Source organism: Vipera berus, assembly GCF_964194415.1.
Source record: "Vipera berus genome assembly, chromosome: 6".
In the NCBI taxonomy this organism is placed as follows: domain Eukaryota; kingdom Metazoa; phylum Chordata; class Lepidosauria; order Squamata; family Viperidae; genus Vipera; species Vipera berus.
The window spans coordinates 52,846,359-52,918,447 of NC_138208.1; the positions used below are offsets into that span (position 1 = coordinate 52,846,359).

At 38.3% G+C, this 72,089-nt stretch overlaps 1 protein-coding gene across 2 annotated transcripts; it reads right to left on the reverse strand.

Moving 5' to 3' along the window:
* Positions 1-5,137: 5,137 nt before the first annotated feature.
* KITLG (KIT ligand) lies at positions 5,138-59,103 on the reverse strand. Of its 2 annotated transcripts, XM_081330863.1 has the most exons (11): positions 58,621-59,103; positions 30,211-30,324; positions 20,543-20,605; positions 18,637-18,819; positions 17,598-17,757; positions 16,076-16,156; positions 13,018-13,035; positions 10,485-10,594; positions 9,730-9,806; positions 9,181-9,267; positions 5,138-6,330 (listed from the first exon to the last, which is right to left on the reverse strand). In XM_081330863.1, the coding sequence occupies exons 1-10, from the start codon at positions 58,633-58,635 to the stop codon at positions 9,228-9,230; spliced, it is 861 nt and encodes a 286-aa protein (XP_081186989.1). In that variant the 5' UTR covers positions 58,636-59,103; the 3' UTR covers positions 5,138-6,330; positions 9,181-9,227. The 2 variants fall into 2 exon arrangements, with proteins under 2 accessions (XP_081186989.1, XP_081186990.1); XM_081330864.1 differs by lacking the exon at positions 13,018-13,035.
* Positions 59,104-72,089: the final 12,986 nt, after the last annotated feature.

Sequence of the window (72,089 nt, forward strand, 5' to 3'; positions counted from 1 at the left end):
CAGCTGAGAGAAGGGGGTGACAGAGGCTGCATCCCCCGAAAGAAGTCTTCGCCGAGAAAATGGGTGGCAAGCTTCCACCGCCCCATTCTCTCAGCGGAGGCTTGCAGAGGTGGCGGCGGAGCTGCGCGCGCAGCTCTCCAAACCGCCGCAGCCCATTTGGAGAGCTGCTGCCTTCGTCCATGTTTGATGAAAGCAGCAGCTCTCCAAACTGGGGGGGTGGAAGTTCTTTTTTTTTGTTCACTGGAGTATAAGCCGAAGTGGATTTTTCAGCCCAAAAAGTGGGCTGAAAAATTCGGCTTATACTCAAGTATATACGGTAAAATGTTTTGTGACGGGGATGCTTTGGGTGGTTCAGGTCAATTAGTGCTTAATTCTGGATCCCTGTTGGGGTCATGGTACATTCAGCGATATATCCAATTCATCGTTATTTAAAAAGGTCGTAAATTAGAAATTTGGGATTGAATCACTGCCCAAAGTCATCTTGGGCTAGTAATTTTTACAGTACTGTAAGATGAACCACATTTCATTGCCAGATGATAGTACCTCAAAATGCAGCCATGAATCATCCAAAGTGGTTTGACATTTACAGATTTCAAGATGCTATGTTTAGATATTTGTGAGTCATGCTCACACTAAATTAATAGTCAATCACTAGTTGTTCTTCCAATATCTGAGGACTGAGAACTTTTAACCAATCAGTGCTCAGTTATTGGCCAAACATCCCTGCAGACACCTACTGGCACTGAAATGTGAGATTCCTGTATTGCAGTATTAACTACTTAAAATTGATTTTCTTCTCAGCAGATAGTTTGTGAATGTCCAAAGATATTCCAGGAAATCTTACCATGGTAACTGTTCAGGCACAACATCATTTTATCAGTTAAATGTCTGATAAAAGGTTTGTCATTTTCTATCATAAGGACTGCATCTCTGCCTGGAAGAGCACTTAGCCTAACTTATTTCAAAAACTTGTCCTGAAATAAAATATTGGCAACAACTGTATATCCTGACCTGATCTCCTGGAGAAAGTAAAAGTTAAAAAATGAAATAATCTTTCTTTACTCTTATACAAAGATATAAACATAGAATATTAAAAGGTGTATTTAAAACAATTATCCATTATAATTTCTTGCAACACAGTCAAGTGAAAATATTTTAAAAACTAGCAGTAAAAGGTAGACCTTAAAAATGAGTTTTAAAAGTATTTTAAAAATTCCAATTTGAAGTATGAGAAGTAGCAAGGAAAAAGTACTATATAATCAGTTATTCAATAAAATGCATTAATTTTCTCTTATTTGAGCTAGGTGCAAAGGGAAAAACCACAGCTATATCATCAGTGTAGAATACACACACACACACACACACATAGACACAGCCTATGAATTATGGTCTTGGAACTATTGCTTAAATGAATAAACAAGACAGATTTAATGCAAAAAAATCACTAAGTAACATGTATTATACTGAATAAGTGAGAATAATTTCTAACATGCAAATTGTTTGGCCGTGTTTGCAATAATCAATTTAAAATGGACACAAAACAAATATTCTCTTCTTAATTTCTTTCATTGGGCTTACTTTACAATTACAGTGTGTGCATCAGGTAGGAGGTAGGAGATATTTGTAATAGCAAGGATCTTATTTCATGAGGTCAAGAAAATGCCTTCCTTTGCCAAAAAAGACAGAACGTTGCTCTGTGATTGAGTGTGGCCAAAAGATCAACATCTCACACGTCTGAAAAAAATATAATGTATATATTTTGTGAATGAATTTTTTTCTCTGTGGAATTAATCAGAAAGATCATCAAGTCAACAGTGTGACACTTATTTAGAGAGTCAGCTATTTATTTTATCCAAGTTGTTAAAGTTGAGTTAAAGACACTACGCCCAACAAGTAAAACACAAAGGAAATTTAGTAGTAGGAAGCAAATGCTTTGCTTTTTCTTAACTCCACTGAATGTTTTCTTGTGCTCAGTAACTGACTGAGTTTCTGACCCATATGTTCTTTGTTCTACCCTTGAGGCCCTTGCCTACAAAGGAAATTCAGTCATTTTTCTTCCAATCTCATCTGTTTACACTTCAGATTAATAGACATAATACTGGGCTCCTCCCCTTGGCACCAACTTTAGTCCAAATCTATTTTCTGATGATGAATCCAGAAGCAATTCATATCTTGCTACATGAAACACACAGTTGTTGGAAAAAGGCAAACTGCATTGAAGAAATTTAGGAAAATAAATTTGCTAATCTTTATCCCTTCCAAGAAAATCTAGATTGTGATTACATGCTTGGAACATGTGGTGCACAATCTGATACACACCCCACATTTTCCTTTGACAAGGACACTATGGGAGACTGTGGAGCGCTGGGAAAGGAATGGAAAGTAGAGGAGACCTAAACAATCAAAAGGCAGAAAGTGAATCATAAATAGCAACTTAGCCCAGAAACCTAAGAAGCATTTCAAATAATTTAAAGAGATGCCACTTTCATTAGCTCACTATAAATATCATCTTCCTAGCATTATTCTCACAAGTGCAGTGTTCATTTTTCAGATTGACAAATGCCATCTTGCATGATCAAATGCAGCATCCAGGTCCAGCTGGGCAATTTTCATATCTGCATTTATTGTGTCTTGCCATCTTTGCTTCAGCCTTCCATGTGGATGCTTGCCATCTGTGTTAAAGTGGAAGGCAATGCAAGCAAAAGTGCGGGGTGCTGCTCATAGGATGTGGTCATATCACTATAGGCATTTCTCCCACATTTTCTCAGGTATTGGAGCAACACACACTTGTTGATATATTTTGTCATTGCTGACATGGTCAAGAAGAGAAACATCTAATGACCAACAAAAATAAGGATGTGAAATCCATTTTATAATTTCCAAAGTTCTGTATTTACTCCATACAACATTTAAATATGCCTTAGAAACAATTGTGAGTTCTTGCTTCCTTAAACTTTCTCAGCTAGGTGGGGCTTGACAAATATCCTTTTTTTTTCCCCAACAAGGAAAGATGGCAGGACATGTCCACGTGAAATAGTCCTTACTCTTACTTTTCTTTTACTTACTTTTACTCATTTCCCAATGCAACTTGTGAAATGGTTATCTATGTATAGGGAAAAAAGTGTTTTCTATATGAAAGTAATCCAGACCACCTTTTCTCAAAATTATATTATTGAGGTAGGAAAAGTTTAGAAGAGAAACTGAGAAATCTTTCCTTATCTGGAAGAGATATAGGCTTTTAATTTTTTTTTAAAAAGTGAAAACATGATGGAGCTAGGCTGAAACAGGAAATAAGATTTGTCCCGTGTCTGGGACCAAGCAAGTGCATTCTAAATACTTAACAAACATTTAACACATATCTCCCTTGCTCCTCAGCTAACAAAGAGAGAGAGAGAGAGAGAGAGAGAGAGCCTGTGGCCTAGGGGTTAAAACAACTGCTTAAGATGCAGAACAAATAAGTTTGAAATGATCATATCTGTCTCCCTTTATTCTTTGTTAGCAAGCAAAAAAAAATTACACAAATATGAGCTGCCACTGCTGTGGCTACTGCCTGTAGATGGCCTTGGGCTAGGCTGAAACAGAAAATAAGATTTGTCCCGTGTCTGGGACCAAGCAAGTGCATTCTAAATACTTAACAAATATATATATATATATATATATATATATATATATATATATATATATATATATATATATATATATATATATATATATATATATATATATATATATATATATATATATATATATATATATATATATATATATATACTTATATATACTTATGTGCATGTATCAGATTTCTTCACCCTGTAAAATATATATATAAATTCAATATGAAATTGAATAAAAATTACAAAGAATGTGGAGAAATTATTACCTAACTGTAAAAATCATAGCTTCAAATATGCAAAAGAATAAAAAGTATTTTTATTTAGTGATTATATAAAGTATTATCTGAAGAGTTTCATGATACTGAGAAAATAATAGACATGTTTGATACATTTGTATTAATGATGGGTCAAAACAAACAAATTGAAATAGGTATCACTAAGCTATTCCTCATTACTTCTTTTGCATTCCACATAAAATACTAACATCCTATGCGCTCTGTATGAAATTCATAAGGAGTGATCGGAAATACCCATTTTAAAAAAATAGCATACTTTCACATATCTCCATATTGTGAATTTTTTAAAAAAATTCATCAGCTATCTGAAGAGAAAATATTTGTTCCTACTAATATAGCAATGAAAGAATTTGTTTCGCTCAATAATACCAAAAAGCTAATGGAAGTCTTTGACTAACCAAGCACCAATACTGAGGTGTTACGCAAAGTACTGGCAGAGAATTTCTCCATTTATTTATTAAATGTATTTCTATGCCACTCAATTTCTAAGACTATTTCTAATACAATAATATTATGGTAATGGCTTGTGGAAAAATATACCTGGATCTTTAAAAAATTTGATTTGACTATGATATATTTTTTTTATTTTTTATTTTAATTCCATTTATATCCCGCCCTTCTCCGAAGACTCAGGGCGGCTTACAAGCTTAGCAGTAGCCTTCATTCTATGTATATGCCTGCTTATTAGGGCTTTCACACACACCCCAAGCGGCATTATTACAAAGTCAGCTTAATTGCCCCCAACAATCTGGGTCCTCATTTTACCTACCTCGGAAGGATGGAAGGCTGAGTCAACCTTGAGCCTGGTGGGATGCGAACCTGCACTAATTGCAGGCAGCTGGTGTTACTTAAGGAGGCATTAGCCCACTGCTCCACCAAGGCTCTATAGTATTGTTGATATGCAGAATTATACCTTTAGATTCAATATTAAACTTCAATACCTTTAGATTCAATATTAAACACTGCCTGGTACGATGAGAATGCTGTTTAATAAATAGAGCAGTTCTATGCCTTAGTCTCCAAATCGTTCGCCCTATCTCCCTAGTAGAGCATATTGATACAGGCCATATGCATTTGTATCAAGATTAGCCAAAATTAGAAATCCAAGTTTATGTTAGTCAGTCTTAAATATGTTACATAGCTTTCTAAGAGACTGTGACATATATGAAAATAAATAAATCTGTGAAAATGTGGAAGTTTAAATAAAGCATTTATTAAGCAGTTTTTTTTATCAATGCACCATGAAAGAAAATTTAACAATAGTTTAATTAAACTTACAATAGTTTAAACTTATTATTGGATTAGTAGTTTGGAATGTAGAGCAATCCAACTATTTCATAGAAAATAAAATTCTTCAAATCCATTTTCAGGAAATAAAATAACTTAACATTATATACAGGTTTCAATATTTTTAGTGTTCCATTAAAATTTGTGACTGGTAATTTTTAACCTGGAAATTATTGTCCACAGTTTTGTTATACTTATCAAAAGGCTGAGAAATATTTAGACAAATAATTCATTCCACTTGAGCTGAAGGAATAATAATTGATAAGAGAATTCAAAATGATATAATGGGTGCTGCTTTTAAAATTCATTTCAAAATATTCAAGGACATATATAAAAAGTTAAAGTAAACTTGCTATCTCTGAGAGGACCTAATTTCTGCTAGTATCAAGAATAGTTTATGTACTTTGATTCAGTTTCATGATAGTTCTCTATCCCAGGTAACAATTTATAATTCTGCTTCCCCCCCCCCCGCCCCCTCTTGTACTGGAGCATAACTGGTAGTCTTCCTTACAACCATCAATGGGCCAACCTAGAATAATTGCATTTAGATCACTTCTACTGAACAGACATTAACAACATTGTGAAACTGTAGAAAATTTTTGACACAAAATGAAACTCCACTTATATCTTTCGAAATTACTGTATCTGATATTAAATGAAACTTTCTCTCATTATTAACCCAGTTCCACTGATGAAAGAAAACTAGCACATTAGTCCATTGCATAAACTTATTTGCAAGACATATACATTTCTGGAAGTTTCCTTTTTTTTGTCCATTTCCGTATATTTCTTCGATACATAGTCTCCATTTGTGTATCCAATACAAACTTCCTTATATCTTGGATCACTTAATTCTTCTTACTGCATTTGCTAAAATCCACTGCAGATCCAAGGTGCAAAGATACACTTTGATCAGCATTAAAAGTGGTAATCCTTTTTGCTGTAGGCTGTTTTCTCTGATGATGTTGAATTCCACGTTGGTTTCATAGGAGCACAGCTTTTATCCACAGCATTATAGTGTGAATATGGAGTCATGGGCAACAGCAACAGATGCAGACTCAGTCTGTCACTCCAAAAGCAATACAAATATGCTTAAAGCTGCTTCATTTATGAAGCAAACTTAGAACTGTTAGCTGCCTGGAGAAAGAGAAGGGAGGAAAAAGCTTAAAGTCTCAATATCTCAAAAGCTATTTTAGTGAGAGATGTTCAACTTTTCATATTAGTAGAAAATACTTTCACGTAGAAATTGCATAGGCTGCCTTGATAATGAAGGAATCGCAATAATGAAGGAATCCTTTATTCAACCCACAGCCACCCTCCTTTTCATTTGTTTTATACTTAAAAGCAACTACCAATGTATTTTAAAACACATAAAGCAAAATATAAAAGTAAGGCAATTGGAATTCCAAATGACTGACTGACTGAAGACATTTCAAAGGCTTGGCTAAAGACAGCATCTTCAGAGTGAGAGCTAAGCATCACTCCTAAGGGTAGGTTGTGGTTTTTTTAATCACAGGGTATGATTTTAAAAAAGATGATGACCACAACAATGTTATCAAAACCTTTTTGGTTCTTTATGCACATTTTATGTGTAACACACAAAAAATTCTGATTATATTTTTGTGGCCCCCAACTTGGCTTTTTTGACCATACCTTGTGGATACTCCTGCCTAACAAAGCACAGTCTATAGACCTAGAATGTTATAGGAGAAAGACTTCCCCTACCGGCACGATACAGGCCTCCCAGTGAAAACTCTGGTGGCCAGGGCAGATCTTACATATTTTCCTTACCAGGTACAACTATTGGCAACATATCAATTACATTTTCTATCATTTGAACATCTTATCAATTTCTATGGAATGTATGGTGAGTGATATAGTGATAAAGTGTTGCCACCTTAGGGGAGAAAATCACATGATATGTCGTGAGAGAAAGAACAGGAAACAAAAGAAATAAGAGAGTGAAATTTATAGAAAATTGGTGTTTGTGATCAGGCAGAGTAGAATTGAAAATAGAAATATGGTGATAGTAATGATTGTGGGTTCTGTATGTGGGTGCAGATGCATGAACACATGTGCATAATATATGCATTTAATCAATCAAAACATGGCTTTAGTCTTCTATCTGTATGTTTAGACAATTTGTTTAAACCTTTCTAAAGCATCAGCTAAACCTATATTAAAACTTAGCGGTTCAGTTCAAATGTCAGAGATAAAATGTTCATAGTATATTTCTGTATCAATAGTAAATTGATGCAAATAGTAGCTTGCTCTTTCTTACATGCTATGTGTAGTCCTCAACTTATGACCACAATTACAACTGGAATTATTACTGTAAGTTGATGCAGTTGTAAAGCAAGATGTCATGTAATTGCAACTATTTGTAATGGCAATCCCAGGGCTCCCCAATGTGGTTGTTAGCCATAATTCTGGGTCATTAACTGGGCTTGATCCGTACCAGCCCGATGTCTCAGTAAGTCAAGGGTCTGCCTCTAACTACTACCCCTATGTGTCTATCGCTCCCCCATCTATGTCCTTTTGGCCACCCTGGATCCTGCCTTGTGTAGCAACAAGCAGCCTCAACAACTAAGTGGCTCTAGGGCTGCTTGCCACAACCAAAGAAGCCTCCACCACCTCAGCCCACCCCAGCTGGCATTCATTCACCCAGCTACCTTCTCTCCCCAGCCCCACATATTCCCCAGTCTGACCAAGAAGCATCAGCAACATTCATTGACTCCCAGCCCACTCCAGCAAGCATTTATTCATCCAATTGCCTTTTCTCCCAGTTCCCTGCATGGATCTTTCACCTTTTGCTGTCTCCGTTTTGGACCCAGCTTCTCCAGTGAACCTTTCTTACTTTCCTACTTTGTCCTTCTTCAGAAGGCAGCATGTTTTCATAAAGCTGAGCTATCTTTGGAACACCTTGAGAAAGACAGGCAGCTTTCTGAAGGATGTGTTGTCTTTGCAAAGCTGTGCTGTCTTTGGAATGCCTTTGGAAAGAGACTGCAGCTTTATGAAGACAGTGCAGTTTTACAAAGAAGCACTGTCTTTGGAACAAAGAGAAAAAAAGTAGAAAAGCAGGCAACGTTCCCTTGAGAGGCTGGATCCAAAAAAACGAAGCAGCAAAAGGTGAAAGGTCGAAGGGGGAAACTGGAAGAGAAGGCAGTTTGGCAAATGAATAATTCCTGGTACTTGCTGGGTTACGGTAGGGAGCGCTTGAGGCTGGGGAGCAAAGACAACTGGGCTTTCTGATGCTTGCTACAGCAGGCTGGGTTGGCTCTGACTTCTCGAGGTGTGGCAAGAAGCCTCAGAGCCATGTCATTCTAAGGCTGCTTGCTGCCTTGCAAAGCAGAATAGAAGCCAGCCAAAAGGGGCAATGATGGGGGGAAGGGAAATAGGTGATGGGGGCAGTTGAATTGCTCCTGATGTAAGTGTGGGTGGGCTGTCAAGCACTGGAATTTTTGTCACGTAATTATGGCACAGGTGGTAAGTCCATTTTTTTTCAGCCCCATTGTAACTCCAAACAGTCACTGAACAATTGGCTGTAAGTCCATCAGCATTTGAGATTTTACTTTGATACCCCATGGGCAGGTCTGAAAATAAGCCAAAGCTGCTCAGAAAGTGACAGGAATTCCTTCTGCATCATAGCTGAGCTACGCAGAGGCCAATGATGGGGAAACCCGCCAGCACAAGATGAAATTCCAGTCTTCAAGAGGCAGAGCCTGTCCCTGTGTCCCAGTGCAAAAGGCTCAGATATTTATGTAATAAGCCGTCATTTTAAATGCTTATTTAAAAGAAAGCAAAAAGGGAGATTTCTTTTATAGACTATGGGTCAATTGTCCATGAGGAAGCATGTCAATGTTCTGATGGTATGTATATAGGTTTACATGAGAAAGCCCTGAAACAATTACTACAAAGTTCAGACAGTTAGTCAATTGACACCCCTCCTAAGTGATATAAACTCAAATGTTCTGTTTCAATACTTGCCTAGACGTGAAGCAGTAACAGTGTATATATAAAATAGAAACAGCTACACTTGTAGAAGAGATTTGTCTTTGTGCTGCAACATACTGAAAAAGAAATAAAAAGTGCTTTTTCAGTCTTTTGTGACAAATCCATTTTTGAAATTATAAAAATTATTTCAGAGGGAGAACAGCCTTTATTTGTTAAGAGCGTTCCACAATTACATATTTTAAAATATATTTATATGGAAATAAGGTTTTAGAATAGAAGAATACAAAGTGCAGAGGAAAATGTATCAATTAGACTTAAAAGAAAACAGAACTGTGAACAACACAGACTTCTAAACTCTCTGGTTTGCAATTTTATAAAGCCTGCATACTAGGAATGCCCCATTGTGTAGCCATTCTCTAGTAAACCTGTGTAGAATTGCAACTTTACAAAAGCCTAACACAGGTCATGAGCTACATATCTTACCTAGAATCTTTCAGGACCAAAATTTCCAAAACATATATTGAAATTGAGGAAACAGTATCCTAGCTGACAATGAACTCAAAATTGAATTAAATTACCTTATCTCATTATCTTCTTGGTTGATGTTAGATTGTGTAGTCTGGTGAATTTGTAGTATATGCCTGCAGGTCCTTTTCTATAGAAAAATAACAAAACATGCCTTATAGTAATGTAGAAAAATGAAATATAATCATTTTTTGCATTTTTTAAAACAATGAAATACTAAAAGTATGTTTCTGTTGTCACTCAGCTCAGATCACAACAGTTTGATGCTGGGAAAAGTAATATTACTCTGAGCTAATCCACACAATTAGTACTATAAATGTTATAGAACATTTATAGTCTTAATCATATGGATTAGCTAAAAGTATGTTCCAGTAGTCTTCTACTGGATAATACTCACTACATCAACCAGGCCTGGCAATCATCGAAGCTTTATGAAAATTTTGCATCATTTTAAAAATATTTATCATTTCAAGTCTATGAAATCACACTACTCTTGCCAATCCCAAACTGGCATTCAATTCTACATCAATACTTATTCCTCTTCTCATCTAATTCCACACTGGAGAACTGTCCTCTGCCAATAAGTCATCTGCCTCTAGACAGGGTGGTGACAGGAAGGGAAAGGAAATAAAATGATAAAGCTTTCCAAAAATATAGAAAGTTAAAAAAAATCCTTTCCACAAATCCTGTCTGAAGATGGTTTACTGATATGTTTGCTTAACAGGAAACCAAGGTACTTCTCTCAAGGGCATATATGATACTTCAATTTGTATCCTCTTTAACCAATCACATATTTGATATTTCTCACCTTCCAGCATATGGCTCCCAAAACAAAGCCAAAGACAAAAGCCATCAATGATGAAAGTGCTATGCTCAATACTTGATTGCTAGACTTACTGAGGAAGTCCAATTCTGCTTCTGGAATTAAAAACAATTTGGATTAATGAAGACAGGTTAAAACAAAACAACATCTCCAGGGTAACAATGTTAAGCTTGTGAGTCATACATTTGGTAACACTTTTCTAGTCCTAACATTGTAAATGATACCTTTAAAGTAGTTTGTGGTTTTATTAGGAAGTATTTGGCTGCCTGAAATTCACAGCTTTATTTGCACTTCACTTGGGAAAGGCAAACATTCTGGCAACTTTATAATCTCATGTAACCATCTGCAAAGAAACTCTTACCAAGTTATCTTCTCATTTTCTCTTGGCTGGATTTTCAGCTAAAGTTTCCCCTCCCCATTTAAAACAGACCACATAATTTATCATAAAAAACATGCTTAGAAGCTCTCAGATATGAATTCTCAAGATCCAGAGCAGCATGAACTGAAAAATGCCAAGGATTTCCCCCCCCACACACACACATTCTTCATTGAGAAATAGAGTACTATTAGCAAAAGCAGTCCCATTGGCCACTGAAACAATAGTTGGGGCACTTTTGCTCATCAGAACATTTGAAAAACAAGCTATACTAAGTCTTAGCCTACAACAGTGTTTCTCAACCTTAGCAACCTCAAGACATGTGGCCATCAATTTCTAGAATTCACCAGCCAGCATGCTGATTAAAGAAATGCTGAATGTTGAAATCCACACACAGTAAAATTGTTAGCTGCTAAACCATTACTGTAGACCAGGGCTTTTCAACCAGTGGTACAGGTACCACCTGTGGTACATTGGCATCTGGCAAGTGGTACACGACCATCCTAGAAAAGTGGTAGCAGGGGAGGGGAATGAGCTGAACCGGTGGCAGCACCGCACAAACTTGAGCGAGATACGGCTGGAGCTGCAGGGCTGTCAGGGCTCAGTGGAAGCGCCAGGATCAGCGCCAGGCTCCAGCTGGAGCTCGGCACTGATCCTGATGCTTCTGCTGAGCCCAGAAGAAGCACCAATCAGCTGCAATGTTGCAGCATCTCCAGGGTCTTGTGATTAACATTCAGACGCTTAGCAACTGATTCATATTTATGATGGTCACAGTGTCCCAGGGTCATGTGAAGTGACCAAAACCAGCTGCAACCACCCAGCAGATGGGGGAAATAAAAACCAAACACCCCCCCCCCCCGATCCCACTCCCACTGCCAATCCTCAACAGAAATGCTCACAACAATGAAAACCTCAGACAGAAGGAAGAGCACCACCGGGCAGGCAGGCAGGTGTCTTGCTCAGCTGTGGCTTGGGGGGCACTTTTTTCAGTGCCATTGTAACTTCAAACAGTCACTAAGCAAACTGTTGTAAGTCGAGGACTACCTGTACTTCATCACTTTTTTCCTTTTTTTTTGGTCATCATGTTTTTGACACCTTGCTAGGCAACTGATGGTACTCGGATGTTGCCATATCCTAAAAGTGGTACAATGGGTAAAAAGGTTGAAAAGCCCTGCTGTAGACCAGTACAGTGGTCTACAATAATGGCTAAAAGAAGCAGCAACCTGCTGCCTATCTGAAATCCATTGTCCCAATCATGATCAGCACAGATTTGTACAGCAATGAATATGTTTCTTATTCTGCTTCTGGCAGTATTTTTAATTTGGAATCTTGGTGCGACTCAGCTCCTATATCTATGTATGGTGGCTTCCCATATTTTTGTGTGGTTTGTATGTAGGACAGGCATCATAAGCATGTATGTGTAACCCATAGCAAAATAAGATCTGGTGAGAAAGAAGTAAAGACAGATATGATGGATAGCCATGAGCTAAGATATAGAGACAGTATTTTTGAGTGATTTCTACCTAATTATCTACTATGTTTGCAAAGAACACCTGATGGCTTTAGGTTTCTACAGTCATTTAGCAAAAAACTTTAAAGTTAATCCTGATAATAGAACAGAATTGCAGATTGAGTTTCATCCTCTTTACCACTAGAAATATCTGGAAAACAAGAAAAATAATCACTGGCTATCTTTATTTGTAAGAAACTAGTAAGTATGTTGAGATTTCCTGCAGTCCATTGTACCTGTGCTCATTACATGGTTGGAATGCATTTGGATTCTTTGTCATCAGTTTAGAGATTCTCAGACTATTCCTCTTATTCATATTCTTGGACAAGAACTCTAAATCTAGCAAGTATTAACATCTAGTTAATATTGGATCCTAACACGGAAGTAACTAGAGTAGATGGGATATGCATACTATTAGTTTTTGTTAAATGAGCATGTGTTTTCTAAATACATAATTCTTTAATAATATTCTCTATAAACACACATACACACATATATGCATTCTGACGTACAGTTTATAATTAGTTTGAATAATTCACTTTGTTTGCACATTAGTCCTTGCAGTGTATGGTGTCTCAAAACTGCATACAAAGGATACTATTTAATCACCCAAAATTAATATGTATACATACTATTAGACGGTCTCTTGACTTTTTTGGAAGAAGAGTGCCAAGGGATACAGCACATAGGACAAAAAGGCAAAATAAATAGGGCTACATCACTCATACGGACAGGGTTGGATTTAGGTTTGTTTTAGTACATTTTGTTGCAAGTCTTTATTTTTCATGTATTCTGTATTATAGGACCAATTTTGGGGCTCTTAAAAAAAACAAAGATCACACACCTAGCATACAATCTGTCTACTCAACCGTTGTTTTTCAAAGCTGGAGATGTATGGACCAAATTCACCCTCTGCACTCTCTTGTATGAATGGTTCAGTGCACTATTCAGCACCATATCTTTCTATAAGCTCCAATGATATGCCCTACTGCAATAGCCATGTTTATAAATGCCCTTGTGAAGATGTTAATTTATACAACTGGTACTTTCACTAATTAGCTTCAGAATACGCTGTCCCTTTCAGACTTCTGTATACCTACAAGGATTATATCAATTCTGCTAACTTTTTAATTTAGCTTTTTTTAAGACTAAATTTGTGTTGTGCATTTTAGCTCTGATTAGTTATCTACAGATGAACACTTAACATTTCAATCTTACTGAAATCAAATTCCAGCCAGTATTAAATTAGATAAGCGGCCACTAAAAATGCTAAAAGGATACTGCCCCTTTCAATTCATGTTATACATGTTTTCATTCAAAATACCTGTCACTTATAAAATTTTATTGCCCATTTTACTTCAACTGAAAAATTCTGCACATTCCTGTTTAAGCCAAATAGTTAGCTTCACTGTAAATACACTTTGGTAATTCATAGCTTATAAACTTATCTAAATTTCTAAATATTGCTTTTATGCATATTTATCCAACATTGTTTGAACTTTTCTTTGACCCTTCAGGCATGCTAACTCCAACAGGAAATTTTAAGCAAGCAGAACAGATATTTTAGGGCTGCATAATTCATAGATGATTATTTTATACTCAATAAACCAACTCTAGAAAATAAAAGGTGAAAATCTTAAATATTTGTTCATAGTAGGTTTAGAGAACATAGCCTTATACCAAGTTAGATATGCAATCAATCCAGCATTGTCAACAATGATCAACAAAGGCTTTCCAGAATTGCAGACAGTTGTTCCAATTGCTCCCTTTCTTATATGGAGATCAAATTCGAACCATTTAGGCCTATAACCAAATCCATTATGTATATTTTTATTATGTGTGCCAGGTCTTGGCTGTGAAAATCTAGATTAACTGCTAGATAGCACAAAAGGCAACCATAAAACTCATTCTGCTATGATATGGTGCGGGGGTCAGGACTTCTCTAGCCCAGATTTGGTAACTGTAATTGCCTTAATACTTTTCTTTGTGCAGTATTAACTGTTGTATTCTTACCATTATGAAAAATAACTATATATTCTTATGCTGTTTGACTAGGTATGAATCCATTAGATGGTTGTCACTTAATTTTATTATTGCTTTGATTCCATCAGACAGGTAGTAGGTTTGCAAGTCAAGTATAAAAATTTTACTTGTTCATCCCAACTACATTCTTATTAATACTGTCATAAGATCTGAAAAATTGGCAAAATAATTTTGTTTTCTCTGTAACATTTGTTATTCCCTATCAAACAAAGACCAGATACTCTGGAAGAACTGAAAGGCTCTTCTACATTTTTAAAAATTCTAGTTTGTTCATTTTACAATGCTTTCCTTCAGTGATCAGGAATATAAGCATGTCATTTCTTTGGCTATCCTAATTTCTTGTTTATCCTCTAATTTTCTTCTTTAGAAGGTGATTTTTAGCAGTTAGTATCATAACACATTTTTAAAAATCTCTTTGGAGTAGGATATCTGGATCTACTAACTTTCTCATGGCTGTCTGTTAGAATTAAAGTTTCATTTTGTCGGTTGTTAACTAGGTCTTTGTCAAAATTCTATATGTATTCACTTTATTGTTTTCTTTGAATCTAGTGATATTCCTGTCTCGTTTCTTAGTTATGAAATATTTAGAGAAAATCACTTGTATACCTGACCCTATACTTTATCCCAGACTGTAAACTGAAGTGGCAGATTAGGGGCTCACAATATGGCAATGAAAGAAACGGATTCCTTGTCCACTTCATCTTGTGATTTATATAATCCAGTAAATGTTAAAATCATAAAGAAGCTTCTTCACCTTCCCAACTAGTATTTATTTTTATTTTATTTTAATCCCATTTATATCCCGCCCTTCTCTGAAGACTCAGGGCGGCTTACAATTTAAGCACAAACCAATGTGCTTAGCAATAGCCTTCATTCTATGTATATGCCTGCTTATTAGGGCTTTCGCCCCCCCCCCCCAAGTGGCATTATTACAAAGTCAGCTTAATTGCCCCCAACAATCTGGGTCCTCATTTTACCTACCTCGGAAAGATGGAAGGCTGAGTCAACCTTGAGCCTGGTGGGATGCGAACCTGCACTAATTGCAGGCAGCTGGTGTTACTTAAGGAGGCATTGGCCCACTGCGCCACCAAGGCTCCTTAATTAAAAAAAATGGGATTGAGCACTACATTTGTTCTTAGACTGTAGAAAAAAACATGTTTTTTATTTCTATCACAACTTCATCAAGCTTTAATAATTTAATGCTTCCCAGGCTGAAGCAGAAGGTGGGGGGAGGGGGAAGGAGGAGGAGAAAGAGACGGAGGAGGAGAAGTAACCTCCTGCTAGTTACTTGAGGCCATTAAATGACATTCAGGGGTATGCTATGAAATAATTAAAAGAAGCTTATGTACATTGTTTCAATTTTCCATTTTCTATAAAAGTCCTACAATTCTAATTACCAAAATTTAACTCCAACCAAAGCAGAACCATGTGCTTCTTCTCCAAACTCTAGGCTTCATGCTGAGAAGGAATATTAATGTTGAGTGCTATTAGACATGTCTGCCACTTGCTTCTTTTCTCTGGTGGCAAAGAAGTTTATTTAACCAATGCATCGTGATGATGCAGAACTAGTTTGGACAATACGGCTGCTTTTCTTCTCCACCTCCCCAATTAATATGACAATATTGAATAACAATTGTTTACACTTACTGTTGCTGTTATTGCTACTGCTATCATTCCTAAGGGAACTGGCTGCAACAGGATGTAATAAAAATGGCTCTGTGCTTGAATCTGAGACAGAAAGAATATGTCAGTTTTTTTATATTTTAAACAGATAGGAAGTTGCATAATACAGAATGAAAGCCTGGGATCATCTAGTTCAGGATTCCCGGCATGATTCTTTTCCAGCCTGATCCATGAGCCACATGTGCGTTTCCCACTGCAATAAAGCTGGGCCCATTTGGGTGAGTGGGGGGAAGGGACACTACATTTTTTTTAATGCTTTATACCATTTAGACAATTCAGAAAAAAGGTTTATGTGATCAGAAGTAAATAACTACAAACAGAGCAGCTAAATTTCCTATATTCTGTGTTCTAAAAATATACCATTCTATAAAATCCTGAATGCTTGCTTTATGTTCCTAAGATATATTGTTATGGAGTTGCGGTGAGAAATCTTTTAGATATCAAAAAGTCAGACTGGAAAAGCTAACATTGTGTCACCATCATTTTTGTGCTAGCCACCTGTCTTTTTGATAAAAAACCTGGGGGAAAGGCTGATCTTTCAAAATCTGCATGCAAATCCTTCAGGAACCTTCTCAATTGAAGACTGGGATAAAAGTGATGTAAAGAGGTAAATAAATTTATTGCATGGTTTATTTTGTTTTAAAAATTAAATAGCAGTCATGAGTTTTGAATGTCGATTAAGGTTCTAGAGAATAATGGGGTAAACGGTGTAGAAAGATTTTGATCCCTTCTCCCCACTATGATCCTGGTCTAATTATTTGCATTGGTCAAAATCAGAGCTGTTGGCTATCATCAAGAGGGTAATGTATGAGGACTGAAATGAATAGAGGGGAAGAGGGCCTCTATCCCTTATTCTTGGAATAGGGAAGGGATACAGGTGGCCACATTGGCTATGCTTTCCTATATGTGTGCCCACATGCTTTTGATTCTCTCTCCAATCTCCTTATATTGATGCAGGAAGTCTGAAGTACATATCTCTATGCTGTTTAAAAGATAAAGGTAAAGGTTTCTCCTGTCCAGTCATATCCGACTCTAGGGAGCAGTAAAGGAGTCAGCATTGTCCGAAGACATTTCATGATCATGTGGCTAGCATGCTTATATGCTGAGGTGCATGGAACATGTTACCTTCGCACTGAAGTGTAATCTATTTATCTATTTGCATTCACATGCTTTTGAACTTCTAGGTGGGAGGAGCTGGGTCAAGTAACAGGAGCTCACCCAGTTGTGCAGCACTTGGCTCTCAAACCCAGGCTGTCTCTTTCCAAATGACGTGCTCAGTGTCTTTAGGACCCTGGTAAAGCAGGGTACAGTTCAACAAACTCAAAGCGTTATTTATTACTGATATTTCTAGATGGCTCTATTCCAAACAGCTATAATTGTGTTACATTTAGCCTGTATAATACAAGTTCATATTGAATTGGCACCAATCCATTAAAGGTGATTCATGACATTTGTGGATATTTTTTATATATAAAAGAGCATTTACCATTTGGAGAAGCTTCTGTTGTTGAGGGAAGAATGCAGTCACTTTGTTCTGGTCTTTTTGAAAAGTTTTTGTAGGCCTCAATAGTGCTGTAAAAGTGCTTAAAGAACTCTTCTGGAACAAATTTATCTTCTTCATATAGATGGTCATGTTGGCTATAATTCTGAGAAAGAGGACAGAATCCCATTTTTAAGAAAATAAGGCCACCTAGTCTATCACTATGCAGGGAACGTTTTAGGGCAGGAATTTCTTCCTAGGTGAATACATTTTTTACAAGTGGGAAAAACACAGAGGTGAAAACTGTATATGCAAATTCATATTCAACTGAAAAGCTTTTTTTGGATAAATATTAAATACACAATTAAAATACTAAACCAGGAATTGGTTTGCTTTACTTTGCAAACTAGAGCAGCTAAGTTTAAAGCTGGCTTTAGTCATTGTAGTTTGTTTATGTTACAATATCATTTTTTTTATCATTATACATAAAAAAATGTATAATGGGGGGAGGGGTTGGCATGTATCTTGGAGAATGCTTATTCCCAAATTTCTGTTTCACCTATTACTATGAAAAGCAATACTGTTGTTTCCACAGACTTATTAGCAGTGTGAGCTATGCTTGCTACTCAGAGATTACATTTGAAATACGCTCTAATAAATTTGTCAGAGCTTCAGTGCATCAAATGTATGTATAAAATAATGTGCATGTTACACAGACATATTTATTAAAATACAGGGCTACAAGAAATTAAATTGCGTGCAAGAATTCTTTATATATTATTTTTATGTTCCACCACAATCATACAAACACAAGGGAGGGTATAAATATGATACATAAATATATATAAAAATTGAAGAAATTATATATAATTAAATATATAAATAACTGAAGGAATTACATATATAAAGTCATAAAGAATGTTTGGCTTATTATACTAGCAAGGTAATCTCTGCAAAAACTTTATGTTACAGTCATCCATTCTTTATACATTAATGTCAAAGGATACTTAGTAATATAGAGGAAAGTTCAGTTTTAGATTATTACCTTATTATATGTGGTAGAAGGTAAGCATGCCATCACACCAATGATGATCCTCCTTAGTTTATTGATAATTGAATAATTACTCAAGACATTTGACATATCTGGAAATTCTTTAAATTTATTGAGAAGATTATTTAGACTGTTTAACAATTCGGGGACCATCAAATGCAACCAACAATGGTAAGGCTGTCAGAGATTATAACAAAGGGGAAAAAAAGATATTATATTCTGTGCGTGCTTTAATAATGTACAATTGTAAAAGTAGTTCAATACATTGTTTCATTTATTTGTTTATTTATTTATTTATTTTCTATCTACCCAGCATTTATAAACTACCTCAACCCAATCTGCCTTGGGCAGCATTATTTTGTGCTTTGCTAAACTAGTATTCAACTGCCCTTAATGTGCATGAATCTGTGACTGTCAGCAGATGCATTTCATGTTGCATGTCAGGAATACAAAATAAATGTCAAAAACACTATGCATTAACAATGTTGCTTCATTTATATATAGATTTGGTTCATCTCAACAGTGAACATATTTTGCTAACACAAAGTGTGTTCATACATCACACTAAGTCATAATGAGATTTGTCTAATTTTGATTTACACCACTGTATGAATCCTAATAGTACCAAAGCAGCAGGACAAACATTGATTTTCAATTATGAACATCAAACTCAGTTTAAAAGTACTATTAGATCTAAAAATTATTAGTATTAGTATTATTAGTATTAAAAGATATTATTGAGCATCTATTGAGATCTCTATCCTATATGGCTTTCCCACCTAATTGTTCAATGAAGTGTTGCAGCAATAGCAAAAGCACTTAAGACTTATTATATCGCTTCACAGTGCTTTATAGCCCTCTCTAAGTGGTTTATTAGAGTCAACATATTGCCCTCAACAATTTGGGTCCTCATTTTACCAACCTCAGAAGGATGGGAGGCTGAGACAACTTTGAGAATCGAACTGCTGGCAGTTGGCAGAATTAGCCTGCAATACTGCATTCTAACCACTGTGCCCGCATGGTTCTACGATTCTAGATATGTGGCACTACATATCTATTTTTTTAAAATGATTCCAAAGTTGGACCTGGCGGAGCTTCTAAGGCCATAGAATACTTCCCCTATATGGCAAATAACCCTGAAGGTCTTCACAAAATGTTTCTGAGTATTTACTAAAAAGAAGATGACTATCTTTCTCTCTCACACATGCAAAGTCATTATTCTCTCTGCCAGCAAGTAGATTTAATTAGGCTTTTAATTAGCAGCAAAGAAACAACCTTAGAACATTGCAGTTATATCTTTTTTTTGGCCAGGAAAAATTAGAGACTTGGTAGGAAACCATTTATAATATTATGTACTTTACAATTTAATTAGATGAACAAAACTGAATTCTTGATTAATACTGTGAGTATGTCAATAACAACACACCCAATGTTTGGAATGTTAGAGGAGACAAAAAAATGCAGGCATAAAATCTTACAATATTCCTACTGCATAAAATCAAAGATTTCCTGTTTCATCTATCATGGGAAAATAATCATTTTATATAACTGAAGATTTAGATAGGTTGAGTCATTCACTCACCTAATTAATATGTATATACAAATAATTAAAATTATATTGCTCCTTTGTACACATTTATTTCAAGTAAATAAAACATATGGGGGGGGAAAACCAGTTAAAATGCAGCATGTTAAATTTTAATAGAAATTTAATGGAAAAGTTTAATTTACCAACAGGAATGTAATGGTCTCTGGCCAGAATATAATTTTATAAGAATATCCTTTTGAAAAATCTCTGAATTAAAAAGTTCACAATCTGCACTTCCAAAAATTGAAAAGCAAACAATAATTGATGCTGCATATGTTTATGTTTTGAAATAATTCAAATAGCTTTACATACCAATGTGTCCGTCTTCTGGACATATTTAAGAGCTATCATATAATCATCTGGAAGATTTCCAACCTACAGACAACAAAGAACACAAAAAATTATTTAGCTCTTTAAGGAAAAAAATGAAATAGAGAAGGCAATATAGCTAAGCATATAAAGTCCAATCATGTCTGTGGGAGCCTGACATGCCGCGTGCATGACAGCGCAATGCAATTTTTTAAATCCTGACCTTTTTTTTATGAATTATGTACCAGCCAACTGATTCAGTTCAAATTTATTTTCAAACATTTTTTTTCAGTTCCTTGTTGAAAATCTCCCTTTCGGGTATTTTTGACTATATATGTTTTAATACTTTGCTCCTGTGAATGATGAAGGGCACTAGGTGGCTTCCTTCTGGTTTATGGTTTGTCCAGCTGTCACTTGTATGTGAAATTTCAAACTGAAGTTGTTCTGCCTATGAAAGAGAAAGAGGTGAAGCACATGATCTAAGTCTCACAATGGCTTGTTTTTCCGTTTTAGCTGTAGTGGGTCAGTATATTTTTCCACGGGTCTAGGACAACTTGCTGCGGTAAGCTTGGCACCACCAACTCACCTCTGCTAACTCACTGCCACCAAATTGCTGCAGGACAATTCCACATGTCCAACTCGCTGTGGGGACAACTTGCCACAAGCAGCTGGAGGGAGAGGCGGGCAGGTGAGCAAACCAGCAGATGGGCAGAGTGCAGAGTGCAGCCAGGAGCTTCTCATTTTCACACTCTGAGGTTGCTGCTGTGCCAAGCTCTGTGCAAAAGAGGTCGGGAGTGGTGGCAGTGGACAGGATGAGTGGCAGGGAAGCAGCAGTAGCCAGGGATGTCCCATTTTCACAGCCTCTGCCACCATTGCTGCTGCCGCACCAAGCTCTGGGACACAGATGCTGGGGACAGCGGTGGCAACAGGGATGTGAAAATGAGATGCCTCTGCCACCACTTTACTGCCCATGGCTGCCGGTGTCCTCAGCCTCTTCAGCATGGTGCAGCAGCAGTGGCAGCAGCAGAGGCAGCAGTCGAGTATTTGAAAATGGGATGCCTCAGTCTCCACCACCTCCTTGCTGCCCAACCTGCCCTACTGCCACTATTCCCCAGCCACTAAGGCATGGAGTTTGGCATGGCAGGCCACTGTGCACTCTTCCCACCTGCTCATTTACTCACCCAACTCTCCCTCTGGCCACCCACAGTGACTTGTCTCCATGGCAAGTTGGCCATGTGGAGTTGTCCTGTGGTGACTTGGCAGCAATGAGTTGGCAGAAGTGACTGGCCATGCTGAGCTGCTGCAACAAGTTGTCCCATTCCTTTTTCCCATAGCCCTTCTTGAAAGCCTTCATATTCTAATTGGAAAGTTGCTATCATAATTTGATTCAGTAATATTTTCTGTAATCTAAATATATGCAGATCCTATAACCATTCTTCACAGAACCTGATTTCCATACTCCTCACCAGTTTGATAGTCCTTCTCTAAAAATTTTCTAATGTGTTCTTGTATTTTTTAAAATGTGGTGAACACAATATTCCAAGTGGGATCTGACCAGGTCAGTATAAAATGGAATAATTACACCTTGTTACCTTGATTCTATCTTCTGTTAATGCCCCAAAGATAAGATTTATGTTTTTAGCAGCTCTATTATACTGCTGGTTCATGTTTAATTTTTGGTCATCCAGTATAACCCAAATCCTTTTGGTACTGTTGCCAGGAAGCCCCCCCCCCCATTTGTGCCTTACATTCTTCCTATATAGATGCATAAATGTATACATATCCTATTTATTTCAGTCATCTATTCAAGTCTATCCAGAACTTTTTGAATCTTCTCCCTTTCATTAAAATGTATGAGTCATCTGCAAATGTTATAAATGGGTGAGGAAACAACCCAAGTCACCAATAAAAATATTGAACAGCACAAGGACCAGGACAGAAGCCTGTGGCACTCCACCAATCTTCTTTTCAAGATTAAATGGGGCCAGTGATGAACACCCTCTGGATGTGTTCATTTAACCATCTAACAGAGATATGGTAGCTCATATTTCACCATTTTATGAAGGGGAATATCACAAGGCACTCTGTCAAAGACTTTGCCTAAGTCCAGGTGCATTATGACTGCAATATTTTCCAACCTTGTCAGAGATAAGGTTAAGCTGGCAAAATTTGTTACCAACAAATCTAGTCCAGGTCCTGTTAACTGTAGCATTCTTATATAATTGCTTCTATAAATCACAGATTATTATTTAGTAGGCTTCATCTCTCAGTTTGGACATAAAACAAGCTCATCTTATTGATGATTGCACAGAGAACTGAAAGATCATCAAGTAACTCTAAGCATCTACTGTGGCGTAATGCAGTGAATTTGATTTGTGCCTGATTATGTGATATGCACATGGTCATTCTGGTTTATTTATGTGTTAGACAGATATTTATCTTTTCAGGAGCTAAAGACACCACGTATAATATTCTCTCCTCTTACTTTTTCTTTCCAACCACCAACTTGGGAAGTAGGTTGGGCTGAGAAAGAATGAATGGTCTCAAGTCCCTAATAAACTTCTGTGGCTATAGGTAGACTTCAACCTATATTTTTCCAGTCACACTCTAACCACTACACTGCACTGGCTCTTCACGTTTTATGGCTTAATGTATTGTGGGAACCTAGCCATTATGTTTTTTTTAAAAAAATTAAAACAAATCATGCTTTACTGCTATAAATCCTAAATTATAACTTCTGTATGTAGTTCTAAAACTTAAAACACTCCTACTCTACTAACCTATTTCCCTAGAAAAAGAATGAGCAACATTTTCTTTTTATATCCTGCTTACGGGTTATAGGGGATGAGGACCCAGTGATGTCATGACATTAGCAGAGTTGGTAGGAGCAAACATTCCAGATTCTTTTAATTTTAATTTTGAGGTAGGCGAAAGGTTCAGTAGGGGGTTTGCCTTGAAATTCATTTAATTTAATTTATATTGGGCCTTTCAAAAATGGCTTTGTTTCCTTTTTTAAGTGATACAGTTCTAACTTTTAAACAATCCATCAAAATTCTGTAAAATGAAAATGGGTCTGAAAATTATGGTTATGTCTATTCTGGTTTAGCTTTCTAGGCCATTAGAGTTCTGGGGGCTACATGCAGCTTGTAGACTTGGCTGCTCATCTGCAATCTAAAATGTTATTTTTTTCAGGCATGATTTTTTTCCCTTCAAAATAGATGCTAGAGAAGAGTTTGGCTTCTTGGGTACTGTCCAACAGTTTTCAGAAAGAATGAGTTGATTTAATATGCAATTAAGGATCAGTCTGTGTTAATAAGATCCCTGTTAACTGGTAAGTAGAGTTCACCTAGTACCTAATCAAAGTAACATATCTTCCTATTTAAATTGTTATACAAGACCCATTTGTCTAATTAATAAAATAGGTCACTCAAGGGAAGAGCTACTATTTAGCAAGATAAAGTTATTTACATGTCTTAATCCTGTCAAACAAGTGATATTCAAACAAAAAGAAAACACAGTAAAATTACTTTGAAATACACATTTACTAGGACTGTGAACTTTTTACAAGATTTGTCAATTTCTATTGATATCAAAAGTACTGATATTCTTGCACAAGGCAAGGATGCCCACTATCCCCTCTATTATTCATCTTCACCTTGGAAGTTTTAAATAGAAATATTTGACAAGATACAGAAATTAAAGGATTGGAGATAAAGGGTGAAACATATAAATTACAAGCATTTGCTGATGATTTAGTATTTATTTTGGAAGAACCTTTGGAGATGATTCCTAAATTGTGGGGAAAGAGAACAGTATGGAGAAATAGCGGGATTAAAAATAAATAAAGAAAAAACTAAGGTAATAGTAAAGAATCTTACAGATAAGAAAGAAAAGAATGTCAGAATCAATAGAGGTACAGATAGTGAAAAAGGTCAAATATTTTGGTATATACTTATCAGCCAAATGCTCAACAATAAAAGAAGACAACTATATAAGGCTATTGAAACAAATAAAATTAGACTTGTAAAAGTCTAAACTGTCAGTACTAGGAAGAATTGCTACAGTTAAAATGAATATATTGCCAAAGATTTTATTTTTATTTCAAACAATTCCAATAAAACTTGAGAAAAAATTCTTCCAAGATTTAAATTCATTAATTTTGAAGTTTGTTTGGCAAGAAAAGAAAGCTAGAATAAAGATGAAAATGTTGCAAGATGCTAAGGAAAATAGAGGTTTTGGGCTACCTGAGTGGGCTTTGTACTATCAAGCATCTGTATTAACATGGGTGAAAGAATGGATAACTCTCAGAAATAAAAGTTTGTTATATTTGGAGGGACACGATTTACAATTGGGGTGGCACGCTTTTTTGTGGTATGGGAAAAATAAAATTCATAAGTATTTCCAAAATCACTATATTAGAAATGCTTTGATAACAGTATGGAAAAAAATTAAAACTAAAATATATGTAAAAATTCCAGGGTGGCTATCAATGATGGAAGCTTTCTCACATCCAAACTTGGTAGACTTTGAAAAAATTTGGACATATAGAGATATTCTAAATACTGGTGGGACATTAAAATCAAGACAAGGACTGGAAAATCACGGTATCAACCTGTCATGGTGGGCACAGCTACAAATGAAAAATAGATATGAAAAAGATCTGAAACTGTATGGGTTTTATAAAGAACAAACTGTATTTGATAAGATATTGTTAACCTCTGATGAGAAACTAATTAAGAAAATGTATAATTTTTTGTTAATTTTGGAGATGGAAAGTGAACAAACTAAATAAACAATGACAAGGTGGGCGAAAAACTTTGGTTATAATATAGAACTAGAAACATGGCAAAAATTATGGGAAAGAAATTATAAATTGACAGTGTCAATTTTGTATAAAGAAAATCTATATAAAATGTTTTATAGATGGCCCTTGCCACCAGCAAGATTAGCAAAAATGTTTAAAAATATGTCAGATAGATGTTGGAAATGTAAACATAACTCAGGCACGTATTATCATATCTGGTGAACATGTGGTAAAGCAAAGGCTTATTGGAAAAAAATACATGCCTGGTTAGAAAAAATGTTGTGTGAACATGTAGAATTTAATCCTGAACTTTTTCTGTTAGGTATGATACCAGAAAGGATTAATAAACAAACTTTATATTTGGTTCTACACATTACAACAGCAGCAAGAATAACCTTCGCGCAATACTGGAAAAATGAACGAATACCACCAGAGGAAGGAGTAATTAAAAAAATATTGGAACGGACAGATTAACTATGAGATTGAAAGATTAAGAAGAAACAGAATACTACCAAACCTGGGAGTCATTCTACAAATGGCTAGAGGAAAGAACCAAAGATTAGGACTTGACTATGTATTAGCGCTTTTGAACCCGTACTATACGCTGGTTGAAAAACTAACATATGTATGTAAGGGGGAAAAAAACTAATAAAATCTCTTTTAAAAAAAAGTAGTGATATTCTTAATCATTTCATGTTCCATTTTAACTAATCCATTTTAATTAATTTATAAATGGATACACCTAGAATAATTTATCAAAAGCACATTCAGAATCTGCATGTGACTTTAATGCAAAATCAAATACTAAATTATATTCAGACTTAGTTGAACTAAAGTAAATTCAGGTATATCAATGATTATGTAAGTTGCCAATGTAAGTCCCAAACTAGGTCTACTCAGCACAATGTTTGCTTTTAGATCAACACCCTTTCCAGTAGAGGGAGAGAAGGAAAGAGAGGAAAGTTTTACATTAAAATAAAAGGGCATCTTGCATTAGTTTTCAATTCCTAAATATTTCTGTATTATATCTTTTTGACTCAAGAACAAATTGTATGATATATATATATAGCATAGGCATTGTATAGATGCTTTTCCTTTCCCTTCTTTTTTACACTAAACACATGCTGACTTGATCCAGATTTCATTGCTTTACTTTCTGAAACTCATTCCATCCAAATTAGTCCTGGGTCCCATCCACATTTGACTTGTAGCCTCAATAATATCATACAATCATTTGAGAAATCTTGCACCAAATGTAATTTCTTTTTTCCCCAAATAAGAAAACTATGGTTCACAGCTCTGGACATAGCCAGGATTTTGAGGCAACTTCAAAACCATCTTTTAGATTTGAAAGAAACCCCTTTCCTCATATAGATTTCAGGAGGAGAGGCAAAAGGATGGTGGGATGGTCAAAATAATCATCCAGATTCAGACAACATTTGGGACCCCTTAGTCAGGTCCAACATCAGCCACACTTTAAGCAAAAGAAAAATTCCTGTTTTCTTTATTCAGTATCTTCAGAGTGATTAGATGCTTCACAATGTCAGCAACCATGTATTTCTTTAAAGAAGGTCAGTGAAGATTAAATCTGTTCCAGATCGAGAAGCACAACAAGAATTGACATGCATTATGTATATAACCTACTTTACTGGCATCAAAGCCTGTTACGCTCTTTTCATGCACAGCTTAAAAAAACTTAAGTAGCCAAGATTACAAATTCAAGGAGTATGAACATTTTAATAACTATTAAAGAGGAGGAGAGGAGAGAGAGACTGATATTACATAGCTGAAGCCTTGCAACAAATTTAGATTTTTGAAAAGACATGCTGTTTTATTCAGAGAAAATTTCATGAAATTAGAATTACTTATGTAAATACTGACTGAACTATAGCAGTATATTTGCTGTGACATCCATTTTTATTTCGTTTGCAAAATTCAGAGGCATCATGCTAGGATTTAATGACAAATTGTAGAAATATCATGTTTGAATTTCCTAGTCCCATACTCTTTCTAATCCTCTAATCTTTTCCCCATTGCAATTTTTACTAGTTTTTTTTTAATCTTTTTGCCCTACTTTTGCTGACAGCAGTGCATGCTCTGCTTTAAACTCAAAGTGAACTGATTATTTTACTAATAATGACAAAATATATTTATGTTTCATTGTGTCTTCCAATGCCATAAGATGCCTGCCAACTTTTTAGCTTAAATAATGGCAAGGCTCTAGAAGAGCCTTATAAGATACCATTCCTTCTAATAAGAAGCAGTTGATAGTTAAACTAGCATTATTTACATGCCACAAAATGCAAAAGGAACTTTTTAAAATTCCAATCAATTAATTATTTTCACTTGATGGATCTGCACATTCATATTACATATTCATATTTATGCTATCTGATGGGAAAGACAGCTTGCTAGGAGTTGCTGAAACTTGGATTTGTGAACTGCTTCGAAACTGATGGGTTGAGGAAAGCATGTAATGAAAGGAAGGATCAAATCTTTAGCAGGTCACAGCCTAAGACAAGTTGATCTGCTTTGGCTTGTTGGGTCTTGACTGCTGCAGGAATGAAACAACTTCTGTAAAAAAGTATCACATCTTTCGATGACTTTTTCTGACAAGAAAGGGACTGACAGCATGCCAAGAAAAAAGGTAACTGGCTGTGCTTGCATAATGTATGACCTAAGTACTGGAAGTTGCATCAATATTTTACTGAGTCTATACTGCCTATGTTCAATGATGTTGACTTTCCTTCATATGCCGTTTGCATATGCATATCGTTCACAATGCATGCTGAAAGTCATGCTTTGTAAGGTTGTTCCATTCCTCTGCCTTTTCTTAGAGCAACAACTCCCAAGGTAGCATTTAGCAGAAAATAATGATCACAATATATTCTCCAGCCCCAACTCATTCCATCCACTTATAACCTTGGATGAAAGTGTACAATCTTTTATGAAGCAAAAAAATGTTGGCATTGGCTATAAGAAATGGCCCAGAAAGGGAAGGAAGCTAAATTACAGAAGATGAGTTTCATACAGGTAGTTCTCAACTTATGACGGGTCATTTGAGAGTTTAAAGTTACAAGGGCCTCAGAAAGGGTCTTAAAGCAATTCTGACCATTGCAAAACATTGCACCACTCTCCCTCCATCACGTGGGCACTTCTCAATCCATTCACACTTATGAGAGGTTCCCAAGTGCCCCACAATCTCCCATGCTGGCTTCTGCAGAAAGTCAATGTTTTCTGTTTGGATTTCAGCGGGGAGGATTTTTAGTTGCACTGGGCCCTCTCCCCCTCGTCCCCTCAAGGCAGCACAAACACCTTGTTCCTAAGGAGTTGCATGCTTGATTTAAGCAGATACCGCAGCAGAGAGGTAGAAGTAATGTAAGGAAGGCTTGGGTCAGGCAGTACATCAATGTCTCTCTTCTTTGGCATTGAAAATCTAACTTGCAGAGGATTTTCATTGTTAGAGCCTTCCAGTGTTTCCTTACCTGAGACTCTGTCCACTTAATGATGCAAGAAATTGCTTAATGACAGAGTGCTGAGATTGCAATAATTAAGCAAAACAGTCACATGGGTGTTTTGCTTAATGACTAGTTTATTATTATTATTATTTATTAAATTTATATGCCGCTCTTCTCCCTAAGGACTCAGGGTAGCTCACAACAATAAAAAATTAAAAAACATAGAATACAAAGATTAAAAAAGAATTAAACAATAAATAAAGAAATAAAGGACAATTTAAGCCGATAAAAACCAAATTTAAAAACCATGATCAGTCCAGGCCCGCTTGTTGGAACAACCATGTCTTCAGGTCACGGCGGAAGGATCGAAGGTCAGGGGCCGTCCACAGCTCCAGAGGCAATTCATTCCAGAGGGTCAGCTCATCCACAGAGAAGGCTATCCCCCTGGGGGTCACCAGCCAGCATTGCCTGGCCGATGGCACCCTGAGGAGGCCGACTCTGTGGGAGCGAACCAGGCGATGGGAGGTTGACATTGGCAGCAGGTGGTCTCGCAAGTACCCCGGGCCTAAGCCATGTAGGGCTTTAAAGGTAATTACCAGCACCTTGAATCACACCCGGAGGGCAACCGGAAGCCAATGCAGCTTGCGCAGGAGTGGTGTAACATGGGAGTATTGAGATACTCCCATAAGCACCCGCGCGGCCGCATTTTGCACCAGTTGAAGCCTCCAGGTGCACCTCAAGGGCAGCCCCATGTAGAGAGCATTGCAGTAATCCAGGCGAGAAGTGACAAGGGCATGGGTGACCGTGCATAGGGGATCTCGGTCCAAAAAGGGGTGCAACTGGCACACCAGGCGAACCTGTGCAAAGGCCCCCCTGGTCACAGCAGTTAGATGATCCTCCAAATTCAGCCGTGAATCCAGGAGGATTGCACAATAACCCAGATTCTGGTTCCAATTTATGCCATGAATATTCTCTAAGGGACATTTCTATTTTCAGTGTCTTCATTGTATTATTTAAGATAGGCATACACACATATATATTTACCCCCAATGATTAAAAACATAGAAAATGTTCCTTATATTTTAGAGTTGAAGAGAATTTAGTAATGGGCCTACCACAGTCTTAAGAAGCAAATTCATAGGCAGGCAAAACAAGTGTTCTTGGGAAACACTATAGCTATTTTATGGTTTCAAACAAACCCATGTATTTTATAATGATTTTCAGGGCCCTTTCCCCGTTTTTTTTTAAAATAAGAACTTTATTAGTGTTTTTTTACACTAAAAAGATAAAAATAAACAGAAAACTAATAATTAAAACAAGCCAAAAAAAGAGTTTCCATGTTTCTGCCAAGCATATCTCTTTTCATCTCATGCAGTGTTTAGTGAGAAATTTGGAAAGAAACCACTTACCAGTACTGCAATTTCATTTACATCATCTGTCACCGGATTCCCACAGGGACGTTGGGCTTTAACAAGAGGATAAAGTAGGAGCAATTGAAGATAAAAGCAAGTGATAATCCAAGTCTGAGGAGAGAGAGAGAGAGAGAGAGAAAGAGAGAAACTGGTGAATATAGTAAAGACAAATTACATGATAACTACATATAAATACATTTCAGAGATTTGTTTTTCTTTTTGGCTCTTTAAATAAAACCATTTTCTTAAGTTAAAGGTAAAAGGTAAAGGTTCCCCCGCACATGCGTGCTAGTCGTTTCCGACTCTAGGGGCTGGTGCTCATCTCCGTTTCAAAGCCGAAGAGCCAGCGCTTGTCCGAGGACGTCTCCGTGGTCATGTGGCCGGCATGACTAGACGCCAAAGGCACACGGAACGCTGTTACCTTCCCACCGTAGTGGTCCCTATTTTTCTACTTGCATTTTTACGTGCTTTCGAACTGCTAGGTGGGCAGAAGCTGGGACGAGTAACAGGCGCTCACTCTGTTACGCGGCACTCGGGATTTGATCCACCAAACTGCCGACCTTCTGATCGACAAGCTCAGTGTCCTAACCCACTGAGCCACCGCGTCCCTTTTTCTTAAGTTATAAAGTGTTAAATAACAAGTGGACTTAGATGGCAATGGTTTCAGAAACCAAAGCAAGCTTCCAAAGCAAATGTGGTAACTTTAAAAGTGGTCTCTTTAAAACTTTCATCATGTCTTCAATCTATCAACATTGCCATCACCTCAGGAAAAAAACCCCCAAAATATGTTTCTTACTTTAAAGGAAAATATACCTTTTCCCCATAGATTCTGATAATAATGGATTGGGAAAGACTTGTCTTACAAACATATCTTGTTTTGTTGTGCTATGGCTTAAATTAAAGGCAAATTCCAAACATGGAATTATCAGGAAATTACCAAGTGACCATACTTTAGTGCCTCCACAGGAACCTGGGATAAGGTTGAAATTAGAATAATGCCTATGATTTTGACTGCCCTGTCTAAAAAAAGCAAATTGCACAATTAGAAAAAAAAGTGATTTTGACTGCCCTGTCTAAAAAAGCAAATTGCACAATTAGAAAAAAAAGTGCAGGGAATACATTCAAAAATTAGTTGCGAAAAAATCAAAATAACTAGCTTCTTTCCATTTTTGTAATAATAAAAATTTTATCAGTACTGTAAAGTGTTTGCACTGCTTGCATTAGCAATAGCACTTATATACCGCTTCACAGTGCTTTACAGCCCTCTATAAGCAGATTACAGTCAGTATATTGTCCTCAGTAATCTGGTTCCTCATTTTACCAACCTCGGAAGGATGAAAGGCTGTGTCAACCTTGAGCTGGTGAGGATTGAACTACTGGCAGTAGGCAGAGTAAGCCTGCAATACTGCATTCCAACACTGCACCACCATGGCTCATTATGAAGACAGTAGAAATAGATACAGTACATAAATATCCATGTTAATTGGCCACATACAGTACGTGGTTACTTTTTATGTTTACATAATTCCCACTCTAATAGAAATGGACTATGGAGGTTTATCAGTAATTCATAACATAATACAGGATTATTTATTCAATTAAGCTAAATGGTAGGAGTTATATAACAGGTAAGAACATGGTCATCTATAATAACTAGACTTTTCCTCCTGGGAGATGCTATGTGGCAAAATTAACACCTTAAGTTTTTCTGAGAGTCTGTAGAAAGAAATCAAATGCATAAAGTACCTATTTATTGCTTAAACTTTGTCCAAACACACCAAACAAAGAATTTTAAAATAAAGCCCATTCTGCTGAAATTTAGTATCAAGAGGCAAATTTTCTGTGACCCCAAACAGAGTAGAAAAAGGCTTAAAATAAATTAAAAGACACAAATTTTAAGACAGAGTACTAGATTGGGACTCAGTTGGAATCTCTGCAGAATAATGTCTATATGCAATATGTCAAGAGTAGAATTGAGACAGACGGAAAAAAAGTGTAATCAAAGTTTATCATGGAATACTTATACGACTAGATTTATAACTAGATTTTGATACTGTGCTTTGATTGTGCGCTTTCCAGCTCTGCACCAGAAAGAAAGACAAACGGTATTCTGTAGTCTCATCAGGGGCCTTCTCCTGTCACCAAAGCCACCTCACAAATGGGCATCACAATCAGGAAGATCCAATGCTAGCAGGATTTTGACCATCTGCACAAAGTGCTAGCATATCTTCCCACCAAAGTGGTACTATTTATCTACTCACATATAACTTGCTTTTGAACTGCTAGGTACCATCCCAAATCCTGGTCCCAATTGTGGTCATAACTCGAGGTGAGGCAAGTGAAGGGAGCTCACCCCACCATGTGGTGGGTGAAGGGAACTCATCCCACCATGTGGTGCTAGGACTCAAACCACTGACACAAACATAATCTCCAAGTCATTAAGCCACTGAACTCTATTTTCTATGTGATAAGTGCTCTACAAAAACTTCACTTCAAATATAAGTGGTTATCACACAGCATATAGGCAACCATATCAAGTGAACTTTAACAGATAGACCTGGCACCTAAGTCTAATAATTTGCCATTGACTACATGGTTTATATTTCAGAACATTTTTCAGATTCAGAAAAAAGCACAGCTGATAAACAGTAGTAGGTTTGCATATTACAGGTAGTCCTCAACCTTTGACCACAATTGGGACCAGAATTTGAGATGGTCATAAAGTGAGTCATCATGTAACCAGACCCAATTTTATGACCATTTTTACCAAAGTCATTAAGCAAATCACATGGTCATTAAGCAAATCCAGCTTTCCCAATTGATGTTTTGTTCATGTGAATATGGGATGGTGCAAAAGTCGTAAGCGTGAGGACAGGCCATAAATCACTTTTGCCTAGGCCATCATAACTTGACCCATCATTAAATATTCAAGAACTACCTCTTTGAACAGTTCCAGAAGTGTCAAAGGACAAGAACATACCAGAATTCAGGAAGATCTAACTGCTTACACCTGGCATAGCTAAAACATAAAGCCATCTTGTAGTTTTTGTATCCAGAAAAGTCCAGTGACTAGGCTGCTTGGGCATTGCTTCATTATTATTTTTTCATGCAGTGGCATCCACAGGTTTTCACAGCTTTCATGGGGACTGAACAATGACCTAAGCAATGTTGCATTTCAAGCTATGTCTTTCTGGAGCATGTGTTTGATGTTGCAATGTACATAGAAAGACCACACTGTCATGATGCTCCTTTAAATTCTTCCTTGCCCACTTCTTACATTCTTTTTTTAAAAGTTCATGATGTTAAAAGTAGAATGGAATATAAAGTCACTGTTTACAATTTTCTCTTGATAATTTTGACAGTGCTATTGGTATTCAAGTGGTGCTCCGGATGTTTAAAGATTGCACCCGAGGCATCTATTACTATTGGTACTACTTTTGCTTTCCTTTCCCACAGTCATTCTATTTGCAGATTTTTGAATTTTGTAATTTTTTTCCCCAATTCTTTCTCTTCTCTTTGGCTATCTCCTCAGGTACCATAACATCCAGACATTTTTGCATTTCTTATCAATAATAGCTAGTTTGGGGTTTTGTGGGGTAGATGCTCGTCTGTTAATTGTAAAGCATCAGAGCAATTTTAACAGAACTAAAAGCCCTGAATAGGAAGACCATAAAAATAATTGCATCCCAGTTATTCAGTTATTGTAGTTGTGCTGTACCTAAGTTGGTTTGTTTTTTGCAGTGATCTGGTGTTTGCATTTGATATTACATTATTGGCATTTTTAATGTTTGTGCTTGCTGTTTTGGGGAACAAGCTTCAATACAGACAATCCTATTCTGTTATTTTTGTGTTGTACTAGATGCTCGGTGACTTTGTTTCAGTTCTTCTACCTCTTTAGTTAGAGAGTTTTGTTCTTTCTGAGGCAGAGGAAAGGTTTTTTTGTTCTGCTAAAGAGATATAAATTGTTTTCTTAGTTTAACATGTACTGTAGATATGAATAAATATGATATTGGAATATTAATGTGTTAATGGCAAGAAGTGGGGATTAAGGAAGACATCCTTAATGCAGAGGTTCCCAGCCTTTTGGGCACCAGGTTACATGGAGATAGGTTTTTCTGCAGACTAGAGGAGATATGGTTTTGTGTGCTGCCTGCATGCTGTGGATGGGGCTTTCCTTGTTTGTGTGGACCACTTGCTGGCATGCCATGGTCCGGTATTGGTCCATGGACTGGGGGTTGGGGACCCCTGCCTTAGAGGATGTTGCAATTAAGTTATTTAGATCAAAGTTGGGAACATGAAGTTTCTCCTACAAAAGATCTATTGCTGTAATCTGAATCTTGAACCCTAATTAGATGCACATTAGGGTTCTTCTAGGATTCTCTCATCAAGTGTCCTAATAAAATATGTACTTGTTTGGATCTTTTCTGCATACACAGCTGGGAAGAAATGCTATTTCTGTCACTATTGATGAGAAAAACAATTTTAAATGCACAGTAATAAAAACAATACTCTCAGGCAAAACAATACATCACTATTATTTGTAAAACATTTACAAATTCTAAAATTTGTAACTATAATTTATTATTGGGGCATTTTCTTAATTTTATGGAGGGAGGAAATAAGAGGAATTATGTTGGAGACAAAATGTGATATATCTATATATCTATATTTATAATGTCTATATATCTGTAACAGCTATATCTATTCACCAAAAGAGTAATGACAACATCTGTTGTTTATCGATGATATCAGTATAACCCACCAGAATTGCTGTGATAATAATGATAATGAAACAGTTGCTAGTTTAAGATGCTTTAGCATCTTATGTAATCTGTTCCAACATTTAAAACAACAGTTTCTTCTTAATTTCACACATCCTTGTTGAAAACATATTCCAAAACTATTAGCAGTGTAAAATTTGGCATAGTTTCCTGGCAACTTTAGAAGCAAAGAACTTTTAACTAGATTAAATTTATGGAAGACATCTTGTGTTTTCTTTTCTGACATATCAGTTATCTTTCAGAGATGTTTGTTTCTTTCAACACACCATTTTCTTGGGTTCACTCAAATTACATCCAGGATGTTTAGGATTGCCACAGAGCAGGGTTGTATGGAACTATGTTTTGATTTTTTCCCCCTCTGTTCTTCTGCTCCACAATGCATTGTTTTCCATTTAATGTCACACCAGGGGCAAAAGTCATTTACTTGTGTACGCAAGTACTTCCTGATATTTCTGTGAAGCTTATTCCCATGAAGCAAATTGCCTAACAAATACAATATATTGCCTGGAGGATTCACAGACTAGATAACAGTCATCTGTCAAGCTGCCTGCGGCTGCGCATACACACTCAGCCAGAGCTGTCAAAAGGGTTGCCACCAGCTGGAAAAGAGGCGCGGCGGCTGTTGACAGCTCCCGGCTGTCAGAGCTGCCGACAGCGGATTGGTCGGAGCCACGCGGCAGGAGAATGCTATGTTATGATTGGTTGTTTGCTTGTCAAAGTTAGTCGGTGCTCCCTCCAAATAAAGGTTCGAGAAACGTGCCTGCTGTCTCGTGGTCATTATTTCACTACAAACCAGAAACACTGAATCAACAAGAGGATATGTTGCAGTTGGAGAAGAGACTGATCTCAGTTTTTTAATATAATTATTATATAGTTGATTATGGCTGAATAAAAACCAGTATGGTGTAAGGATAAAGAGTTAAAGGACTGTCTTCAGTAGTCTTTACACCAATCACTGTCTTTCAACTCAGCTGTAAAACAGAATCTGTAGAACAAAGTGCAAGGTGCTTCTGGTGCTTCTCCATTTCTATGAGCCTCTGTTACCCTGCTGCTGCTGCTGCTTCTTTTGTAGTAGCTACAGTGACTTTATATTCCATTCTACTTTTAACATCATGAAACAACATCTGCCTAAGCCAGATTCTTGGGAAGGATTTGATAGGTGGACAAAAGTGCCAAATCCAGTATAAACTTCTGGATGATTGTACAACAAACCATAATAATATAAGTAACTGTACTGAATGTGCATGTATGCCACCCATTATTTACCTTGGTTATGAAAGAAAGAATTCTAGCGGATTCAAATAATTATTTATTTGATGTCATGCTGCAAACTTGACTGAGTCAATAGTCCACAGATTACAACCAAGTTTTATCTACTTAATGAGTAATGTTGGCAATTATTTTGTGCAAAATAGGAGCCTATAAAGAACTATCAAGTAAAGCTATTATGATTCTTTCCCATCCTACTAGAAATCTTCTGATGGTAACAATATAAGCTTCCATGTATTCTTCTTGTGCAAGAGACACAATTAAGTATTCATACTCTTCAGTCCCTACCTGGGGGAAGAAGGTTATTATTTCCTTTGTTATTTTTATTCTCTGGTTGGCAATCCTATTCTCTGTGGTTGAAGTTAGTTGGTCTCTCTTCCCATAAAATAATTCAGATTCCGTCCAAAATCTAACAATGGAGCACTGGATGACCAAATGGGTGGAGAAATATTATCAATAAGTACATAAAATAATTAATTATCCTTTCATATATTTAAGCATTCAAATTACATACATTTCATCTCTCTCCTTTCCTTTCTGTTTGGTGTAGAAAATATTTCTAAATTGGATTGCTTAACTTCAGCAACCTTCTGATATAAACCATGTAATCTTGCAAACCGAAATGTTAATTTGCTTAATTAGTAAGAAATCTTAAAATCTTACTAACAATTCTTAAACAGAAGTATGAGTTGGGTAATAATGTAAAAATGAAAACTTTGAATGGCTGCTGAATAAGTGGTCATTAAACAAGGACAATCTATATTTCATTAGAAATACATGTCAGCTTCACATATAAAAGTATCATCCAGACCTTCTGTTTTTAATAAAGTACCTGCCACCAGCATTATTATTTAATATTTATGTTTTAAACATGTTTCTGAATATATTATAGAAAATTTGCAAATTAAAGACACTTTGATCAGTAAAAGCCAGATGACAAGTGGGGAAACTTACACCACAACACTGCAAAAGAAACGCTACCACTTATACATTAGCACCTGATATCAGGATGAAAGGTTCAAGCTTACAAGGCAAACTATGGTGCCCATTCTGTTATTTTAGTATCTTTGTGGTTAGAAATAAGACAGCTTCTTCCTGCCACACAGAAGGAAAAACTATAAGAAACCTGTCAATTTCATCCCTATTTCACCTGGGAGCTGCAAAGTTATTTTTTCCTCTTTCAAATATCTGATAGCACAACCAAGCCAAATAATATGGAAGTAAAAGCGGGTTAAGGAATTTGCATATTTTTAGCCTACAGAAAAGATGACTAAGGGGAAGTATGGTAACAAACTGTCACACAGAAGAGAAAAAAGACTTGTTCTCTGCTGCCCCAGAGTACAGGACTAGAAGGAAGATGAAGGTCAGGATAGACATTGGGAGAAATTTCCTGAATGTATCAGCTGATGTCCAGTAGTACATGATGTGGGTGAGCTCTCCTCTAGAGGCCTTCAAACAAAAGTTGGATGGTTATTTATCAGAGTGCTTAGTGGATCCTGCATTGCGCATGGAATTGGACTAGATGACCTTTGTGATAATTACCAATTCTATGATCCTATAATGCCATTTCAGAACTGATGCAGAATTTTCAGTTGAAAGGGTCCAGTTGGCTTAGAGAATAGAAATGTCACACTCCTTAGTCCTCCCACACTAATATCACTTTAAATTATAATAAAGAAGCAAAGCCATTCTGTAGCATAATTTATCAACACTTGAAAAAGAAATGACTTGGAGTCTCTGGGTAGAGAGCTATATGGGATTATATGCCAAAGGAAAAATTATAATCTTGTTCTAGTGGACAGATTAACAATTCATGTGAGAAAAAAACCCTAGATTAATATTAATATCCTGTACAATCTGAACCTCGGTTTGCAGATTCTTTACCAGCAGAATGTTAATCTGATGCAAGGATAGTATAAAAAAAGGTAAAGGTTCCCCCGCACATGCGTGCTAAGTATAGAGCAGGGCTTTTCAACCTTTTCACCCATTGTACTACTTTTAGGATAAGGCAATATCCGAGTACCACCAGTCACCCAGCAAGGTGTCAAAAACCTGACCCAAAAAATATGATAAAGTACAAGTAGTCCTCGACTTACAACAATTCGCTTAGTGACTGTTCGAAGTTACAATGGCACTGAAAAGTGAATTATGACCATTTTTCACACTTATGACTGTTGCAGCATCCCTAGGGTCATGTGATTTATATTTGGATGCTTGGCAACTGATTCATACTTACAACATTCAGTGTCCCACGGTCATGTGATCAATGGCCAGGTCATCACTCAGATTGTGGAATGCCTGTGGGGGGGGGATCCGTGGGTCTCTGGTGGAGGGGAGTGAGACTGGGATGGGTGCTTTCCCTCTCTCCCATTGTCCCTCCCTCCCTCCCTCCCTCCCTCCCTTCCTTCCTTCCCTCTCTCCCATTGTTCTGTGCTACGCCGCCCAGATCCCAGTCTGGTTTTGGCAGGTAGCGGTGCATTCTCATCCACACAGAGTGGCCGGGCAAAGTAAAACCACTGACATCATGGCCCTGCCTGTGCATGCACAAAGGCAGAGGAGAGCGCATGCGCCTCAGCCTCTGCACGTGCACACAGGCAGGATGGGGATGTCACCTGTTCACCTCCTGTTTTCAGGCACGTACATTACGAACCAGCTACTTCTCCCAGTCATTTTTCCCCTACCAGAGCCCAGCGTTTGAGCCAGTTCCCCAATCCTCTCCGTGTACATCGTTCTTCCCATAGCTCTCCCCAGCGCTGTCAAGAGATACCCATTTCTGGCCACATTGCTACCATTCTTAAGTTACATTTGCACCCACCCGAAGGAAGAGAGAGACACTTTTCTCCCTCCTCCAAAGGAAACAAACCCGCATTGCCACCAAGTCACCCTTCCTTCGGGCGAAGTAATCTCTGGACCCAATTTTGAGACAGTTTTAGCCTGAAGCAGAGAGTCGGAGAGCTGCAACACTCTCACCGTTTGGATTCTACTTTTACACCCTGGGAGCAGCTTGCCTTTCAAACCTCCGATATATAACAGAAGGGGAAACCCGCTGCAAAGGGACGTCTCGCAGAGTCTTTCCCAAGTGATGCTCGGGCCGAGTGGGAATGAAGCAGCCCTCGGGTTTGTGCTGTGGAAAAGCTGCAAGTGCTGGTGTCATCTGGGCTCCTGCCCAGCTCACTTGCTTGCGGAAAAGAGGCTGCTTGCTAAATGAACTGGGTAGCAGCCCGGGATCAGCATTTCTGTGCGTGATTTCTGAGTGTGACTCAGCTGATCCCGGGCTTCTGCCAGGCTCACTTGCTTGCGGAAAAGAGGCTACTTGCTAAATGAGCTGGGCAGGAGTCCAGGATCAGCTGAGTCACGCTGAGAAGTTGCGCTCAGAAACGCTGATCCTGGGCTCCTGCCCAGCTCACTTAGCAAGCAGCTTATTTTCCACAAGCAATGCCACATACCACCAGCCAGGTGCTCACGTACCACCAGTGGTACGTGTACCACTGGTTGAAAAGCCCTAGTATAGAGTCTGGATCCCAAACATAGTCCCCATAAGCATCAAAATGTATAGTGACACTTTCTGTGGAAACAGTCAGGCTTCTTGTTCTACCTGATTCTTTATATTTAAAAAATATTTTAATTATACAAAAAGAAAGTTTGAAAGCTACAAACCAAAGTGCAAGCTTTCAGTATCATTTTTATTTCTAAGAACGTTTCTGTACCACTTTTAGGATATGGCAACATCCGAGTACCACCAGTTGCCTAGCAAGGTGTCAAAAACTTGATGACCAAAAATAAAAGGAAAAAAGTGATGAAGTACAGGTAGTCCTCGACTTACAGCAGTTTGCTTAGTTATTGTTCAAAGTTACAATGGCACTGGAAAACATGCCCCCCAAGCCACAGCCGAGCCAGGATCAGTCCTGCTGTAGAGACTCAGTGAAAACTTTTAAAGGACACTAAGTTCACAAACTTCACTTTTTAATCACTATTAAGTATTCTAAAGCCAGGGCTTTTCAATCAGTGGTATGGGTACCACCTGTGGTACATTGGCACCTAGCAGGTGGTATGCAAGCATCCTAGAAAAGTGGTAGCGGGGGAGGGGAATGAGCTGAACTGGTGGCAGCACCAGACAAGCCTGAGCAAGAGATGGCTGGTGCTGCAGGGCTGTCAGGACTCAATGAAAGTGCCAGGATCAGCATTTCTTCGGGGCTGTCAGGGCTCAGCCGAAGTGCCAGGATCAGCGCCAGGCTACAGCTGGAGCTCGGCGCTGATCCTGGTGCTTCTGAGCCCAGAAGAAGCGCCCATCAGCTGGAATATTGCAGCATCTCCAGGGTCTTGTGATTTACATTCAGATGCTTGGCAAATGATTCATATTTATGATGGTCACAGTGTCCCAGGGTCATGTGAAGTGACCAAAACCTACTGCAACCACCCAGAAGACACCTTGCTAGACGACAGGTGGTACTCAGATGTTGCCATATCCTAAAAGTGGTACAATGGGTGAAAAGGTTGAAAAGCCCTGTTCTAAAGCTATCTAAGACATTTGGAACCACAATTGGAAGTCACTTCTTTATAAATCTCTTCCTCTTTTTCTTTATATTCTTTTTCTAATTTCTTTTTATCTTTTATTGCACTTTTTATTATATTATTTTTTCATTCTCTTCTCTAAAGTTATTTTATATTAGTTTATACTATACTAATTAAAATTCTTAATAAAATTATTCTTTAAAAAAGTATAGGAGCTCTGGGTATAAGAATTAAAGTGGATCTTAATTTGGATAACTGGAATTGGAATATAAGGTATGCTTAGAGCAAGAGGTTATAGATACAGAGTTTAACAAAGGCTGACTTTGCTGGTGGAACACAGGAAAGAAATTCAAGAACAAGGGACAACTAGTTTCATCTCTCTGAATGTGTCCTAAGGAAGTAAATACTTTAAAATGAACATGATGTCTTAAAATAATTGATATTTGGTAAATGTCCTTGAAAACCCAACAGGTGTAAGAGAGAAAAACTGTAGCAACAATTTTGAGACATCTAAAAAGTGAAAACATTTATCTGAGGGTATTGCATTTTAATCCAAAATATTTTAAACTAACCTATCAGAAAGAGACTGGCTGAGTGGTGGAAGGAGTCAAGTGGGGAGTTAGTCTGAAAGACTAACACAAGAGGGCACAAGAGGGCAAGGTCTAACACCTTCCACCACCACCACCACCCAATGCCATTGAACCTTATCTAGTCAGGCCCAGGTGCAAACTGCCAGTCTGGAAAGATTCCTGTGAAATAGGCATAAGTAATAAAGTAGCTAATTGAACTCCTCTTCAAGTGTGGATCTGATTGCCTGCACCTGACATAACCCTCCAAAGTACTTAGCATAGTCTGGAATCTCTCTTACTGTACATAGAAGGCACATGCCATAGAATAATCAGAAACAATCTCAAGGATTTCCCCCAACATGGTGTCTTTCAGAAATATTGGATCAGCATTTCTGTGCGTGATTTCTGAGTGTGACTCAGCTGATCCCGGGCTTCTGCCAGGCTCACTTGCTTGCGGAAAAGAGGCTACTTGCTAAATGAGCTGGGCAGGAGTCCAGGATCAGCTGAGTCACGCTGAGAAGTTGCGCTCAGAAACGCTGATCCTGGGCTCCTGCCCAGCTCACTTAGCAAGCAGCTTATTTTCCACAAGCAATGCCACATACCACCAGCCAGGTGCTCACGTACCACCAGTGGTACGTGTACCACTGGTTGAAAAGCCCTAGTATAGAGTCTGGATCCCAAACATAGTCCCCATAAGCATCAAAATGTATAGTGACACTTTCTGTGGAAACAGTCAGGCTTCTTGTTCTACCTGATTCTTTATATTTAAAAAATATTTTAATTATACAAAAAGAAAGTTTGAAAGCTACAAACCAAAGTGCAAGCTTTCAGTATCATTTTTATTTCTAAGAACGTTTCTGTACCACTTTTAGGATATGGCAACATCCGAGTACCACCAGTTGCCTAGCAAGGTGTCAAAAACTTGATGACCAAAAATAAAAGGAAAAAAGTGATGAAGTACAGGTAGTCCTCGACTTACAGCAGTTTGCTTAGTTATTGTTCAAAGTTACAATGGCACTGGAAAACATGCCCCCCAAGCCACAGCCGAGCCAGGATCAGTCCTGCTGTAGAGACTCAGTGAAAACTTTTAAAGGACACTAAGTTCACAAACTTCACTTTTTAATCACTATTAAGTATTCTAAAGCCAGGGCTTTTCAATCAGTGGTATGGGTACCACCTGTGGTACATTGGCACCTAGCAGGTGGTATGCAAGCATCCTAGAAAAGTGGTAGCGGGGGAGGGGAATGAGCTGAACTGGTGGCAGCACCAGACAAGCCTGAGCAAGAGATGGCTGGTGCTGCAGGGCTGTCAGGACTCAATGAAAGTGCCAGGATCAGCATTTCTTCGGGGCTGTCAGGGCTCAGCCGAAGTGCCAGGATCAGCGCCAGGCTACAGCTGGAGCTCGGCGCTGATCCTGGTGCTTCTGAGCCCAGAAGAAGCGCCCATCAGCTGGAATATTGCAGCATCTCCAGGGTCTTGTGATTTACATTCAGATGCTTGGCAAATGATTCATATTTATGATGGTCACAGTGTCCCAGGGTCATGTGAAGTGACCAAAACCTACTGCAACCACCCAGAAGACACCTTGCTAGACGACAGGTGGTACTCAGATGTTGCCATATCCTAAAAGTGGTACAATGGGTGAAAAGGTTGAAAAGCCCTGTTCTAAAGCTATCTAAGACATTTGGAACCACAATTGGAAGTCACTTCTTTATAAATCTCTTCCTCTTTTTCTTTATATTCTTTTTCTAATTTCTTTTTATCTTTTATTGCACTTTTTATTATATTATTTTTTCATTCTCTTCTCTAAAGTTATTTTATATTAGTTTATACTATACTAATTAAAATTCTTAATAAAATTATTCTTTAAAAAAGTATAGGAGCTCTGGGTATAAGAATTAAAGTGGATCTTAATTTGGATAACTGGAATTGGAATATAAGGTATGCTTAGAGCAAGAGGTTATAGATACAGAGTTTAACAAAGGCTGACTTTGCTGGTGGAACACAGGAAAGAAATTCAAGAACAAGGGACAACTAGTTTCATCTCTCTGAATGTGTCCTAAGGAAGTAAATACTTTAAAATGAACATGATGTCTTAAAATAATTGATATTTGGTAAATGTCCTTGAAAACCCAACAGGTGTAAGAGAGAAAAACTGTAGCAACAATTTTGAGACATCTAAAAAGTGAAAACATTTATCTGAGGGTATTGCATTTTAATCCAAAATATTTTAAACTAACCTATCAGAAAGAGACTGGCTGAGTGGTGGAAGGAGTCAAGTGGGGAGTTAGTCTGAAAGACTAACACAAGAGGGCACAAGAGGGCAAGGTCTAACACCTTCCACCACCACCACCACCCAATGCCATTGAACCTTATCTAGTCAGGCCCAGGTGCAAACTGCCAGTCTGGAAAGATTCCTGTGAAATAGGCATAAGTAATAAAGTAGCTAATTGAACTCCTCTTCAAGTGTGGATCTGATTGCCTGCACCTGACATAACCCTCCAAAGTACTTAGCATAGTCTGGAATCTCTCTTACTGTACATAGAAGGCACATGCCATAGAATAATCAGAAACAATCTCAAGGATTTCCCCCAACATGGTGTCTTTCAGAAATATTGGATCAGAACTCCCATTATACTTAAACAATATTGACAATCAGGGATGGGGAATGAGAGTTGTAACCCAAGGTTTCCAAAGGGCACTAGGTTGTGAAATACACATTTTAAGTAGCCAAATAGGGTTTCCAGATTGCCACATGGGCAAACAAATTTTTAACTACAATATATGTACACTACTTACAGTCACTCCTGCTTTAGTTATCACAGAGTTGGACTATTATAGTTCACTTTATATGGGCTAATCTTGAAGACTTTTCAAAAGGGACAACCACCGCAACAATAGTACAACTGATTATGTGTGCTCTCTAATTCAATTTGATATGTACTGGTTGCCAGCCACCTGTGGGATGAAATTCAAGGGGTGATTGTCATCCATAAGATCTCTTTAGGCTCAGAGCACGGTTTTGTGTAAGTTTATCTCTTTCCAGTTATTTTGATAGTCCTATTAAATCCAGTATAGCATACTCGATTCCATTGTTAAAATTATATTATCTTATAAGTTCTTGGAAATGTCACTTTTCTGAGGCTGCCTGTGTGCTGTGAGATAATACATGCTCCCTTCAAAATCCACAGGGCCTGGCTTTGCTGTCATTTAGGAAAACTCTTAAAATGAGCCTTTGGAGAAGAGCAACTTGTGATCTCAGTTTGATATTGAGATTTTATTCTTTGGTTTTTGGTGTGTGTGTGAGAGATAAAGAGTGGCAAGGCCTGGGGGAGGAGTCAAAAAAGGAATCAGTCTAGACTAGAGCAGACATGTCAAACTCGCAGCTTTCTCGCCACTGCCGGCAATGGGGTGGGCGTGGTTTCCTGGTGACGCATTCGGCCTGCGAGCCGGCAGTTTGACACCCCTGGTCTAGAGTTTCTATATTATCACAAGTGCAACCCCTCTTGAATTCCATTAAGCTTATCTACTGACAAAATAGTGCTAACCAGTGGTGGGATTCAACTAGTTTGCACCACTTCGGCAGAACCGGTAGCTAATTTTTTGTTGCCCAGGCCCAGAATGGACTTCCAGAAGTGGCAGCCACACAGAGAACTGTTAGTTGACTAGATTGTTGTACATAGCCAAGAATAGTAAATCAGTTTAATTAGAACTTGAAGTGTAGCCCTGGTCTTTTGCTCCTGAAGCACACATATATACTACACACAGAGAGACAAACCGAGAGAGAGACACACACACATGCACTTTAATATTTTTAGAGACAATGTGTTGAGACAGTTGATATGTTCAACACAAAAATAAATAAAACCGATGTGTGTCCTTGAAATCACCAGGAGTAAAGTCAAATCAGAGAAGTAACAGTAGGCAACATATACAGTAGTCAGTAAAATTATAGGGAAAGACTGCAATTCAGCAGCTGCGCACAATACAAAATTATCACTTCTTGTGCCTCACCTTGGAGATGAAGGAAAGGGCAGAAGGATGAACTAAAATCAAGCTGGCATTCTTCCTTTATTAATGTGTATAACTACGTTTAATTATAATAAACTTATTGAGTCTTAAAACTACAACAGTAGATTTATTTATTTTTTATTAAGAAAATTTATATGACTGCCCAACTTACTCATGGAGACTCCAATTATCTTATAGAAGTAAAACCCTACATACAAAACCCTAATAAACCCTTCCCCCACTGAGTGACAGCACTCAAACAAACCACTTGATGGGGTCTGTATCAGTCTGGGGTCCCCAGGCCAACTAGCAAAACCATGTCTTCAGGGCTTTTCAAAAGAGTGTCAAGGTGGAGGGCAATCTTATCTCTGTGGGGATGATGTTCCACAGGGAGGGAGCAATGGAAAAGGCCCTTATTGGTCCCACTAGATGGGCCTCATTAATAGAGAGGTCCCATAACATACCGTACCTCCCCACTCTGGTGGATTGGATAGATATAATTGGGGAAAAACAATCCTTCAACTAATCTGGCACCAAGTCATGTAGGACCTTAACGATGGCAACCAAAACCTTGAATTGGACCCAGAAGCAAATTGGCAACCAATGCAGTTCCCGCAAGTGAGTTGACACATGTGCCAAGCTAGATCTGCACAAAACCATGTAGGCTGCCACATGTTGAACCAAATGAAATTTCTAGATACTTTTCAATGGCAGTCCCATTTATAAGCAAGCACATTGCAGTAGTCAAGGTGAGAGATGACTAGGGCATAGATGACTGTGAGGAGCTTTTTTGGTTCTGGAAAGGGTGTAGCTGGTTCACCACCACAGTTGCACAAAGGCCTTCCTGGTCACAAGTGCCACCTGCTCCTTCAGCAGGAGTTGCAAGTCCATCTGGAGCAATGCGACCCCATCCAGGGCCAAACTAGGTAACCCTCTGTGAACCAAAAACCCCTAAAACAGAACCTGTCATACCTGTCCCAGCTTGGACCTGGTACAGGTCCATTTCAATCCATTTGTAGTGAAAGGCATACTTTTATTAAGCCAAGCGGTTACAGTGTAGGACAAGCCAGATTTGAAGATTCCTGTGCAAAGGTGATATTTTCCCCTTCTCCTTGGGCCTCCTTGGTCATCTTGCTAGTGTCCAATAAAGTTCAAATTAGTTGTTTTGGTAACAGTTCTAAGTTTGGTGCCTTTTTGGTGGGTATTTGGTGGGTATTCACATTCTGTTCCTATGCCTGTGTCCTTGGATCTCATTCAACCAATCAATCTCACCTTTAGGATTTTTTATCCATGGAATTTTTCTTAGACTCTCTCTGAGTTTATTTATTTATTTAATTGAATTTCTATACCACCCTTCTCCCGAAGGACTCAGGGCGGTTTGTTAAAATCAGCTCTTTTAAAGTTTAAGACTGTATCTATTGCTTGTATTTGCATTATATTGAATTCCAATATGACATGGTCACTCTCGCCCAAGGTTCCGGCAACTTCAACTCTCTTTATTATTTTTCTCAATCAATAAGAATTAGGTCCAGTATAGCTTTTCCTCTAGTTTCCTCCTCTAACTTTTGGATGACAAAGTTGTCAGCTAAGTTGTTTAGGAATCTGTCTGATCTTCCACTTGCTACAGTTTGTCTCCCAGTTGATATCAGAGTAGTTAAAGTCTCCCATTATTACAGTGGCATGTTTCCTACATACATTTGTTAATTGATTAGCAAAGAGTTCATCTATTTCTTTTCCTTGGCCTGTAGTATATACCTATAGCAATGTTATTTTTTTCTTTTATATTGGCCCATTTGGATTCTAGGAGGTTTTTATCCTTGGTTTTGTGGATTTCTGTAAAGATGTAGCAATCTTTTATATATAATGCAATGCAACTACACCTCCTCTTTTGTTAGGGTTGGTTGGTGTTTTTTTAATAGTTTGTATCCTTCCATCTGTTCATTCCAGTCATAAGTTTCATCCCACCAAGTTTCAGTAATGGCAACTATACCATATCTGCCTTCACGTACTAATGCTTCAAGCTTCAAGTTCATCCTGTTTGTTCTCTAAACTTTGAGCATTCATGTATAGGCATTTGAGTCCTTTATGGGTCTTGCGTATGTTTCTTGTATCTCCTACTTTGTAACTGTAATTTCCATCCTTTCCGTTACTTTCTACTTCCTTATGTTTTTCTTTTTTATTTCTTCTTTCACTTTACTCCCTACCTCCTTATGTGATTGGTTATCTAGTGGTTTTTCCTTGGAATTAAATTCTAAAGATCATGAAGATTACCCCCTCCTCCTAATTTTAGTTTAAAGCCCTTTTGATAAGATGAGCCAGTTGTTTTCCGAATATATTCTTTCCAGTTCTAGTGAGGTGCAGTGCAACTCTTTCCAGTAGCCCTTCATGTAGGTAATGCAGACCATGGTCTAGGAAGTCGAAGTTCTGTTCACACCGGTTTTAAGCCAATGGTTTCTAAAATCCTTTGCTCCTTCACTGGACTTTTGTTGGAAGTATAGATGAAAGCACCACTTGTACTCCTAATTCTTTTAACATTCTTCCCTAGATGTTTGTAATATCTTGTTATTGTTTCATTGTTGTACCAATGGTCCTCACATGTAGGAAAACAAAAGGGTAGCAATCAGTGAGGTACTCAGTTACATCTTTGATTTTTGCTCCCTAGATTGACTGCCTGATCTGCAGACTATAGTTTTGTTCCTCTAAGAATTGAATCTCATATCAATATTCACCTTTTTTTCCTTAGGAAAGTCTGGGATACTTTTCATCCTGTCGCAGGAATGCTGGCTTATGCCTCCTTTTTTGAAACTATTGCTGAATGCTCTTTTGTGGGTATCTGCATATTTTCTTGCAGGGGGAGGCTATGAAAGTGATTGTTCAGTTCTAGAGGGGCTTTATTGGAGTTGCTAGGATAGATAGGAGAGGCTTTGCTCTTGATTGTTGCTTTCTTCTAAAAGTAACATGTTTTCATTGGTCTTGCTCTTTGGGTACATACATATATGGGGTAGGGAGGGGCTGTCTTCATCCACTTTCTTTCATAAATATCATCTGGAATTCACCTCCTCCTTCCTGGGAATTCATCTCCCTACTATATTCCATCACAGTATCATCAGCATACTGATGACATCTCAGGCAATGATGATGATTTCACTCAACGGGTTTCATGTAGATGTTAAACAGAAGCAGAGAAAGTATCAAACCCGGGAGAGGGGGAGTGTCAGACTTTTCCCTTCCTATCAACACTGACTGAGAATGGCTAAAGGAAGGAAGTGAATTAAGACAACACAGTGCCTCCCATTCTCAACCCCTGAAGCTACTTCAGAAAAATATGAATGGTGTTGAAGACCACCAGGGGTGAAGTAGAGCGAGGATGGACACACTACCCCCATCCCACTCCCATCAGAGATCAACAAAAAGTAGAACCAATGACATTTCCAAGCAATATCCAGGCCTGAATGCCAACTGAAAGGGGTCCAAATACTCTGTTTCATACAGGAACATCTGGAGCTGCAACACAACCACTTTCTCCATAACCTTCCTTAAAAAGGGAAGGTTGGAGACAAGACAAAAATTGTCAAATAAGATGGAGTCTAGCTATGGTCTCTTAAGAAGAGGGGAGACCACAGCCTCATAAAAGGCTGGGGAACAACCCCCTCCCACACAGATGCATTAATCGCTGCCAGAATCCACTCACATGCCACCTCCCAGGAAACTTTCACAAGCCAGGAGGGACACAGATGTAAGACACAGATGGTTGCAGTCATACTCTCTAGGGTCCTGTCCACTTCCTCAAGAGCAATAGGGTTAAACCATTCCCAGACAAATGGGCAAGAATCTGCAATAGACACTTCCACTGGATCAGCAGCCGAGCCGCATCGATATTTAATTGGAAATTAATTCAAGCAACTTTGTCTTCCAGAAACTAGGCAGCCTCTGCATGCCCCAGCAGGTAGACCTCTATATATGCCTTCCCCAGAAGAAAATGAATTACTTTAAAGAGGGTCACTGGGTGATTAACTGCAGATGCAATTAGCATGGATAAGTATTTACACTTTGCTGCACAGATCACCTTGAAGTAGTCGATAATACCAGCTCTTACCCATGTCCAGTTGAGTTCATTCTGTCTTCTGCCAATGGTACCCTAGTTATTTCTTAATCTGTTTCATCCCTCTCAATTCCACCATATAACATTATGCCCCTGTGACCTCTCCTGACCTGTGGACATCTTTGCCTGTCCACAGGTCAGGAGAGGTCACAGGGGCATAATCCTGTCCAAAGCCTCAGTCACATTTCTATTCCAAGAAGTGACTAGGAATCAGCAGAATTACACACCAGAACTTCAATTATAATCTACAGTTCCTTATGAAGCTCATCTAGGCCCATCAGTCACTGGGAGGAGGAACCTATAGAGGGATATGAGTCTAGACAAGCTAGTTCAACTCTGGATGACCTGACCCTCAGAGAGATATCTCCACCCCCACCCTCCTGGAATGGCAGATCGAAAAGTTCCCCAAAACTACAGGTATAAGCCCAGGGAACTGCAACACCAGCTACATAGTGAGGACCAGGAGTTCAGGCAGGATAACTGCTAGTATGTAGTAGGGAGGCTCATACAGCAACTGTAGTCTCACCTGATCACTCAAGCCCAACTTTTTAAAAGGGTCTCACAATCAGGCATTTGGGCAGCAATGTCCCTGAAGGCCAACAGACATTCTCTGATGACAACAGCCAGACCCCTTCCTGTCTCTGTAGTCTAAGTTGGCATCACACTCAATAACCAGCTAGACCCAGCTAACCCCACCATCTGGACCCCAGCCTTCTTCACAAGGATCAGATCAGCACTAAGGCAAGCCTTATTATAGGCTGAACTGGCATTTAAAAGAAGCAGCGTAAAATCCAAGTATCCACAGATTTCCTGACTAGGGAAATGGGTTGAGTACAAGGGGCTGGGAGAGACCAGTACTTAATACTGAGGATGTGTTCCCCACAAAGACATGTGCCACATTTATCTGACACCACCAAATAAACTGCCCTACCTTGCCTTCCTCACCAGTCATGCCATCCTCCATCCTCAAAACTCTTTTATATCTAATCTGAAAGGGGAACCCCCTTCAACTAAGGAACATCCAGGGATAAGGTGAACCCAACAGGTGCTATGACATGTATTCTCAGCATCTTGAAGTCACTACCATTTCCTTACTGCAACATAAGAGAGGTCACATCAAACACCTTCTCATCTCCTCTACACTCACCCTCTATCCATACAACCCTCAAACACCAACATCCGGGGTCATTCTCACCCACCAGGCAGGGAGCCACTTACACACACACACACACACACACACACACACCAGCTCTCACCCAGGGGAAAAGAACAACCATAATCATCTGGCTCTCCCCAATTTTCTCCTCCACAACTCCTCCCAAAGTCAGATCATAAACAGAGCAGCTTAAAAATTATCAAACCAGTAACCCCAAATCCTGTTGCACTGCACCAAGCTCTGTTGCAGCCACAATGCAGCCACATGATGTTTCCAAAGATCAAAGCTCCCAAACAGTAATAAAAGTCCAAACTCCTAAAAGAGTCAAACAAAAACCTAGCCAGCAGCCTATTACACTCCACAAAACCAGCATTAATGTCAGTAGGCCTGTCTGTGGGCCAGGGGAGCCCCCGATAGTCGTTTGGTAATTTAAATATTAAAAAGTTCTATTATGAGGTCTTCTGATGCAATAAGCTGGTAACACACAGTTCGCCAGCTGAAATATTTTACTTAGAATACCAAAAAGAAAAAGAAAATGTAGTGTTTGCATTGCTTAACTGATCTCTACTCTTATGCACTTTGAAGTTAAAAGCAAATTAAAAATTTCTGGCATAGAGATGCAAATGGGTTTAATTAAATTAGCTTGCATAACTTGTGGTTAAAGAAGAGGAAATATTTTGCAGCTTCCTCCCTCTCTGCTATTCAGTGTGGTTCATGATTATATATGAGCTTATGCAATTCTGCCTGCAGAAACCATATAGTCAGTAGTTATGCTGCCTTATGGCTGTTTGTTAAGATTGCAACATTATTAACTTTTACTCCTAGTTGCTCATGAATGAAAGCTATGGCAATCTAATTGAACTGCTTTGTTCTCCATTTTCTGGGTGTTAAACCTTATTCTATTAAAAACATACATCCACATATAAATCACAGCTTTATATAGCAGAATTTTTAAATTGTGGGTAAGAATATATTTCTGCCTGTAACATTACTTGTAAGGCAAACTAATTAATGTCGTTATTTTAACATCAACATTAATTACAGTTATAAAAATTAGATAGTTTAATATCATCATCATAAAATAATAGTTCGCTGTAACAACCATAAGTAAAAAAGGAGATGGGAATATAGACCTATGCATTAGTTCGGATGCAGCCATTTTGCTAATCTCAGAAAGATTAAGAGGGCCCAACGTCACTAAAGCTTGGATGGGAGACTATCTGGAAATCGTAATGCTGCTATGTGGAAGAAGGCAATGTCGAATCATTCTGGGCTGTTGCCAAGAATTTGATTTATGAGTCCTATAATACATTAATTCTATAAAGTTGCTTTATTCTTCAAGGAGAGTGGCAAAGGGTTATCAGAGCCACTGAAGAACAGTAAGCATACATTAGGTCCCTTTGAGAAGGACAAGATGAGATCAATAACCTCTTACCTCTGAAGCTTGGACAGAGGTCAGACAATTTGGCTGAAAGAGAAACCTCCTTTCTCCCTAAATATGAGTGTTGCTGGAGGAGAATGTATCATGTTTCTTTGGATCAAAATATGCATGCATGAGATTGTGAGTATAAACAGTCCAGAGCAATGAACGTATTTTACTCTACAATGGTTAATTAGAATCTCACTGTTGACTAACTAGAACTTCATTGTTCAGAGACCTCCAAGTTCCAATTATTTGGCAATCTGAGGTCTGTGCAGCCATCTTACCCCCTTTCATGTTATTTAAGTTAACTAGAAACATATATTAGCTATTTTTATATCACTGTTTTTCCATGAACAGCCCTCCAGATGCAGAGGGCAAACATTTAAACCGAAGGCAAAGAAAAAGTAGTGGGATCTACATGGGAATAAAAGGAAGTGTTACATTGAAAGAAAACAAACAGAAGTATAGATAGATAATGCAATGAAATTAACAAATTAATGCCAAATAATCTTTGGTAGAGTATAACATAATTATTGTGGAGAGAATTGCTATTCTTCAAGAAAAAGGATACAAATGTAATGAATATGCTTAAATTATTGCTGATACACACCAAATGACATGACAAAAATAACATATTAGCAGATCTTAAAGATCTCTCTTGGGGGAAAAAATGGTACAGAAGGAAGCTTGCATTCTGAAATCCTTCCATATTCTTGGTAGATGTTTATTTTACACAATTCTATAATTATTTTCATTTCAACCTTGTTTACTTATTGTGCTTTCTTTAAATTCTCTTGAACTCTATTTGAGAAATTGGACCATGTCTTTACTATACTCAGTTCCCTTCCCTATACTTCAAAATCAAACCTTTACACCATAAGAAATTGCTGTTTTCACATATATAATGTAATTTATAATTCCTAATACCCTAGCCCTTAAAAAGAGATATTCAGGGATTTTTAAAGCATAAACAAGATCAGCCGGAACAATTCTTAGGAGGTGCTGTAGTATTATCTACATTGCAAGAAGCAGCTTACCAGGTTAAAATGTGAGGAAAGGTTTTGATAAAGTATTTACTTTCTTACCTGAGATAGCTAGCTAGATTATATCTATATCTATAGATATATACAGATAGATAGATAGACAGATAGATAGATAGATACATATACATATACATATACATGTACATGTACATATACATATACAGACAGACAGATAGAAGATATGGATGGATGGATGGATGGATGGATGGATGGATGGATGGATGGACGCCGGACAGACAGACAGATAGATATACATATACATATACATATACAGACAGACAGACAGACAGACAGATAGAAGATATGGATGGATAGATAGATAGATAGATAGATAGATAGATAGATAGATAGATAGATAGATAGATAGATAGATAGATAGATAGATAGGCAGGCAGGCAGGCAGGCAGGCAGGCAGACAAATAGATGACAAAATCTAAACCATTAGAAAATTACAATGAACAAACATTTATCTACTTGGCATTTTATTACCAATATTGCAATCAATACGTTTAAGAAAACAGATGATCAGAAAATCTTATATGATAGTCTTTTTTTTAAAAACCTGCTTAATTTGCAGAAACAGTAATAGATTTATTACTTTCTTAATCCTCCTTTCTGAATATGTCAGACAAATTCAGAAAAGAGTTTGTCAGAACATTTCAATATGCTTTTAATATGCAATGTACCATATCTTGGCTAAACTATTTTCCCTGTCTGCACATTCATAGTTTATATATTATGTACTTTGTACTGAAGCATGCATCTGTCAAAAGACAGCAGTTGTTGCTGAAATCTACTGTCCCTGCATACTTTTTCCTCTGTGATAACTGTATGCATGGCATTTTGCAATTCTGGCAATCGTCCTGCTGATCACCATCCCTCTTGGATTCATTTTCATTTTTTAATCTAAACATAATAATATTAATATTTACACTTAACAATCTTTAAGTGGGCAATGCAAAAATTTTTGGATAATATTCCCAGGAAACACTATATTAAAATAGATTATTATTAGTTTCATTAGACTAACTAAATTAAGTATACTTTGAGTTCAAGGAAGAAAAGTGTGGGAATAAAACTCCCTGTTAATATAACCTTTATTCCATCTCTCATTAGGTGCCTTTAAATTTACTGATTTGGCATTTTGCAAATTACAGAACACCCACTAGCAATATGGAGCTTCCCAACAAAACACAACTGAAGATAGGTGAAGTGAATCAATATGCTTTATTTGAAATGGGTGTCATTTTTAAATCTCAACTTCATTTTTATTGAAGCAGGTTGTTCAACTTCAACTACCAAATTTCTCTACTTAAACTGTAGAAGTATAAGTTCATATCACAGAGCTGAATCATTTACATGCTAGTAAATACAGGAGGCTCAAGTCTTTCAGCAACCAAAATGGTTGATGTTTGTTTTAAACACTAAGAATAGTGTGCCAAAAATACCAAACTAACTACTGTCAATGTTATAAAAGATACAGTCCATGAAATAGTTTCAGTTTTGAAACAAAGCAATATGTAAGGGAAGTGCCAATTTACACAGAATCCCTTCCTCAACCCAACTCTTACAAAAGTCTAGTTAAGATCCATTTGTCCCAAGGAAACTTCACTTTGCATACATCAATACTGAGAGCCAGTTTTGTCTAGTGGTTAAGACACCAGGCTAGAAAGTGGGAGACCATGAGTTCTAATTCTGCCTTAGGCATGAAAGCCAGGTGGTGATCTTGGGCCAGTCACTTTCTCTCAGCCCAATTCACATCAAAAGGTGGTTGTTGTAGGGAAAACAGGAGGAAGAAAGGAGTATAAGATATGTTCATTGCCCTGAATTGTTTTTAAAAATAATAAAGGTAAGATATAAATAAAACAACAAATAATTCTATATGTGTATTATTATGCTGTATGTCCTGCAGTTAAGTACTTATAGCAACAGCAATACCTATCTGAACTGAGTTCTGCAAACACATCCAGATATAAAGCTATTAACAAGACTTACAGTAATCAACATAGTTCTAAACCATGGTTTATGAAATTGAAAAGGATGACTGAAAAATTGGGTATGCATGCAAACATCAGCTTCAGACAAAAATCAAACTAAAATTCTTTATATTTTCAATTTAGCCCTTTTGATTTCTACAGCAACTTTTACCAGTCCTTCACCTGTGTCTTTATTGTATGTATTCATTTTATTTTCTAAACTCTCTTAGCAACACTGATTAGTAGATTGTTGTGTTTGCTGTTTCTAACAAATGAGGGCTATGCTTATAAACCTGTGAATTGACATTTATATAGGCTTATCAGTCACGTATATCAACCCTAGAGCTGCATAGGGACATAGTTCTTTTCAAAGGAATAGCCTCATATAATCTACTCCACAAAAGCCTACTTTGAATGGCTCTAAGTCTAAGCTAAATGGATACTGGCCCCTTGCAACATATGTTTTGAGAATAGGATACAATTATGCCTCCATAAATTGCTGGCTTCTCCCAGGATTTTGTGCACCATCTATTTCATTATTTCCAAAAGTCTCTTCCAACAGCAAAAATGCTGTACTACTCGGACTGTCCTCCCAGAGAAGCCCTGAAGGTCATATAACTGCTGGCAATGAATGTACCCATTCAGCAAAAGAAAGCTGTATTCTTTCTGCCTCTAGCTCTTTTCCACTGCTAAGGTCTCCTAAAGTTTGCATGTCTAGCCAGCAGGTCAAATTTCTAAGTCTGCCTGGTGATCTCCAAACTTGTTGCCATCAACCCCACACTTCTAAAAAGTACTTTCCCCCATATATTATGAAATATTGCCTTTAAGTGACAGTAAAAAAATGTCTATCAATTCGGTTGCTTTTTTAAAAAATTAAATGCATGTTTATAGTCATTATTACTTTGAAATCCTTCTCTAGTGCAACAATTACACAGATTTGGTTCTTATATTAGTATTCATTTACTGTTGCATATAACTGTGCAAATCCCCTCCTCAGAACAATCCTTCAACAAGATTACATCATCACAATTATCCCAATGAGAATTGGTACAATCAAATTCTAAATGTTGATAATTATATAATCTCTAACTGCAATCAAATATCCAGTTGAAAATACATTTATGTTAAGTATTTTTCTGTCAGGTCATCCAATGCATTGCTAATGATTAAATCTAAGAGTTAACACATAGTAAGTATGCATGCTGCTATAGCCATAATTTATGCTACTAAGCAGAAATATAGATGGACTTGCAGTAAACCAAAACTTCTAGAAGAAAAATCTGAATTTAAATATCTAATACCAACTCTAATGAAAAATTCCTACACAAGAAGATTCAACTTGCTTCCCCCCCCATTCCTGCCACCCACCCACCCCCAGCTTTCAGCAGTACAGAAGTCTGAATAATAGAGTAGATTGATAGGTACAAAACAATGGCTAAGGTAGCATGGAGCAGTGGCTGTTTCCCTCAAAGGCTGAAGAGGCCCCAAGATAGTCCAATACAGTCACAACCTGATGACAACCTAAATCCGCAAGAAAACTTCTTCACAGTGCATCATAGGAAAAGAACAAGGAGAAATACACTGTTGACAAGATTGTTTCCACTTGTCTTAAATGTGAAATGTTATCCTGTTATAAACCATTATCTTGGTTTCTTGTATTTTAACTTCTGAAAGTGCATTAAACCTGACCTTTTTCCCCACCAGAGACCTGACCTTTTTTCCCATCAGCTAACACAATATAGAAAGATCAGAGAAATTTGTCTGCAACTATCTACCTTTCTTTCTTTCCTAAAAAATGTTCTCTGTTTAATTACATCTCTGAATTCTGACTAGAAGAAAACTGGTAGGTCAGAAGGTGATTCATAAGCCACAGAAAAGAATTCTTGAACCCACCAAAGACTACCGCATCAGTTTTTAGGGTAAATCAGTATCCCAGCTTCAGTAATCTGCTCTGCAGTGGGTAACTTTCAAAGTCATATTTACATGTGCAAAATGGAACTGTAGGGTGAAACAACAACTTGCAAATTGAACTCTATTTGCCTTCCTTTTTAAGTAACATTTTTGCCTTTTAAAGAAACCCTTTCCATCATACCAAGTACAGCTCGGTACTTTCCATTCTGAGCAGACATTAGCATACACAAACTAAGCAAAATTAAGTAGCAACTGCCACCACTATAATTTGTACGAAATATATATTGACTACACCAAGCAATTTTCCCCCTCAGGACTCTGGTATGATGTTCTTCAATCTACCTGAGCTATAACATCTTAAAATTCCAGATGTAGCAAGATCTCAAATTATGAGAAAGATATATTAATACTTCTGTACACCTCACTGATCCCCAAATATAGGAACTTTCTGTTTCACAACTTTTCCCATTTAAACAATCTAATTTCATTGTTTCTGTTTGAATGACACCAAATGAATTCAAGCAAGGAGATCCCACCTAGATCTCCTTGCTTGAATCCCTTCATTTTATTCCTTATATCTGGAAGAACCCAAAATGGCTTATGAGCCAAGACAGCAGGAGATTCCAAAGAAAGTAGCTAGGAAAACATTGGGATAAAAGGGTGAGATGAAAAAGGCATTGCTGTGTTAAAACTGGCAAGGCAACAACACTCAGAGATTCCATCTATCTATTATGTATCAATTTATCATCTATCTATTGCAAGGTTAAACATTCTTTTAGGGTCCCAAACACATTTAGCTCACTCTCGTCAGCAATTCCTTGTTATTCTGGGCAATCATCTTTCAACTTCTACTCCTCTTCTACTCTACAACCAATCCTGTTATGGAAAGAAATTATGGCACAAAATAGATTGTAGAGAAAGGAGCGGGTTAGATATGGAATGAAAAAAAGGGGGGGAGGGGTCGATAGATAAAAGCAGAGGGGAAAGGGTACCCCAAACATGCACTCTTTGCATGATTATTAAAAGAAGCAATAGTTCTACCCCTTAGTTCTGTCTGGTGTTGAGCAATTTTAAATTTACCTATTGATCTAATATTTGCACGTTTCATCCTATCTGTAAAGAATTATTTATTATTTAGAATCCTATCAGGTGGAAACGACCAAGTATTCACAGGGAAGGAAAGGAGAGATTTGACAAACCATCACCAGCCCCAATGGCCTTAAGAATGCTTTTGCCCTCTGCCATAGAGTGGGCCGTCGTTACCAGGATGCCTCCTCCCGTGGAACAGAAGCGTGAGGGTGGTTCAAGAAGGCTTGCCACGCTTCGCCACGCCAATCCACGCGCAAGAGGAGAGGAAAAGTTAGCGACTCTTCTGCAAGAAACTCGGCAGCCTCGTTGCTATAAGGCAACCCGCACCAGGCAGAAGGTGATCTCTCGCCCGGCTCTTATGGAAGGCAACCCGCTCTTTTCTCTCCGCCAAACTTCCACTTGCCTGGACACTCGGTGCCTTCATCCTTCCCCGCGGAGCGCACATCCCGTCCGCCTGCCCGCCTTGTATAAGTCTATCCACTTATCATGGGGTATCATCCCCACCACCATCACGAGCACCACCAAGTCCCTGCCAGGATGTAAAACTTCTTCACTGGATACTCACTTGTGTCTTCTTCATAAGGAAAGAGAGCGCTGCAATCCAGCTCTAACAGTCGTGTGCAAACTCCTTTTAGCTGATCTGTAGTTCCAGCATGTTGCAAAGGCAGCTAGACCACGCATTGAGGCTTGCCTAGCGCCCTCTATGGCTTTGCCGTGCACTGGCCCTCTCTTCGCCCCCAAGCACCGCGGGCGGCGCTCCAGCTGCTTTATTCGGCACCGGCTCCGAGTCCTTCAGAGGAAAGCAGAGGCGGGAAATGCTGCTCAAGCCGGCACTCGATCACTTCTTTTATAGCTTTAAGCTGCCTTCCGCAGCGGCAGCAACCGCCCCGAGAGGACACGCCTTCTGTGTGAGTTCTTGTCAGGGGACGGGGAAAGTGGAGCGCTGGAGGAGCCCGGAGAAAGAGGAGAACGAAATCAAGCAGGACCAGACAGACAATTGCGGTATATAAACGCCGACAGGGAAAGCGAAAGAAAGAAAGAGTCCCAGCCTTTCTCCACTGCCTGGTTTGAACTGGTATCCACACATCACTGAGTAGGCAGAAAACTATGCCGCATGCTGTTTGCTGTCCCCACCCTCTTCCTCCCCTGTTCCCAGTCGCTCGAGTCACCTGACCTTCCTCCTAGCATTTTACACACCTTTCTTAAGGCAAACTTTGGACTCTGTCCAAGGGAAAATGCAAATTTAACACTGGTATAGTGAAGGACAGGGAACGCGGTGGCTCAGTGGGTTAGCACGCTGAGCTTGTTGATCAGAATGTCGGCAGTTTGGCGGGTCATATCCTGAGTGCCATGTAACAGAGTGAGCGCCTGTTACTTGTCCCAGCTTCTGCCAACCTAGCAGTTCGAAAGCACGTAAAAATGCAAGTAGAAAAATAGGGACCACTACGGTGGGAAGGTAACAGCGCTCCGTGCGCCTTTGGCGTCTAGTCATGCCGGCCATGTGACCACAGAGACGTCCTCAGACAAGCGCTGGCTCTTCGGCTTTGAAACAGAGATGAGCACCAGGCCCCTAGAGTTGGAAATGACTAGCACGCATGTGCGGGGGAACCTTTACCTTTACCTTATAGTGAAGGACGCCTTAAAGTGTGTCACCATGGGGCTGTTGATGGGATAAAGCCAACATCACAAGGACGCACCAGAAAAAAAGTGTTATCAGAGCACAGTTCTGTCACGGTTATAGAAAGTTGGGGGGAAGCCCACAATGCCACAAGAGATTGTAGCATCTAGCTAATCTTGGAAACTAAGCAGAGTTGCCCATAGTTATGTGGATGGGGGAGATTCAGGTATGTTGGCTGTATTAGGACATTGAAAAATATCCAAGAAAGCAAAATGTGCGAAGGCTCCATGAAGCCATTAGCACTTGAGATGGACTTGAGGAAGATTTTACTTTATGTTATTATGGAAATAAATGTAGCTAGCAATAGAATGGGTTTCAAATTCCATTACCATTGTCTTGGGTTCTTCGCAAGCTTTTTTTAAATTGTTGCAACATTCTTGATCCTTTTGGAACATTCTTGATCCTTTTGGAACAGCTCAGTGCTGTATTCTTATTTTACTAAATAAGGATCTGATAGAAGTTTCATAACCCAAATGGATTGTTTATCCCTCTGAAGACTATGCTAGTGGAATTGTCTGAGACACATTGTGAATGGAGCTGTTCCACCAGGGAACATATATCCAAAGAGTATAGAGCCATCTGAGGGAATATAAGAATATCCCATGAGACTACAGCCAATTCTTGACTTATGACCATTCACTTAACAAATGTTCGAAGTACCTGCAACATTCCAAATAGCTCCCTCCCCCCAGTAGTTATGCGGCCACCTGTCAAGACACTTGACAACTGGCCAGCATTTATGGCCATTTACAATGACCCTCAGTCACATGCTGTGCTTACAATAATGGTATTGTCAAAACGTGGCATTTTCTTACAGCCTTTGGCAAACCAGTGGTTTGCTTAACTACTGTGGCATTCAGTAGTTAAAAGAAGCAAAAAAAGAGGTCATAAATAGGGCCAGTCATGTAGGTGACATGATTCATGACTATCATGACCATGATAAGCAGCTTTCCTTATGGTCATAAGTCAAGGACTCTATATTTCTTTAAATATTATTTTATTTATTAAGAAAAAAATTATATGGTCGATCAACTCACAGTGATTCTAAGTAGCTTACAAAGTAAAACTCCAGATACAAAACCTATTAAACCCTGTCCCCCTGCTGACAACAAGCAAACAAATGAGTTGATGAGCTCTGTATCACCCTGCGGGGCTTAGGCGCATTGGCAAAATCATGTCTTCAGGGCTTTTCAGAAGGTGGGGATCAACCTTATCTTTATCAGGATGATGTTCTACTGGGAGGGAACCAACATGGAGAAGACCCTTCTTCTTGGTCCCAGGAGATGGACTTCCTCAATAGAGAGGACCTGTAACATACCCTGCCCTCCCGTTCTGGTAGGTCAGGTGGATGCTAATGGTAGTTAATTGTAATTTTCCCCACATTCAGGTTATGTCCATGCAATGCACCACTTTATACCACCCTGGATCTAGTACAGGAACAGACAATTACAAATAGACCCTTCTATTTCAGTGATTCGCTCATGTCACCAGGAAAAAACATGAATGTAAATTCTGCATTATCATAAAACTGAAAACTGTTATCAGCACAGTTCCAAATTGGTGATTCTGTTCCTAGGACCTCTTTTTCTTTTCCCTAACTTTCTTACTTCTCCCTAACTTCTCTTCCTATATGGAGAGATATTCAGCAATGAAGCACAGTGAAGCTTCAGAAGTGAAGCACTTCATTTCAAAATCACAAATGATGTTTCTTATACCGATAAGATTCCTTAATGTTTCTTTATTAGATAAAATGAATGAATGTTAGATGAATGTTTTGTCATTCACCAGACACAATTTGATTGTTAAACTTAACTGCAATAGCAGTTTCACATTTTAAAGTAGCTGCATTTTTGCCTCCTTTTTTTAATCTTCCTTGATAAAAGCATAATAGTCCTGGAAAAATGCACCAGGAGATTTATTTTTTTAAGACAACACTTTTTTCCTTTGTCACTGCTGTATGAGATGCTTTCCTCCATCAGTTCAGGACTTAGAGAACATATAAAGTGGTTCAAAAAGAATAAATCTTCACAAAAATATGACATGAATTTGGATAGAAATTAATATACTTGTAAACAGGGACACCTATAAACATACCCATGAGGCTTTGCCTTTGTGGGATATGCAGCAATAAGCATGGTGCATATTCTAACACTCAACCTTTTGGGGGTTTGTGGAAGACCAAAAAACTGGTCTGTGTATTCCTGCCTGGAATACAGTGGCACTGCATTTTTAAAATTGTGTTCAGCATTACCTCTTGAAAGCTTTCAATCAAAAATTTACAAATCACCTTACAGGTATGTGAGATAAATCCTTGTAATTTAGTCAATCATTCTTGCTACTTTTCCATCTGTATGGAGAAAAGAAATGATATTCTTACTGGGCAGAGATGTTAACTTCACTCATTGAAAGCTATAAATCATAGAGCATTTGTTCTAATGTTTCTCTTGTTATATCACCTATATCATGATTGGGGGACTGGAGGCTAAAACATTTTGGGAACGGTTGCTGGAATTGGGTATGTGTAGTTGTAACGAAGAGAAGGGTGAGGTGTGACATGATAGCAGTGTTCCAATATCTCAGGGGCTGCCACAAAGAAGAGGGAGTCAAGCTATTCTCCAAAGCACCTGAAAGCAGGACAAGAAGCAACAGATGGAAACTAGTCAAGGAGAGAAGCAACCTAGAACTAAGGAGAAACTTCCTGACAGTTAGAACAACTAACCAGTGGAACATCCTGCCTCCAGAAGTGGTGAATGCTCCAACACTGGAGGTTTTTAAGAAGAGACTGGACAGCCATTTGCCTGAAATGGTATAGGGTTTCCTGCCTGAGCAGGGGGTTGGACTAGATGACCTCCAAGGTCCCTTCCCACTACTACTACTACTACTACTACTACTACTAATTATTATTATTATTATTATTATTATTATTATTATTATTATTATTATTATTATTATTATTATTATTATTATTATCAATAGCCTTAAGTAACATGTCTGTTTGAATGAAGGCAAATATACATGTTCCAGGATAAAGTTGCATGATCCAATCTGGATCGGTCACTGGGACCGGAGATGCAGCATCGGCTCCAGCACAAGTCTGAAAGCTTGGAAGACTAAAGCTCTGGTCCTGGTGACTGACCCAGATTGGATCCTGCAACATGTCTGTTCGTTAATGTTCACCGTTATAGAGCAAAGCTCCATACAATAAATAAAAGCATAATAGTCCTGGAAAAATGTACCAGGAGATTTATTTTTAAAAAATAACATTATTTTTTCTTTGCCACTGCTGTATGAGATGCTTTCCTCCATCTGCTCAGGACTTAGAGAACAACAAATGTGTAAGGAGCCAGATCTCACAGAATGAAAGAAATAGAGACCAGCAAGATTAAACAATGACTAGGCAAGTTGGTGGCATGAAAAATGTTATGAGCTGGTGAGAGGAAAAACAAAGACCTTAACTGAGATAGGAAGTGAGCTAAAATAAACAAAAGTCACAGAAGTGTCTCAACTATCTAGCCTTCCATCCTTACAAATCAAATACAGAAGCATCAGCTAATATACAGTAATAGGTTAATATCAGCCTAATTAATGGAATTTGTATTTTAAAAAAGCCAGCTCCCAATACTTGTTGAGTCATTCTTTCTAATGAACTGGTTAGCTGCACTTACTTACTGGTAAAGGAAATATATATAGTCATAGTTCCAACGAACAAGAATTAAGTACAGCTACTTCTATAGTCAGAAATGAATGAAGGCTACTGCTACTGCTAAGCTTGTAAGCCGCCCTGAGTCTTTGGAGAAGGGCGGGATATAAATGGAATTAAAATAAATAAATAAAATAATAAATAATTGCAGGTAGAATTTACTTCGTGTGTGTGTGTATGTGTTTGCACCATTTTGGAATCACAACGAAGAGAAACATACTGAATGTTTGCCCCAATGTTTGCCCCATTCTCTCTTACTCCTTAATCTCATGTCCAGCTCCATGACTTGGGCATGCCTTAAAAAATAGCTACTTGACTAAAGTTATTTGCATATTTAAAGTTATAATGGGGACAGAATTCCAGCCTTTATTCATTTTATTAGGGCCAATATCATCTATGCCTACATAGAGGTTCTATCCTCTCTAAATTTAGCTGCAGTTCTTTTATTTTTGAAAAGTTTAGTACGAATGAGTAAAAGACCTATAACAAAAAAAAATACTAATACTTTTTTTTACAGGACCAAAGCTATAAATACTGCCAAAACGAGTGCCTACATTTAGTAAGTATGCATCTGTACCTGTGTGTTCCCATAAATACTTTCTGCACACATAATATATTAGATAACATAAACAAAATATGTAATGGAATTTTTTATCTGCATTTTATATAATTTATTTTTACCTGGTAGCCACCTGCAAGTATGGCTCTGTTTTGAAATATGACTATACATTCCTGACTGTGGGCAAGTTGAATCTTCAACCAATCATTAGCATATTAAAAATGTCTCAAATTTCCTAAATTAGTAAGCAATATTTAATTATATTTTTTCACACAAAGAATGAATGTCTTGTGTATCCAGCATCATTGTCTACAGATTGCTGGTACTAATAGTCCCTCTGCCATGGAATCAATCTTGTTAGTACCACATAGATTTTTATGTAATGTGATCATCTGGGACTAACGGTTGTACATCATGGTTGCTGCATTCTTAAATCATTGCTTCATGACTTCTAGGTCTAGTATTAGCCAAAAGAATATTAAATGCCAACAATCCAATGGATATCCATATGATGATCACATACTAAAGTGGTTCAAAAAGAATAAATCTTCACAAAAATATGACATGAATTTGGATTGAAATTAATATACTTGTAAACAGGGACATCTATAAACATGAAGGACTTGAAGGAGGCGGTGGTGAGACCCCTCCTCAAGAAGCCTGCTCTGGACCCGGCTGTTTTAAATAACTACCGTCCGGTCTCCAACCTTCGCTTCTTGGCGAAGGTTGTTGAGAGTGTGGTGGCGCATCAGCTTCCTCTGTTCCTGGAAGAAACTGATTATCTTGACCCGTACCAATCGGGTTTCAGGCCCGGGTACAGCACGGAGACAGCATTGGTCGCACTGGTGAATGGCGGTGGTTCTCCTCCTATCTCCTGGGCCGCTCGCAGTCGGTGTTGACGGGATGGCAGAGGTCCGCCCCGAGGCCTCTCGTTTGTGGAGTTCCTCAGGGGTCGGTCCTCTCTCCCCTCCTGTTCAACATCTATATGAAGCCACTGGGCAAGATCATTCGTGGTTTTGGGGTGGGGTATCATCAGTACGCTGATGATACCCAACTTTTTTTCTCCACCCTGAACCAACCCAGTGATTCCCTCACCGTGATGTCCCGTTGCCTGGAGGCGGTCCGGGTTTGGATGGGGAGAAACAGGCTTCGTCTCAATCCTGCCAAGACTGAGTGGCTGTGCATACCGGCATCTCGGGTTAGCCAGGTCATTCCATCGTTAACAATTGAGGGTGAAGTGTTACCCCCCATCGATAGGGCTCGCAACTTGGGCGTCCTCTTCGATTCACGGCTCACTTTTGAAGACCATATAGGAGCCGTGACCAGGGGGGCTTTTGCCCAGCTTCGCCTGGTGCGCCAGTTGCAGCCCTTTCTGGACCGAGATGCCCTACGCACAGTCACCCATGCACTCGTGACCTCCCGGTTAGACTACTGCAACGGTCTCTACATGGGGCTGCCCTTGAGGACCACTCGGAGGCTTCAACTGGTGCAGAATGCAGCTGCGCGGGTTGTTATGGGAGTTGCCCGATACTCCCGTGTAACACCTCTTCTCCGTGAGCTGCATTGGCTTCCGGTTGCCCTCCGGGTGAGATTCAAGGTGCTGGTAATGACCTATAAAGCCCTAAATGGCTTGGGTCCAGATTATCTAAAGGGAACACCTGCTGCCGGCATCAATTTCCCATTGTCCTGTGCGCTCCCACAGGGAGGGCCTTCTCAGGGTACTGCCGGTTAAGGAATGCTGGTGGGTTATTCCCAGGGGAAGGGCGTTCTCTGTGGGCATGCCAGCCCTATGGAACCAACTTCCCACGGAACTCAGGAGTGCCCCCAACCTTCGCTCATTTCGCCGGGACTTGAAAACCTGGTTCTTTGAGATGTTTGGCCCAGACTGAGGGGTTTTAATTTAATTTAATTTAATTGGGTTTTAGTTTAACTTCAGGGACTGTAATTTAATTAATAGTTTTAATTGATTTTAATTTTGTATACTATGTATTTTAATTTTCCCTGTAAACCGCCCTGAGTCCTACGGGAATAGGGCAGTATATAAATTTAAATAATAAATAAATAAATAAATAAATAAATACCCATGAGGCTTTGCCTTTGTGGGATATGCAGCAATAAGCATGGTGCATATTCTAATACTCAATCTTTCAAGGGTTTGTAGAAGACCAAAAAACTGGTCTGTGTATTCCTGCCTGGAATAGAGTGGCCCTGTATTTTTAAAATTGTGTTCAGCATTACCTCTTGAATCCTTTCAATCAGAAATTTACCAATCACCTTCCAGGGATGTGAAATAAATCCTTGTAGTTTAGTCAGTCATTCTTACTACTTTTCCATCTGTATGGAGAACAGTAATGATTCTTACTGGGCAGAGATGTTATCTTCACTTATTGAAAACTATAAATCATAGAGCATTTATTCTAATGTTTCTCTTGTTATATCACCTATATCACTAGCCTTAAATAACATGACTGTTTTGAATGAAGGCAAATATACATGTTCCAGGATAATGTTGCATGATCCAATCTGGATTGGTCACTGGGACCGGAGATGCAGCATCGGCTCCAGCACAAGTCTGAAAGCTTGGAAGACTAAAGCTCTGGTCCTGGTGACTGACCCAGATTGGATCCTGTAACATATCTGTTTGCTTATGTTCACAGTTATAGAGCAAAGCTCCATACAATAAATAATATAGCAAAACTGATACTGTTCAAAATGTAAAATAGTGAATAGCCTCTTAACATGAAAACAATCCATCACATTCAGTTTAAATCTCAAGTTTGGAAAAGTGACAAAACTTTTTTCAACTATTATAATGAAGGTCAAAGTATATTTTTAGCATATGCTGTATTATATACTATTTATCCATACTGTAGAGATTTTCAATTATTCCAGTGTTATGTGTAGTATAGGTATATAGTATATGTGTGGAGCTGGATGACTGAAGCTACATAAAAGCATTCATAATAAATAAAAGTTTGCATTAGAACTTGCCTTAACATTGTTTAACATTTTTATGCTCTCATAATATTTTTCCCCATTTTATCCATCCCCCCCCCAGTACTAGTGGTTTACCAGTACTAATTCTTAGTGGTTTCTTCAATTCTACTCTGATGTATCATTATCATTTCAGTATAAATTATCATTATCATTTCAGTATAAATCTCTAAAATGCTTCTTCTAGCATTCTCTCCCCTAAGATTTATTGCAAACCATTTCAACATTTTTATTTTTCAGTTCCATTTACTCTGCTGGACGCTTCTTGTTTAGTGCTCTAAAATAAATCATAAAATCCTTTTTACTTACAGTACATCTGAATCATATTTTTAGTCACATCTCAATCAGGCTGCATTTTTTCTTCTTTAAATATGAACTATCCTTCGTTGATCTGTTTACAGTCTTTGCACTTTTTTTCTCCATCCACATAATAAATAGAATCTTTCCCTCATTCTCATTTTTTGCAATAATCATTCTTTGTATGCATTCATCCTCATTTTCTTCATCAGTCCATAAAATATTTTTCCACAATTCCCATATTGTAAGTGTAATTCCACAAAAACATGTTCTGTAACGTTCTTCTTTCCTTATATTCACTTTTCATTCAGTTTGTTGGGAAATAATCTCCCTTCTAATTTTTTTTTTCAGGCAGAACTCAAGGTTTCTTGCAGAAATTTTACTTTCAATACTTACTTTCACTTCTTTCCTTATCCCCCCATGCCCTTTCCCCCCAAGGTCCACTCCTGAAATTATTTTTCAAAAATGATATGTCCCACATTTAGAACCTCTCATCATGCTTATAATACACACTCGGCCTAGATGTTTATTGATTCCTTTGCCATGTATATGCATGAATACACTTATGCTTAAATATTCATCATATTTAATTCATTATATTCAAATTCAGAACTGACATTTTTCTGAACAGATTCTGACCACTTACCAGTCTTGTATATTCTTCAGTTTCTGAATGACATGATTAATTTTTCTGTATTCTCACATCTGATTCCCATTCATACAGTAGCAGATTCATTTTCCCCTCAAAACACATTAATTCAAAATGTGACACATTCCCCTCCCCCCCCAAAAAAAACTTTTTTCTGGTTCTTCCATCATCACCATTCATTGGACTTGAACATCCAACTGTCGCCAAGCTATGTTGCCTTCCTTCATGCAAACCCACAACTATCTAGATGACATCAGTTTATACTTTCTGACATACCAATGTGTTGCCTTTTTCATTCATACCTAAAACAAAGGCTTCAATTCCCTGCATGTTTTATCAATTCCATTCCTCAAACTCGGACTACTTTCATTCAAACCTCTTATAAACTTCTCTTTTGTGTTACCGGTAGTTTCACAGACATCCAGCATTACTATTTTTCTTTCTTTTTTTTCATTCATTCATTTACTTCCTTTATCATTTATTTCTCTTGCAGTTCAAGTTGCAATCTTCCATTGTCATGATCACTAAAATGGGGCTCTACCACCCATTATTGGCCCACTGGTACTTCATCATAAGTACAACCAATCCCAGTTTTATCCTCAGTATATTTATACATACTCCTTGCTTTCAGAATAGCTTGCCTTCAGAAGTTGTGGGTGCACTATCACCGGACGCTTTTAAGAAGAGACTGGACAGCCACATGTCTGGAATGGCATAGGGCTTCCTGCTTGTGCAGAGAGTTGGACTAGAAGACCTCCAAGGTCCCTTCCATCTGTTATTCTGTTACACTATTCTGTGCAAGCTGGACCATTAATCTAGAGAGTATTTTGTATGGTGAAATGCTGTTGTGTGCATTCTACCAATTAAGAGATTTCTGCAGTATATTGGCACATACTCAAGATGCACAGATTTGAAAATAATTTATGTACTTAAAACACACACACTCGTACACACCACATATGCAGAAACATACATGCAAACAAATTAGTGAAGGAGACTGGTTGAATATCTTGTCTGCCTGCTCTTTACTATTAATCAAGTTACTGGCTGACATTTTATTATCTTATGATTCTTTAAGTTTTAACTATAAATGTAATATTGGGGACATTTATTCTCTTGGGTTTTTACCATCAGAGTATTTGCAGACTGAAAATACCGTCTTCTTTAGATTACAGGTTCTCAGCAAGAACATGAGTGGAACTAGATAAACTGATATACTCATTCTCAATCCTACACTTTTGAAACAGGTTTAGAACACTTATTGGGGCAACTGTGTTTGATATCTGTTTTTTTCCCCCTGCACTTCAGTTGGGCCACTGACAATACAGGTTATTCAGCATACTCCCAATTCAGTTTCCTAGAAGTGACTTAATTCTATGAATTTCTTTAGAAAATCTGACTTGTTTTCATTTTTTCATTCCTATTCTCTTTCGTAGCAGCTATCTCAGGAGTAAAACTGTTAAAGCTAATACTAATGCAGTGCAGTGCAATATAGTGCAAGGTTCTTCAAAATATTTTTAAACTTCGTATAATTTTAAGGCAGTCAGCCAGCCTAAACTAGCACATATAAAAATAAAATCTTTTTGTATTTCTCTGCCTAACTAACTGAATCAAGCAAGTATTAATTGACAAATTGCTTGAAGGCATGCTTGGGCAAAATCTAGAGATCTGGGAACTCCAAAGAGTTTATAGTCCATCTTGCCAATTCTTCTGATAATGGAGACTTTTCCTAGCACGTGGCTATTTTTGGAAAGAAATAAGTAGCAGCAAAAATCATCCAAGATCTGAAACAGTATGGACAGGCACTACCATGCCAACTTGCTTGCAGTCTAGAAAAAATCCTAGAAGAACTTAACCATAGACATTCAAGAATGAAACCTTCCCATGTATCATACAGACAAATTGCTCTCTGCCCATGGAGACTCTTCAATCACTACTATAAATTTCTGTATCCCTTACATAGAAAGTTCTTCTCCCTAGCCTGGATCATTCTTCCTATTAGGGTGACAGCTACCTGATATGTCAACCTTTCATATGAATGGAATGAATACATGGATATAGAGTATTTTTCACATATCCTTTTAAAGTGTCTTCTGGAGTTGCACTGATATATTCCATTCATAATAAGGAGATTGAAGTATTCTTACTGAATGATCAATAACCAGGTGTTTCAAAAGCATTATCAAAATTTTTATCCATAAGCTTAGTTTAGAGAAACCATTTTGTGCTGGGCATGAATTGTTAACTTTATAGGGTTTCTTCCTCATAAAGTGTGTGTGTGTGTGTGTGTGTGTGTGTGTATATATATATATATATATATATATATATATATATATATATATATATATATATATATATATATATATATATATATATATATATATATATATATATATATATATATATATATATATATATATATATATATATATATATATATATATATATATATATATATATATATATATATATATATATATATATATATATATATATATATATATATATATATTTATTTATTTATTTATTAGTTTTTATAAACCGCCCTTCTCCCGAGGGACTCGGGGCGGTGTACAGAGGAAGGAAGGTATACAGACCGAACAATAAAATAATAAGAAACACTAATAACACAAACTGGGACCCCAATTAACGTTATCATGCCAGGCCAGCCTGCTGGAATAGGAAAGTTTTTAAGTCGCGACGGAAGGTACGGAGGTCAGGGGCCATCCGGATTTCGGTTGGTAAGGTGTTCCAGAGGGCTGGCGCACCCACTGAGAATGCTCTCCCCCTGGGGGCCATTAGCCGACATTCCTTGAGCGGTGGCACCCTGAGGAGGCCCTCTCTGTGGGAGCGCACAGGACGGTGGGGTGCTGACATTGGCAGAAGGTGCTCCCGTAGGTAGTCCGGACCCATGCCATGTAGGGCTTTGAATGTCATTGTTAGCACCTTGAACTTCACACGGAAGGCAACCGGAAGCCAGTGCAGCGCACGGAGGAGAGGTGTGATATGGGAGTATCGGGAGGCTCCCAAGAGTGTCCGTGCCGCCGCACTTTGCACCAGTTGAAGCTTCCGAGTGGATCTCAAGGGCAGCCCCATGTAGAGAGCGTTACAATAGTCTAGGCGAGATGTCACAAGGGCATGGGTGACTGTACGTAAGGAATCCAGGTCCAGATAAGGCCGTAGTTGGCGAACTAGCCGAACCCGGGAGAAGGCCCCCTTGGTCACAGCTCCAATGTGGTCTTCCAGGGAGAGCTGCGAGTCTAGGAGGACACCCAGGTTGCGGGCCCTATCAACAGGGGGAAGTAACTTGTCCCCAATGTTAAGCAGTGGGACGTTCTGAATCTCCTGGCTTGCCGGTACGTACAGCCATTCAGTCTTGTCCGGGTTCAGTTGAAGCCTGTTTCTCCCCATCCATTCCCGGACCGCTTTCAGGCAGCGGGACATCACGTCTAGGGCATCACTGATATTGTTAGGAGTTGAGATAAAAAGCTGGGTGTCATCAGCATACTGATGGTACCCTACTCCAAAACTGCGAATGATCTCACCCAGCGGTTTCATGTAGATGTTGAACAGGAGAGGCGAGAGGACCGACCCCTGAGGGACGGGGTGGCTCATGGGTCGAATCCTGAGTGCCGCGTATCAGAGTGAGCGCCTGTTACTCGTCCCAGCTTCTGCCAACCTAGCTTTTCGAAAGCACGTAAAAATGCAAGTAGAAAAATAGGGACCACTACAGTGGGAAAGTAACAGCGTTCCGTGCACCTTTGGTGTCTAGTCATGCCGGCCACATGACCACGGAGATGTCTTTGGACAAGCGCTGGTCTTCGGCTTTGAAACAGAGATGAGCACCAGCCTCTAGAGTTGGAAACAACTAGCACGCATGTGCGGGGGAACCTTTACCTTGATAGATAGATAGATAGATAGATAGATAGATAGATAGATAGATAGATAGATAGATGATAGATAGATAGATAGATAGATAGATAGATAGATAGATAGATAGATAGATTATAGATAGATAGAGACAGACAGACAGACAGACAGACAGACAGACAGATAGACAGATGTTGAATATACAGTAAGAAGGAGGGCTCAAATGAACTCTCTACATCTGAGTATCAGTAAGTTTTTAAAAAGACTCTGCTAATGTCCCTTTTTAT

Bases quoted from the DNA above. Each gene is read 5' to 3' on its own strand.
- KITLG (XM_081330863.1), bottom strand. The intron at 9,807-10,484 runs GTGAGAAATATC...ATTTTTCTATAG, and splicing joins TGGGAGCCATATGCTGGAAG to AAAAGGACCTGCAGGCATAT. The intron at 9,268-9,729 runs GTAATTTAATTC...TTTCTTTTTCAG, and splicing joins CAAGAAGATAATGAGATAAG to TATGTTGCAGCACAAAGACA.